The following is a 72,089-nucleotide window of genomic DNA, read 5'->3' as shown; positions in this document are numbered from 1 at the left end:
ATTATTCACACTCCCATGATTCTACTCTACCATTATTCACTCCCATTATTCACACTCGCTTTATACAGACTCCAATTTACCTGCACTCCCATTATTCACACTCCCATTATTCACACTCCCATTATCCTGCACTCACATTATTCACACTCCCATTATTCACACTCCCATTATTCACACTCCCATTATTCTGCACTCCCATAATTCACAGTTCCGTTATTCACAATCCCATTATTCACATTCCCATTATTTACACTCCCATTATTCACACTCACATTATTCACACTCCCATTATTCATACTCCCATTATTCACACTCCCATTATCCTGCACTCCCATTGTTCACAATCACATTATCCTGCGATCCCATTATTCACTCTCCCATTATCCTGCACTCTCATTATTCACACTCCCATTATCCTGCACTGCCATAATTCACATTCCCATTATTCACAATCCCATTATTCACACTTCCATTATCCCGCGCTTCCATTATTCACACTTCCATTATCCTGCACTCCCAATATTCAAACTATCATTATTCACACTCCCATTATTCACACTCCCATTATCCTGCACTCCCAAAATTCAAACTCCCATTATTCACACTCCCATTATTCACACTCCCATTATCCTGCGCTCCCATTATTCACACTCCTATTATCCTGCACTCCCATTATTCACCTTCCCGTTATTCACAATGCCATTATTCACACTCCCATTATCCTGCGCTCCCATTATTCTTACTCCCATTATTCTGCACTCCCATTATTCACACTCCCATTATTCTACACTCCCATTATCCTGCACTCCCATTATTCACACTCATATTATTCACCTTCCATTATTCACACTCCCATTATTCTACACTCCCATTATCCTGCACTCCTATTATTCACACTCATATTATTCACCTTCCATTATTTACACTCCCATTTTTCACACTCGCATTATTCACACTCCCATTATTTACCCTCCAATTATTCACACTTCCAATATCCTGCACTCCCATTATTCACACTCCCATTATTCACACTCGCATTATTCCCACTCCCATTATCCTGCACTCCCATCATTCACACTCCCATTGTTCATACTCCCATTATCCTGCGCTCCCATTATTCGCACTCCCGTTATTCTACACTCCCATTATCCTGCACTCCCATTATTCACACTCCCATTATTCTGCACTCCCATTGTACTCCCATTATTCTGCACTCCCATTATTCACACTCCCATTATTCTGCACTCCCATTATTCACACTCCCATTATTCTACACTCCCATTATCCTGCACTCCCATTATTCACACTCCCCTTTTCCGCTCTCCCATTATTCACACTCCCATTATTCACACTCCCATTATTCTACACTCCCATTATTCACACTCACATTATTCACCTTCCATTATTCACACTCCCATTATCCTGCACTCCCATTATTCACACTATCATTATTCACAATCCCATTATTCACACTCCAATGATTCACACTCCCTTTATCGTGCACTCCCATTAATCACACTCCCATTATTCTACACTCCCAGTATCCTGCACTCCCATTATCCTGCACTCCCATTATACACACTCACATTATTCACACTCCCATTATTCACACTCCCATTATCCTGCACTCACATTATTCACACTCCCATTATTCTACTCTCCCATTATTCACACTCCCATTATTCACCCACCCATTATCCTGCACTCCCATTATTCACAATCCCATTATTCACATTCCCATTATTCACACTCCCATTATTCACACTCCCATCATCCTGCACTCCCATTATTCACACTCCCATTATTCACACTCCCATTATTCTACACTCCAATTTTCCTGCACTCCCATTATTCACACTCCCATTATTCACACTCCCATTATCCTGCACTCCCATTATTCACACTCCCATTATTCACACACCCATTATCCTGCACTCCCATTATTCACACTCCCATTATTCACACTCCCATTATTCACACTCCCATTATTCATACTCATATTATCCTGCTCTCCCATTATTCACACTCCCATTATCCTGCACAACCATTATTCACACTCCCATAATTCACACTCCCATTATCCTGAACTCCCATTCTTCACACTCCCTTTATACAGACTCCAATTTTCCTGCACTCCCATTATTCACACTCCCATTATTCACACTTCCATTATCCTGCACTCCCATTATTCACATTCCCATTATTCACACTCCCATTATCCTGCGCGCCCATTATTCACACTCCCATTATACGCACTCCCTTCATTCACACTCCCATTATCCGAAGTCCCATTATTCACACTCCCATTATTCACACTCCCATTATTCACAATCCCATTATTCACACTCCCATTATCCTGCACTCCCATTATTGACACTCCCATTATTCACACTCCCATTATTGAAACTCCCATTAATCACACTCCCATTATTCACACTCCCATTATTCACACTCCCATTATCCTGAACTCCCATTATTCACACTCCCATTATTCACACTCCCATTATTCACAATCCCATTATCCTGCACTCCTATTATTCATGCTCCCATTATTCACACTCCCATTATTCCAATTCCCATTATACACACTGCCATTATTCACACTCCCATTGTGCACACTCCCATTATCCTGCACTCCCATTATTCACACTCGCATTATTCACACTCCCATTATCCTGCACTGTCACGATCTACACGCCCATTCTCCTGTGCTACCACGATCCCGCACTCCCATTGTTCACACTCACCTCACCTATAGGAAAAGAGAGTAAAAAGTAGGACCAATAACTCTCGTAGTAAAGGCTGAGGAGCGAACTGCCTTTAAAATTATGAAGGGATTTGATAGGGTAGCTGTAGAGACCATGTTTCCACTTGCTGGGGAGACCAGATCTAGGGCCCATAAATGTAAGATAGTCACTAATAAAGCCAATAGGGTCTTCAGGTTAACCTTCTTTACCCAGAGAGTGTTGAGAATGTGGATCTCGCTGCTACAGGGAGTGGTTGAGGCGTATAGCACTGGTGCATTCAAAGGGATGCTGGATAAGTACATGGAGGAGAAAGGAATAGAAGGATATGGTGATGGGATGAGATGAGGTAGGATGTGGAACATAAACACCAGAATGGATCAGTTGGGCCGAATGGCCTGTTTCTGTTCTGCAAAGTCTATGTAACTCTATGTAATGCATTCTTCCATCGTCTGCATGCATTCTTTCTTGTTGACATACAGTTCCAAAGGCAACAGTCGCTGTCCATGAGCTCATCCTGGGGACCATGCTTCACCTGTCAGCCTATGCAGTGAGTGTTAGCAGGCCAATCGGACGTGGGTTTATGATCCTGTGCACACGCATGCACTTGCCAGTGGGGATCACATGATAGCGATCAGGATCAGGAACCCTGGCTGACTATTCTCCTCTATACCGAGGGAAACTGCGGCCAAATATAACACCTCTATTGCCACCATGCCTTAGATAAGCGAACAGACAGCTGGCTAATATTTCCACTTTATCTCTCACCTACCTCTTCATTTCTTTATTGTCTTCTTTCAATTTTTCATTCATTCTCAGGATGTAGGCGTCGCTGACAAGGCCAGCATTTATTGACCCATTCTTAGTTGCTCCGAGAAGGTGGAGAAGGCCTTCTTCATTATGACTGATAGCGATTTGATACAACTGAGTGGCCTCCTGGGCCAGAGTGCAGGAAAGAGTCAACCACGTTGGTGCGAGACTGGAGTCACGTATAAGAAAGACTTTAATTTCGATTGCACCTTTCATGGCCTCAGGACATCCCAAAACGTTTTACAGGTGAACTTTTGGAGTGTAGTCACTGTTGTAATGTGGGAAACAAGGCAGCAACTTTGCACACAGCAAACTTCCACAAACAGCAATGTGATAAATGACCAGAGAATCTGCTTTACTGATGATGCCTCGAAGGATAACTGAAGGCCAGGACAGTGGGGAGAATTCCCCTGATCTTCTTTGAAATAGTGCCAAGGAATCTTTTACGTCCGCCTGAGTGGGCAGATGGGGCCTCGGTTTAACGTCTCATTTGAAAGTCGCCAGTTCCGACAGTGTGTCGCTACCTCAGCATTGCACTGAGAGTGTCCGCCTGGATTATGTGCTCAGGTCCCTGGAGTGGGACTTGAACCTGCAAACTTCTGACTCAGAAGCGAGGGTGCTGCCCACTGAGACATGGCTGACACCACCATTTAGGCCAGACCGGCTAAGGACATGGGTGATTCAGTTGCGTTTTGTTTACGACAATCCGACAGCTTCAGAGTCACTTTTACTGATACCGACTTTTTAGTTCCAGATTTAAAAAATAAACTGCATTCTAATTCTCAAACTGCCACGGTGGGAAATTGAACTCGCGGAGAGCGAGAGGGCGCAGCACCCAATGCCAGCTCAGCCAGCACCCATCACTGGTGCAGGCTGGGAGTGGACACCCCGAGGCCCACGGAGCAGCAGGTCTGCCGAGGCACTATGGGTGAACGGGAGGTGGGCTGCGAAAGGGCCTCTCCCCACCTCCCCCCCATACCCACTGGACAAGGTCAGTGCCTGAGGCTCCCTGTCAGGTATCAGCGCCTTGAACAACCGGAGAAGAAGCAGCTGCCTGGCTCCTAATTTAGACGAATGTGCACTCAAAGGCCGGTTGACAATAGGCCTCACTGTTCGGCGAGGTGAGAAAGCCCATGAGCAGAAAATGGCTTTATGTCTCCACCGCGCTTTGTAGCAAAGGAACGAAAATGCAAGTCGGCCTGTTGCCCGCTTCACGTTTCACGCTCATCGACCGGATTCGCTCAGCACTGTCTGCTTAATGTCCACTCCGATGCAGAATGTCCCCAGGAGGCTCCGCAGAGTAAGGTGAGTCATGCATAGAAAGCATAGAAAATAGGTGCAGGAGTAGGCCATTCGGCCCTTCGAGCCTGCACCACCAGTCAATATGATCATGGCTGATCATGCAACTTCAGTACCCCATTCCTGCTTTCTCTCCATACCCCTTGATCCCTTTAGCCGTAAGGGCCACATCTAACTCCCTTTTGAATATATCTAACGAACTGGCCTCAACAATTTTCTGTGGTAGAGAATTCCACAGGTTCACAACTCTCTGAGTGAAGAAATTTCTCCTCATCTCGGTCCTAAATGGCTTACCCCTTATCCTTAGACTGTGACCCCTGGTTCTGGACTTCCCCAACATCGGGAACATTCTTCCTGCATCTAACCTGTCCAATCCCGTCATAATTTTATATGTTTCTATGAGATCCCCTCTCATCCTTCAAAACTCCAGTGAGCATAAGCCAAGCCGATCCAGTCTTTCTTCATATGTCAGTCCTGCCATCCTAGGAATTAGTTCGGTGAACCTTCGTAGCACTCGCTCAATAGCAAGTACATCCTTCCTTAATCTCATAACACTCCTGTGAAGCACCTTGGGACGTTTCATGACATTAAAGGCGCTATATAAATACAAGTTGTTGTTGTTCATGTCGATGGGAGCAGAAATTTTGGGTGGGATAAAGTATAAAAGCAGAGAAATCCTGCTTTAACTGTTCAATTGGTGAGGCCACACCTGGAGTACTGTGTACAGTTTTGGTCTCCGTATTTAAGGAAGGATATACTTGCATTGGAGGCTGTTCAGAGAAGGTTCACTAGGTTGATTCCGGAGATGAGGAGGTTGACTTATGAAGTTAGGGTGAGTAGTTTGGGCCTATACACATTGGAGTTCAGAAGAATGAGAGGTGATCTTATCAAAACATATAAGATAATGAGGGAGCTCAACAAGGTGGATGCGGAGAGGATATTTACACTTATAGGGGAAACTAAAACTAGGGAACTATGGGCCAGATTTTACACTTTTGTGCATATTGCCCAAAAATGGGTGTTATTTCCGGCTTGGACGGTAAAAATGGGTTTTTCAGATCGCCGGCTTCTCGCCCATTCTCAAATTACCTCGTCTCCATTTTTGAAATTGGGCGTTACCGCGAGCGATATGAAATGGGCGGTAGCGTTAAATCGCTCTGACCTTCAGCCGTAAAGTGTCACCGTCCCTAGCAATGGCATGGCAACGCTCGATTCCCGTGATTCAGTAGGTCAAGGGTCATCATGTCATGCGCAGAAGAGGACACAGAGAGAGAGGGAGCTGAGAGGGACTGAAAGCGTGTGTGGCTGTGGTGTGTGCTTGTTTGGCTGTTGTGGGAGGCACGAGGGAGATTCATCAACAGCAAAAAGCCCACTAAGCACCAAGAACATAGTTGGCACTGAGTTTTTGTCCAACAAATAAGATATAACATGGAAGGGATGGTGGAGGCCCTGGAACTGGTAGCCAGGAACACTGGTGGCAGAGGGCTCCCAGTGGTCCCGGAGCGCGGCACTGCACCCTAAGGTGCTGCACCCCTATTGCCAATGACACATGAGAGCCAGGAGCAACATGTTGCTTCTGGCTCAGAGCACATTCCCACCTCGGGACCATCGTCCCCTGTATCCATCCAAGCAGCGGTTCGGCCGTCATCCCCTTGCACCCCACCCCCCGCCAATGAAGCATCGCCTGAGGGGCTCTTCGGCCAGGCAGCTTGGAGTCAGGAGGGGAAGGGGTAGAGGTGGGGAGGAGAAGTGTTGGGGGGAAGGTTTGGTTTTTGCAGAAATACTGATGATTTCAGACAACTGTTCGTTTTAAATGTTTTTTATTTAACAAGATCTTTTTGCGCATTGGCTCAGATAGCTGCACTGTTACACGCTGGTGATTCCTTAACATCAAAGTGTATAATTACACATAACTTCAATCAACTTAAACTTTGACTGTCACTAAGGTAATGACCACCATTGATGTATGCCCTGCACACCCAGCAGTGTTGCAGCCTTGTAAATAACACCAATGTTCTTTCAGGCAAAGCGATCATTGATGAGCTCCTGACATAAGGCTCTTGCAGATATCATGCCACAACAGGCCCTTTCATGTGGTCTACATGGGAAGTGGGGGCATGGCTTCAACGTCAACCTGATTGTCTGGGCCGATGTCAGCATCTGCCTCCTCGTCCTCCTCTTCCTCTTTCTGGTGAGGTGGACTGTCAGACTCATCAGACAATTCTTGTCCCCTCCTGATAGCCAAGTTGTGCAGCATGGAGCACACCATCACAAATTCAGCTACCTGCTCAGGGTAGTTTTGGAGCTTGCCTCCTGAGTGGTCCAGGCATCTAAAGCGCTGCTTAAGCATTCCAATGGTTTTCTCCACAATATTGCCAGTGGCTCTGATTGTATCACCTCTTGGCTTCGGTGTGGGTGTCACACAGCGGGGTCATCAGCCAGTTGGCGAGGCCATATCCTTTGTCACCAAGCATTCAGCATTGACCTTGTGGGTGATTGTTAAACAAGTCAGATACAGTGCTCTCACGCAGGATATATGCATCATGGATGCTGCCCAGAAATTGAGCATTCACTGCCATTATAATTTGCTGGTGGTCGACAACAAGTTGGACATTCAAGGAGTGGAATCCCTTACGGTTCCTGAAAACCTTTGCATCCTGAAAAGGTGCCCGCATCGCGATGTGCATACAGTCTATTGCTCCCTGCACCTTGGGGAAGTTTGCAATTCTGGAGAATCCTAGAGCCCTCTCAGTCTGTGCCTCCCTGGTCATAGGGAAGCTGATCAAGTCCCTCCTACGTGTGTACAGGGCTTCAGTGACCTGTCTAATGCAGCAACGTGTGGCATGCTGAGATATACCGCAAATGTCGCCAGCTGAGGCCTGAAAAGAACCCGATGCATAGAACGACAGTGCCGCGGTGACATTGACCTCAACGGATAGTACAATACTGATGGTGCTGGCAGGCTGCAGATCTCCCCTTATGAGCTGGCATACCTCAGTGATAATCTCTTTGTGGAAGCGCAGTCTCCAAAGGCAGGTGGTGTCGGGCAAGTCGAGGTAAGTCCGCTTGTCCCTGTACTTGCGGGGGGTGTAACGTCTGGTCCTCCTCATCAGTCTGGCATGTCTTACATTGGGCACATAATGCTGTGGAACGTACCTTCAACCATCTCGAGTCTGCAGCATGTAATTGGTCATTAAGAGCGGGTGAGAAAGGACAGGCCCCATTGCAATTGCTCTGTTTTCCACCGATTGGTCACAAAGAATGAATGTCCCGAAGAAGACACATATTAAATTCCAATCGGCCACAGTATGGTCAAGATGTTCTCCCTAAATTGGCCTGGGTTTTTATCTGGTTTTTGCCTCTCCCAGTAGATAGAAACATAGAATCATAGAAAATAGGTGCAGGAGTAGACCAGTTGGCCCTTCGAGCCTGCACCGCCATTCAATATGATCATGGCTGATCATGCAACTTTAGTAACCTATTCCTACTTTCTCTCCATACCACTTGATATCTTTAGCCGTAAGGGTCACATCGAACTCCCTTTTGAATATATCTAACAAGTCAACAACTTTCTGTGGTAGAGAATTTCACAGGTTCACAATTCTCTGAGTGAAGAAGTTTCTCTTTATCTCGGTCCTAAATGGCCTACCCCTTATCCTTAGACTGTGTCCCCTGGTTCTGGACTTCCCCAACATCGGGAACATTCTTCCTGCAGCTAACATGTCCAGTCCCGTCAGAAATTTATATGTTTCTATGAGATCCCCTCTCATTCTTTTAAATTCCAGGAATATAAGCCCAGTCGATCCAATCTTTCTTCACATGTAAGTCCTGTCATCCCGGGAATCAGTCTGGTGAACGTTCGCTGCACTCACTCAATAGCAAGACTGTCCTTCCTCAGATTAGGAGACCAAAACTTGACACAATATTCAAGGTGTGGCCTCACCAAGGCCCTGTACAACTGCAGCAAGACCTCCCTGCCATTATACTCAAATCCTCTAGCTATGAAGGCCAACATGCCATTTGCCTTCTTCACCTCCTGCTGTACCTGCATGCCAACTTTCAATGACTGATGTACCATGACACCAAGGTCTCGTTGCACCTCCCCTTTTACTAATCTGTCACCATTCAGATAATATTCTGCCTTCCTGTTTTTGCCACCAAAGTGGATAACCTCATATTTACCTACATTATACTGCATCTTCCATGTATTTGCCCACTCACCTAACCTGTCCAACTCACCCTGCAGCCTCTTAGCTTCCTCCTCACAGCTCACACCACCACCTAGCTTAGTGTCATCTGCAAACTTGGAGATATTACAGTCAATTCCTTTGTCTAAATCATTAATATATATTGTAAATAGCTGGGGTTCCAGCATTGAACCTTGCAGTACCCCGCTAGTCACTGCCTGGCATTCTGAAAAGGACCCATTTATTTCTACTCTTTGCTTCCTGTCTGCAAACAAGTTCTCTATCCACGTCAGTACATTACCCCCAATACCATGTGCTTTAATTTTGTGCATCAACCTCTTGTGTGGGACCTCATCAAAAACCTTTTGAAAGTTCAAATACACCACATCCACTGTCCTTTGTCAACTCTAGTAGTTACATCCTCAAAAAATTCTGAAGATTTGTCAAGCATGATTTCCCTTTCATAAATCCATGCTGACTTGGATCGATCCTGTCACTGCTTTCGAAATGCGCTGCTATTACATAGAAACATAGAAACATAGAAAATAGGTGCAGGAGTAGGCCATTCAGCCCTTCGAGTCTGCACCACCATTCGATAAGATCATGGCTGATCATTCCCTCAGTACCCCTTTCCTGCTTTCTCTCCATACCACTTGATCCCCTTAGCCATAAGGGCCATATCTAACTCCCTCTTGAATATATCCAATGAACTGGCATCAACAACTCTCTGCGGCAGGGAATTCCACAGGTTAACAACTCTCTGAGTGAAGAAGTTTCTCCTCATCTCAGTCCTAAATTGCCTACCTCTTATCCTAAGACTATGTCTCCTGGTTCTGGACTTCCCGAACATCGGGAACAAGCTATCCGCATATAACCTGTCCCGTCCCGTCAGAATCTTGTATGTTTCTATGATGTCCCCTCTCATCCTTCTAAACTCCAATATATAAAGGCCCAGTTGATCCAATCTCTCCTCATATGTCAGTCCAACCATCCCGGGAATCAGTCTGGTGAACCTTCGCTGCACTCCCTCAATAGCAAGAACGTCCTTCCTCAGATTAGGAGACCAAAACTGAACACAATATTCCAGGTGGTGCCTCACCAAGGTCCTGTGCAACTGCAGTAAGACCTCCCTGCTCCTATACTCAAATCCTCTAGCTTTGAAGGCCAACATACCATTTGCCTTCTTCACCGCCTGCTGCACCTGTATGCCAACTTTCAATGACTGATGAACCATGACACCCTGGTCTCGTTGCACCTTCCCTTTTCCTAATCTGCCACCATTCAGATAATATTCTGTCTTCGTGTTTTTGCCCCCAAAGTGGATAACCCCACATTTATCCACATTGTACTGCATCTGCCATGCATTTGCCCACTCACCTAACCTGTCTAAGTCACCCTGCAGCCTCTTAGCATTCCCCTCACAGCTCACACCGCCAACCAGTTTATTGTCATCTGCAAACTTGGAGATATTACACTCAATTCCTTCATCTAAATCATTGAGGATTATTGTAAAGAGCTGGGGTCCCAGCACTGAGCCCTGCGGCACTCCACTAGTCACTGCCTGCCATTCCGAAAAGGACCCGCTTATCCCGACTCTCTGCTTCCTGTCTGCCAACCAGTTCTCTATCCACGTCAGTATATTACCCCCAATACCATGTGCTTTGATTTTGCACACCAATCTCTTGTGTGGGACCTTGTCAAAAGCCTTTTGAAAGTCCAAATACACCACATCCACTGGTTCTCCCTAGTCTACTCTGCTAGTTACATCCTCAAAAAATTCCAGAAGATTTGTCAAGCATGATTTCCCCTTCATAAATCCATGCTGATTTGGATCGATCCTGTCACTGCTTTCCAAATGCGCAGCTATTTCATCCTTAATAATTGATTCCAACATTTTCCCCACCACTGATGTCAGGCCAACCGGTCTATAATTACCCGCTTTCTCTCTCCCTCCCTTATTAAAAAGTGGTGTTACATTAGCTACCTTCCATTCCATAGGAACTGATCCCGAATCGATAGACTGTTGGAAAATGATCACTAATGCATCCACTATTTCTAGGGCCACTTCCTTAAGTACTCTGGGATGCAGACTATCAGGCCTTGGGGATTTATCGGCCTTCAATCCCATCAATTTCCCTAACACAATTTCCTGACTAATAAGGATTTCCTTCAGTTCCTCCTTCTCGCTAGACTCTCGGTCCCCTAGTATTTCTGGAAGGTTATTTGTATCTTCCTTAGTGAAGACAGAACCAAAGTATTTGAGACAGAAACAAAGATCACATGGCTCCGGTAGATGTTTTTCAGTATAAGGGGTGTTGCAGTTGTGTGAGGTGGACTGGTTGGGCTGGGTGCTCTTTGCCTTTCCCTCATTGTTCATAGGTTTATATGTAACCTTTAGGGCTGCTGACCAAGCGTCGTGCGGCTCTTTGTCGGCCAGTGCGGGCATGATGGGCCGAAATGGCCTCCTTCTGCGCTGCAATGTCTATGTTTCTATGTTTCTAGATTTTCACATCACCTCCAAAGACCTCCAATATTTATCCGAACTCCCCCGAGGTTGAAGCAGAGCAGCCTTTTAAAGGATGCGGCATGTGATGTAGAACACGGCGTCCATAACACTGTGATTCGTTCCGGTTAATTCCACTTTTTCTGGGCCTTTTTTTTGGGCGAGCGATATTGTGGCCGATATGTGTGCGAGGTGATGATAGTGACAAAAAAAAGTGGGCTGGGCGGTATTATTGAATCTCGGCGTTAATTCCGTGCTGGCCGATATTATGGCCGTTGATTTTGCCCATTCTGATGATTCCGCCCCAAAAATGTGGGGGGGGCGATATTATATTTTCCCGGCGTTACGCACATGGGGAAACTAACGCTTGGCGATAAGTTCCCGAAAAATACTGGTCAGTTTCATTTTGTGGCTAAATGGCCGATATATGGGCATCATACATTTCAGTGGTAAAATGGACGTTAAGTGAGCATTAAGCATGCAAAAAAAGTGTAAAATCTAGCCCCTGGAGTGGTGTGTACAGTTCTAGGCACCGCAACTTAGGATGGATACATTGGCTTTGGAAGGACAACAGCGCAGAATCACCACAATGTTACCAGGGCTCAAAGAGGAGCAACTACATAAACTAGGCTTGTATCCCTGAAAAATAGAAGTTTTACGGGGTGATTTGATTGAGAAGAGGGATGGGGAGAAATTACAACATGCTGAGGTACAGAGGGACCTGGGGGTCCTTGTGCATGAATCCCAAAAAGTTAGTTTGCAGGTGCAGCAAGTAATCAGGAAGGCGAATGAAATATTGGCCTTCATTGTGAGAGGGATGGAGTACAAAAGCAGGGAGGTCCTGCTGCAACTGTATAGGGTATTGGTGAGGCCGCACCTGGAGTACTGTGTGCAGTTTTGGTCTCCATATTTAAGGAGAGATATATTTGCATTGGAGGTAGTTCAGAGAAGGTTCACTAGGTTGCTTCCTGAGATGAAGGTGTTATCTTATGAGGAAAGGTTGAGCAGGTTGGGCCTATACTCATTGGAGTTTAGAAGAATGAGAGGTGATCTTACAAAAGCAAAATACTGCAGATGCTGGAATCTGGAATAAAGTAGAAAATGTTGGAAATCTCAGCAGGTCAGGCAGTATCTGTGGAGAGGAAACAGAGTTAACGTTTTGGGTCGATGAGCCTTCATCAGAGAGGTGATCTTATTCAAACGTATAAGATTCTGAGAGGGGCCTGACAGGGTAGATGCAGAGAGGATGTTTCCCTTTGTGGGGGAATCTAGAACTAGGGGGCATAGTTTCAGAATAAGGGGTCGCCCATTTAAAACGGAGATGAGGAGGGATTTTTTCTCTCAGAGGGTCGTGAATCTTTGGAATTCTCTGCCCCAGAGAGCTGTGGAGGCTGGGTCAGTGAATATATTTAAGGTGGAGATAGTCAGATTTTTGAATGATAAGGGAGTAAAGGTTTATGGGAAGCGCACAGGGCAGTGGAGCTTAGGCCTTGATCAGATCAGCCATGATCTTATTGAATTCAGGAGGCAGGCTCAAGAGGCCAAATGGCCTACTCCTGCTCCTATTTCTTATGTTCTTATGTTTTTATGAGCATGCCCAGATCATTCCCTAGCTGGCTTTAGCCATTTTATGTGGCTCTCTGGGGACATCTCATCCTAGGAGTGAAGTTCCATCTGGGATCTACCCAGATGCCTCCGAACTGAAAAATTTCTACGAAAGTACCAGATGGTCCCGGAGGAGCGTGGTATTCCGGTGGGGAAGCCTTCTCTTCCCGTGCTGCGGAACGCGCTCCCGTCTTCCAGGTTCCCACTCAGAAGGTGCAGTCACGTGTGACTGCTCAATCGATCAGGTACCGTATTCCAAGCTTTCTCATTAATAGCAATGAGAATCCGAATCTACAAGTTCTCATTGCTATTAATGAGGGAAAAAAAAGGAAACACGCTTAGCACATATAATTAAAAAATAAAAAATCACACCTCACATAATTAAAATTAATTGAAGTTAAAGTTAATAAATGCCTTAGGAAAAAAAATATTTTTCTGATTTTTAAAAAAAAGTTTTGTAATTAGGATTAAAAATAAACTTACCTTAGTGGGCAGGGTTTTTAACAATAAAATGTGTTTTTTAAATTTAATTTAATTATATTTGTGTTTGTTTGTAAACTCTTACACCTGTAAAAGTCGGCTATGCACCTGCTTTTATCAGGCGCAAGAGTTTTGAGGACAGTTACTGGGCAAGATATGGGTAAATCCCGCAATCCTGCCCTTGCAAATGCCCTCGCTCCCGAGATGCGTGCGATCTGTTAAGCTCCAGCTCGACAGATCGGCAAAGCCGGTTTTCAACACATGCTCATTGTGCGCTGAAAACCGGCTTTTGTGATGCATCCCCGGGTCCGTGCACAGTCCGTATGGACCCGGGGAGGCTGGGATTTTCAGGCCAATGTGTTTATGTGGTGGGAACGTGTTGATTTTACAGCTACTTCTGTTACTATTCTCTCTGACCTTCATTGTCAGCTCTGCCTGTGTTTGGACTCTCTATCATGCTCCTGAAGAAAACTTTGAAGAAACTAAATTGAATGACGTAAATTGGACAGCACAGAAAGATTGGGCCCAACCGGTCTGTGCTGGCATTTATGCTCCATCCTCCCAGCCCTCTCCATCTCACTCAGTCAGTGTAGCTTCCATTCCTTTCTCCCTCATGTGCAAATCTAGCTTCCTTTTAAATGTATCGATGCTATTCGCATCAACTGCTTTGTGCGGTAGCGAGTTCCACATTCCAACCACTCTTTGGGTTAAGAAGTTACTCCTGAATTCTCTATGACTATCTTTTGTTTATGATCCCTACCCTTGGTCTCCCCCACAAGGGAAAACACCTTCTCTATGCCTACCCTTAATTGAGATGTCCTGAGATCGCAAAAACCGCTATAGAATGCCAGGCTTTATTATTAATACAAGGTTGGAGTAGACCAATGAGCTCCAATGCAGCGTGCTCTAACTAATTTAGCAATTAAAGAAAAATCTCAAAATGGACAGTATGGTGACAGGTAATTTGCTTTCATTAAAAAGTGTTGCCGAGGACAACCGTCCTTTCCTTTCTGTGACCAATGACAAAAGTTTTTCCAACGCATAAAGTGATGACGTAGATGACATAGAAACATAGAAACATAGAAAATAGGTGCAGGAGTAGGCCATTCGGCCCTTCGAGCCTGCACCACCATTCAATAAGATCATGGCTGATCATTCACCTCAGTACCCCTTTCCTGCTTTCTCTCCATACCCCTTGATCCCTTTAGCCGTAAGGGCCACATCTAACTCCCTTTTGAAAATATCTAACGAACTGGCCTCAACAACTCTCTGTGGTAGAGAATTCCACAGGTTCACAATTCTCTGAGTGAAGAAGTTTCTCCTCATCTCGGTCCTAAATGGCTTACCCTTTATCCTTAGACTGTGACCCCTGGCTCTGGACTTCCCCAACATCGGGAACATTCTTCCTGCATCTAACCTGTCCAGTCCCGTCAGAATTTTATATGTTTCATCATGTTTTATATGACATCACGTTACATTGTGATAAAAATGACATCCATAGCTTTGTCTTCTTGGGACACGAAGAAGAAAATAATATTGCGAAACATTTTTTCACAGAAACAACGCCCCTTTAAAAAGCCCTTCCCTGCCTCCCCCCCACCCCCACCCCTACTCCCCATTGCTCCCCCACCAGACATTTTCTCCGGAATTTCCTATTGGACTTATTGGTGACTATCTTATATTTATGACCCCTAGTTTTGGTCTCCTGCACAAATGGAAACATCTTCTCTATGCCTACCCTCTAGAGCCCCTTCATAGTTATAAAGACCTCTGTTGGGTCACCTCTCCACCATCTCCCAAACCTCCTCCCAACCCTTGCTGTACCTGCTTCGAAACTCACACCATTTCATGCTGCTCCTCTGGGCTGTTCCTTTCCTCTCCGCCCCAACCTGTGGGAAATAGCCGTTCCTGACTTGTGACCACAACAACCACAAATACAGCACCTTTGGCATAGTAAAACGTCCCAAGGCGCTTCACAGGAGTGTTATCAGGCAAAGATTTGACACCAGGAAATTAAGACAGGTAAACAAAAGCTTGGTCAAAGAGGCAAGTTTTAAGGAGCATCTTAAAGAAGGAAAGAGAGGTAGGAAGGTGGAGCGGTTTAGGCAGGGAGTCCCAGAGTTTAGGGCCGAGGCAACAGAAGGCACGGCCACCAATGGTTGAGCGATTATAATCAGGGATGCTCAAGAGGACAGAATTTGAGGAGCGCAGACATCTCGGGGTAGTGTGAGGCTGAAGGAGATTACAGCGATCGGGAGGCGCGAGGCCATGGGTGGATTTGAAAGCAAGGATGAGAATTTTGAAATCGGAATATTGCTTAACCGGAAGCCAATGTAGGTCAGCGAGCACAGGGGTGATGGGTGAGCGGGACTTGATGCGAGTGAGGACATGGGGCAGCTGAGTTTTGGATGACCTAAAGTTTACGGAGGGTAGAATGTGGGAGGCCAGCCAGGAGTGCGTTGGAATAGTCAAGTCGCGAGGTAAAGGCAGGGATGAGAGTTTCAGCAGCAGATGAGTTGAGGAAAGGTTGGAGACGGGCAATGTTACGAGGGTGGAAATAGAGTCTTAGTTATGCTGCGGATATGTGGTCAAAAGCTAATTTCAGGGTCAAATATGACACCAAGGTTACAAACAGTCTGGTTCAGCATCAGACAGATGCTAAGCAGAGGGATGGAATCGTGGCCAGGGAGCGGAGTTTGTGGTGGGGACCAAAGATGGATTTTCTGGTCTTTTGAGCTCTGTTTTTCACCCCGGAGTGGCGGCAATGGCAGCGGTGAAGCTTCTGGGTGGGCGGTCAGCCTCCAGCGCCCCGCGAGGGTTTCCAGCGGCAGATTTGCAGTGGCGCGGAGCAGCCCCATGTGGAAGAACTGCGCCGGTGTGCAACGCCCCTGTTCGCGACACCGGCGCATTTTTTGACTCCCGCCCGACCCGTACTTGTGAACCTGTGGAATTCTCTACCACAGAAAGTTGTTGATGCCGGTTCGTTGGATATATTCAAAAAGGAGTTAGATATGGCCCTTACAGCTAAAGGGATCAAGTGGTATGGAGAGAAAGCAGGAATGGGATACTGAGGTGGATGATCAGTCATGATCTTATTAAATGGCGGTGCAGGCTCGAAGGGCCGAATGGCCTACTCCTGCACCTATTTTCTATGTGTCTGTGTTTCTATGTATGCCCCGCAGCGCGCCCTGCAGTGACCGCCTGGGAAATCGGGCGGTCCGACCTATACTGACTGCAGACGGGTAAGCACTGCAGTCCTGAAGTAGGTGTGAGTGTTTTATCTTTTCATTGTTTTTGTGATTTATGTTGTGGTGGTGTGGGCTGTGTTTTTGTGGGGGGGGGGGTGGTGTTTCAGGTTTTTTCCGCCCCCAGGTGTCTCTCGGAGCGCTCCAGCCCAGCTCTTTAGCTCAGGATTTTCCCATGCTAACGCCCTGAGAGAGGTGTACAACGTCTCCCTTAGCACTGCGCCCCAGACTCAGGGCCCAGCTGACCAATTTTGCTGACTGAGGCACAAACTGTTGCCGGGCGCAAACTTTCCCGCCCGGCCACCATTACGACCCCGAAATCATCAAAGCTGAAAGTCCAGCCCATTTAATGGCTTCAGTCTTCCCCATGTTTAATTATAGAACTTTTCTGCTCATCCAGTACTGGATGTCGGACAAGCAGGGTGGCAATTTAGCCACCACGTCACATCAGTGCTCAGGGTCCATGTGTCACCCATCTTGAAGGAAACAAATAATGTGGAACTATTTTATGGTTTCCCTCCTTCCCCACTCCCCGCAAACCCCCCCCCCCCCACCCCCCTCCCTCTCTAATATGCGAGGTGGAACATTTAGTTTGCATCAGCAAATGAGGGAGAAGGGAGGATATGGCGGTGGGTGGTGAGGGTGAGGGTGCGGGCAGAGGGCAGAGACCTGTTACATCGGATTCCTTGACTCTCCCGCCAGGCTCTGGGTATCTAGAAATATAGAAACATAGAAACATAAAAAATAGGTGCAGGAGTAGGCCATTCGGCCCTTCGAGCCTGCACCACCATTCAGTGTGATCACAGCTGATCATGCAACTTTAGTACCCCATTCCTGCTTTCTCTCCATACCCCTTGATGCCTTTAGCCGTAAGGGCCACATCTAACTCCCTTTTGAATATATCCAACGAACTGGCCTCAACAACTTTCTGTGGCAGAGAATTCCACAGGTTCACAATTCTCTGAGTGAAGAAGTTTCTCCTCATCTCGGTCCTAAATGGTTTACTCCTTATCCTTAGACTGTGGCCCCTGGTTCTGGACTTCCCCAACATCGGGAACATTCTTCCTGCATTTAACCTGTCCAGTCCCGTCAGAGTTTTATATGTTTCTATGAGATCCCCTCTCATTCTTCTAAATTCCAGTGAATATAAGCCTAGTCGATCCAGTCTTTCTTCATATGTCAGTCCTGCCATCCTGGGAATCAGTCTGGTGAACCTTTGCTGCACTCCCTCAATAGCAAGAATGCACTTCCTCAGATTAGGAGACCAAAACTGTACACCATATTCAAGGTGTGGCCTCACCAAGGCCCTGTACAACTGCAATAAGACCTCCCTGCTCCTATACTCAAATCCTCTCGCTATGAAGGCCAACATACCATTTGCCTTCTTCACCGCCTGCTGTACCTGCATGCCAACTTTCAATGACTGATGTACCATGACACCCAGGTCTCGTTGCACCTCCCCTTTTCCTAATCTGTCACCATTCAGATAATAGTCTGTCTCTCTGTTTTTGCCACCAAAGTGGATAACCTCACATTTATCCACATTATATTGCATCTGCCATGCATTTGCCCACTCACCTTACCTGTCCAAATCTAGACGCAGGGGTCCCTGAAGCAGTGGCTGTAAGCCTCTTGCACCAGATAGGAGGGCCTAAGGAGAGCAAACAGCAGAAGAAAGAAAATCCAGAAAGATCCCTGGTCTATCATTTGGGCACCAACCCATTCAGATCTCGGGGATGGAGACTTCGCTGCTCGGTATTGATAAAAGACGTAGTTTTAACTATTTAATCTCTCACAGTTCCCTCGCACCCTCAAGGGGCCTCAAGCCTTGGGTATTGTTGGTTTGTGACTGAGCTCTCTCAACTCAGGTAAGGAGGGGTGTGTCATTATGGGGAGAGAGTGTGCACTGATTATTGGAAATGCTACTCATTTGGACATTGCAATAGTTTGGGCGGAAATGCAGTTGGACAAAGAAAAATAAAAGATGGTGGTACAATTACCTAACAGGAATTACTGACAGAAGACTCCCAAAACAAGCGCTCTACTCGGAACTCTTAGTGAGTCCCAGGTGGGCAGAGGAAACGTTTCAAGGCCACCCTCAAAGCCTCCCTGATAAAGTGCAACATCCCCACTGACATCTGGGAGTCCCTGGCCAGAAACCGCCCTAAGTGGAAGGAAGAGCATCCGGGAGGGCGCTGAGCACCTCGAGTCTCGTCGCCGAGAGCATGCAGAAATCAAGCGCAGGCAGCGGAAGGATCGTGCGGCAAACCAGACTCCCCACCCACCCTTTCCTCCAACCACTGTCTGTCCCACCTGTGACAGAGACTGTAATTCCCGTATTGGACTGTTCAGTCACCTAAGAACTCACTTTTAGGGTGGAAGCAAGTCTTCCTCGATTTCGAGGGGTTGCCTATGATGATGATCTAACAGGAGTGAACATAGGCCCTTTAGTTCTTCGAGTCCGTTCCGCCATTCAATGGCTGATCTGTAGTTCAACTCCATTTACGCACCATTGATACTCTTAGCCAACAAAAATCTGTCAATCTCAGTCTTGCACATCAGCCACCACACGGGCTTGACAGAGCTCAGCCTTTATCCAGTGGCAAGGGTTAACTAAGACGACTGGAGACCAGCTCTGCTGCACGGAGCTAGTGCACCCACGTATCATACTGTGGGCTAGTCCGTGCTGCCCCTGGGCCCTCACCTCTTTTGGGCCTTGATTTGCCTTGTTGATGACAGCTTCACGTAACCTCCTGTGCACACAAAATGACCATGCACACATACACACAGACATCGATAAATCAGTACAATAGAGCTCTCTGCCCGAAAACAGCACAGAGACCACGTCGGACCTGGTCTGACCCAAGACACAACTGATCGGGGTCAGCTTGGGAGCCTCTTCCAATAGGGAGAACACCAGAAACCAACTCATCCTTTCTATTCAGACTCGCAGCCCTGCTTCTGGGTAAGCTTCTTAGCATCTCTCATCCCCTTCCTTCAGCTGATCAAAGCTCTCTGTTTTACCTTCTGATCGCAGCAGGCAATTAGACAGATTAGTATCAAACCGGGGCTTTGATGTGCATCTGGGCGACACAATGAAAGCGGAGTCCAGTGCGAGAATGGGCCTTGAGAGTAAAGGTGTCCTCTCCAAAGCTGTGAACCATTGTGTGTACCTTTTGTAGCGCAGTCAGATGCAGGCATTGACTGATAGAACTGAGCGGTGTTGCGCACAGGAATGCTTGCGCTGTACTATGTGGAGTCTTGTTTCACAACTGGTGAACTTCCCCCCCCCCCCTTTCAAAGACTGAACAAGCCATGTAAGGGCAGAGTCTTGAAGGCAGAGCCTGGCTTATCACCTGAAGGTACAATTTTAAAGTGGGTGAAGCAACAGAGAAAAGAAAGACTGTGTTTTTCGAAAGCTCCTTTCACGACCTCAGAGCGTCCCAAACTATTTTGCAACCAATGAAGCACCTTTTGGAGTGCGGTCACGGTTGTAATGTGGGAAATGCAGCAGTCAACTTGTGCACAGCAAGCTCCCACAAACAGCAATGAGACAATGGCCCGATCATTTGCTTTGGTGATGTTGTTTGAGGGTTTGAATATTGATCAGGCCTCGAGGAGAACTCCCCTGTTCTTCTTTGATATCGGGGCAGAATTTCCGATGACCCGGGCCCGTACGACGTTTCTACGGACCCGGGAAGGCATCGGAAAAGCTGGTTTTCAGCGCTGCTCCCTGGAGTAGTACGCCTCCAGGCTGCACCTGGGCTGCTCACCTCCGCTCCTTTTATGGCCCCGACCTGCCGTTGGTGTTCTCGCGCAGGTCGGGGGCCTCCACAGTGCAAGGGAAATTTGAAAACCGGCTTTTCCGATCTGTCAAGCTGGAGCTTGACGGATGATCCGCAGAGCGAGAGCGAGAACATTTGTACCTGGAAGTTTGGGCTATTTACGCATATCTTGCGCAGCAAATGTCCTCAAATGTCCTCTTGTGGCCGCAGGAAGCAAGCGCATAGCCCACTTTTATAGGCGTCAGAGTTTAAAAACATAGAAAAAACATGATTAAAATAAAAATTTTAAAAACACATTTATGTTAAAACCCTGCCCACTCAGATTTTAAACCCGAACCCTAACTTTTTTTTTTAAATCGGGAAATTTTTCTTTCTTTAAAAAACATGTGCAAAATTTTTAATTTCTGTTAGTTTATTTGAGGTGTTTTTTAAATGTTTTATAGTGTTTGTGTGTTTTGGAGTTTTTCTCATTCATAGTATTCGGAGTTTCGGATTTACGAAACTCCTATTACAATGAATGAGAAAATACTTACCTGTGATTGGGTGTCCAGGCACACGTGACTCCTGTGGACATCCCGACGTACACGTGCTGCGCGGCGCAGGGAGAGGAGGCCTGTGGATCGGGAGTTCCAGCGAGTGCAGCAGCTTCAGGTAAGTGCGCATTTTATTTCTATTTTTTATTGATTTGCCCGTGGGAAGCCCTCCTCGGAATTTCTGCCCCATAATGTCATGGGATCTTGTACCAGAGTCTTGAGCACATAAGCAAGGCTGACACTCCAGGGCAGTACTGAGGGAGTGCTGCACTGTCGGAGGTGCCGTCTTTCGGATGAGATGTTAAAACCGAGGCCCCGTCTGCCCTCTCAGGTGGATGTATAAAATTCAATGGCACTATTTAAAGAAGAGCAGGGTAGTTCTCCCCAGTGTCCTGGCCAATATTTATCCCTCAACCAACATCGCGAAAACAGATGATCTGGTCATTATCACATTGCTGTTTGTGGGAGCTTGCTGAGTGCTAATTAGCTGCCGCGTTTCCTACATTACAACAGTGACGGCACTATAAAAGTACTTTATTGGCTGTAAAGCGCTTTGGGAGGTCCTGATGTTGTGAAAGGCACTATAGAAAGTTATTTAATTATTTTGTACATACTTTAATATTGTACCAATCGGCACATTTCACCACTCCCCTCTCAAAACGACCACCTTCGCATCTCCGAGCCAGACGTGGTCACCCCGTTGAAATAACGCATAAACAGAGAGAAAAATACTACACCTGCCAATTTTTTCTACTCTGCAGTAAATCCCAAACCCATCTCCCGCGTAACGCCCAGGAAAGTTGTCCCAAATAAGAGTCCTTTAACAAAGAGGTTTGCAAATCTTCAATCGCACATCTCCGGTCGGCTGCACACGGACTGCCAATCACCTGACTGTGATTGCAAGTTCATCATCTGTTCCACACGGTGGCAGGGGATTGGCAAATGGGCTACGGCTTCACCAGGAGGCCAGCTCTGGTTGGACATAGTCCTGGAAGTGTTGTCACATGACCTACCATTGGTCGCTCGACATTTCCATCCTCGTGCTGCACTGCCTTCCTAAGCCAATCAAAAAGTGAATGGACTCTTCATTACCCCGATTGGATGACCCTTGGCTGTCAATCAAAGAGCCTTATTTCAAATGTCCAATTTTTATAACTAGTTACATAGAATTACATAGGATTTACAGCACAGAAACAGGCCATTCGGCCCAACTGCTCCATACCGGCGTTGATACCCCACACAAGCCTCCTCCCACCCCTCTTCATCGAACCCTATCAACCCCTTCTCCCGCATCTGTTTATCTCGCTTCTCCTTAAAGGCATCCATACTATTCATCTCAACCACTCCCTGCGGTAGCGAGTTCCACATTCTCACCACTCTCTGGGTAAAGAAGTTTAAAATCTTGGCTGATCCGATCATGGACTCAGCTCCATTTCCTCGCCCGCTCCCCATAATCCCTTATCGTTTAAGAAACTGTCTATTTCTGTCTTAAATTTCTTCAATGTCTCAGCTTCCACAGCTCTCTGAGGCAGCGAATTCCACAGATTTACAACCCTCTGAGAGAAGAAATTCCTCCTCATCTCTGTTTTAAATGGGCGGCCCCTTGCCCTCTAGTTCTAATCTTCCCCATCAGTGGAAACATCCTCTCTGCATCCACCTTGTCAAGCCCCCTCACAATCTTAAACGTTTCGATAATATCATCTCTTCTCTACATCTTCTCTACATCTACCCTATCAAACCTTCTCATAATCTTAAAGACCTCTATCAGTTCATCCCTCAGTCTGTTCTTTCCCAGGGAAAAGAGCCCCGGCCCGTTCAGCCTTTCCTGATTAATGAACAAAAATTCTCAAAAAAAATGTTTCAAAATCACATTTCCATTCTGGCCACTATGATTCTTCTCTTCAGTTGTCTGCAGCAGTGCACTGGAGATTATTCTGTCATTCCTGGAGAGTCCAGGGCTACCATGGAGGGTCAGGAGCCTGAGGGCCAATGGAGTATTCCCTCTAACTAAACTCCCCCTCCTTCACCCCCCCCGCCCCCCTCCTTCCCCCACTCACTCGTTACCTTCGACCCCTGCTGAAATCACCCTTGAACTCAGAGTCTGACCTTCCAGGAAGATGAAAGTTTAGAAGCCGTGTTTTGATCTCCATTCCCAAGCAGCTTAGCTGTCACATTGAATGAGGTTCGAACGTGTTCAGTTATGTTGCAATTGAGTGGGGAATAAAGGATAAAAGAGATTGAGCCGGCCAGGGAATTACAACGTAGGCTCATCACTGAATGGCAGTCAAGCTATTTAATGCACCATAAAGCACTGCATTGCTAATCATTTTTTAAAAAATGTTTGTCTTATTAATTTCTGGCCACGAGCCCAGAAGCTTCATAGTGAAAACATAAAATTGGAGGCAAAGGACGAGTCAGTCACAGTAAACCCTCCCCAACGCCCCCGCCACCACTGAAAGCATCCCGTATCGGATCAGCTGGCTAAGGCTGTGAATAGCTGAACCATGCAGCCCAGGACAATCCCAGGTTACATGCAATTTGTCTGGATACGAGGCCCCAAACTCTGGAACTCCCTCCCTAAACTTCTGCGCCTCTCTACCTCTCTGTCCTCCTTAAAAGCATTTGGTCACCTGTTCTAATGTCACCTTCTTTGGCACGTTGTCAAATTTTGTCTGATAATGCTCTTGTGCAAAGCCTTGGGACGTTTTACTACGTTAAAGGTATTATGTAATTGCAAATTGCTGTTGCTGTTGAATAATGGGGCAGAAATTTACAAGACTTATTGGCCCAGAAATCCCGGTCGGCTGCTTCCCGCGGGCGATTGGGTAAAAAACGTTTAAAAATGCGCTCTTATCTTATCCTTCGGCGACCACGCGAGTTCCCAGTACTGAAGCCTCCATTGACTGCGCATCAGGACGTGCGCAGAGCTGGAGCTGCAGTCACATGGCTCTGGGCAGCCAATCCAGGTACAGTATGTTCTCATTCATAATAATGGGAACTCCGTAAGTTGGACTTCCCATTATTATGATTGAGAAACAGTCCCCAAAACACACAAAACCAATAATAAAAAATGTAAATTAAAGTTATTTATTTATTAAAAAACATACATTTTTCTGATTTTTAAAAAAGTTTTTTTAATTATGCTTTAAAATAAACTTACTGTAGTGGGGAGGGTTTTTAACAATAAAATGTGTTTTTATAATTTTATTTGAAAATATTTTTGTGCATTTTAAAACTTACACCTGTAAAACTAGGCTATGCGCCTACTTTTATGAGGCACAAGAGTTTTGAGGACATTTGCTGGGCAAGATATGGGTAAATCCCGCAATCTTGCCCGTGCAAATGCCCTCGCTCCCGAGGTGCGTGCGATCTATCTCGTGCACCGTAGCAAGTGCGTTAGCTTGGATCGGTCAGTAGCAATCTTACCTCCGATAACAGCAGGTTCATTGGTTCTAGGCCCAGCCCAGGACCTGAGAACGTAATCCAGGGTGACGTACTGCTGCAGTACTGAGGGGATGCTACACTGTTACGGATGCTGGGGACGAAATTCAGCTTCCCATAAGGGCCTCTTCCCACCAGAAAGTGGCGGCCAAACGGCGGAGTCCAGTGGCCGCCAATTTGCGGTCGAATGGCCGGCGCTAGCGAAATTCGCCGTGGTGGATTTTCCAGCAGTTCCCGCTTCCGCCCCGCTGCTGCCAGCCGGCCCTAAGTGCATCATCAAAGCGCGCACCGCCGATTCCCCGCACCTCCATCTAAATTCAGCTTGAAAAACCTTTGATCCGCCGCGCGCTGCCCCCGACAGCTTTTTATGTTGGTGCGCCTTGTTGTCTGTGTGTGGGACTTGGCTGTGCAGCGGCCGTTAAAGGCGAAGGCCCACTGCCGCGGCCGCCATTTTATTTCCTTCTTCCAGATCGTCCGGACAAATATGCCCCCGGGTTCGGCCGGGCCGCCAACAGGCCTCCTGGCAGCCCCTCTTAGGTGCCAGGCCACTGGCCCGGCCGAAACCTTCGCTGCTGGCCCGGCGGACCTAACTAAAATCTTCGCAGAGCTCGCAGCGGCTCTCTCCTTTAAGTGAAGGGGAGCGCCGTGATGACGCACACGCGTCATGACATCATCACCGCTCTGCTGAAGATTGACAGCGACAGTGACTCCGCCCCACCTGCACTTCCGCCCCCATTATGACTGACTTCCGGCCCGCTTCAAAAAAAAAAAGCGACGAAGAGCTGAATTTCGTGAAAAAGGCCACCTCATCCGACGCGGCGGAAAAAACACTTCAAAGTCGGTAGGTGCGTCAGGTTTCCGGCTGGCCTGAATTTCTACCCCGCTGTGTTTTTGGATGAAATGCTAAGCTGAGGCCCGGCCTCTTGGTTCAGATGGAAATAAAAGATCCAACGATGCTATTCAAAGAGAAGAAAGGGAGGTTGGAGATGGGGCGGTAGTTTGCAAGGACAGAGGGGTCAAGGTTGCTTTGAGGAGAGGGATGATGACGGCAGATTTCAAAGAGAGGGGGACAGTACCTGAGGAGAGAGAACTGTTAACAGTTATCAGCTAACATGGAGGCTGCTACCAAGCTCATGGTCTACAGGGCAGTAGTAATACCCGCCCTCCTGTATGGCTCAGAAACATGGACCATGTACAGTAGACACCTCAAGTCGCTGGAGAAATACCACCAGCGATGTCTCCGCAAGATCCTGCAAATGCCCTGGGAGGACAGAAGCACCGACATTAATGTCCACGACCAGGCCAACATCCCAGCATCGAAGCACTGGCCACACTTGATCAGCTCCGCTGGGCGGGCCACATTGTTCGCATGCCAGACACGAGGCTCCAAAAGCAAGCGCTCTACTCGGAACTCCTTCACGGCAAACGAGCCAAAGGTGGACAGAGGAAACGTTACAAGGACACCCTCAAAGCCTCGCTGATAAAAGTGCAACATCTCCACTGACACCTGGGAGTTCCTGGCCAACGACCGTCCTAAGTGGAGGAAGTGCATCCGGCAAGGCGCTGAGCACCGAGAGCATGCAGAAACCAAGCGCAGGCAGCGGAATGAGCGTGCGGCAAACCAGTCCCACCCACCCTTTCCCACATCAACTATCTGTCCCACCTGAGACAGGGACTGTGGCTCTCCTATTGGACTGTTCAGCCACCTAAGGACTCATTTTTAGAGTGGAAGCAAGTCTTCCTCGATTTCGAGGGACTGCCTGCCTAAACATGGAGGCTCACAAGAGATGTTGGGTGGTCAGCAGTTTAGTGGGAATAGGTCCGAGGGAGCAGGAGGTGGGTCTCATGGACAGGATGAGCTTGGAGAGGGCACGAAGGGAGTTAGGAGAGAAACTAGAGAAAGATGTGAGTTCTCTAGGGCAGGGGGGGACCTTTGCGGAAGTTTGGCCGATGGGCTAGAAGAAGGGAGGGGAGTGGAAGAGGCAGCTGATTGAATGGTCTCAATCTTAGTGCCAAAGAAGTCCATGTGCTCCTCATACTTGTTGTTGGAGATGAGGGTGGAGGAGGCAGGGGAGAGGGGTTTAAGAAGACGATTTGCAGTAAAGAATGGTTCCTAGAGTGGTTCCAAGGATGAGGGATTCCAGTTCGGTGAATAGACTGGAGAACCGGGTTTATGCTCCTTAGAGCAGAGAAGGCTGAGGAGATTTGATAGAAAACAAAAGCAAAATACGCAGATGCTGGAATCTGATATAAAAACAAAAAATGCAGGAAATCTCAGCAGGTCAGGCCGTATCTGTGGAGAGAGAAACAGAGTTAACGTTTCAAGTTTGTGAACCTTCGGCAGAACTGCTTGATAGAGATTTGATAAAGGTGTTTCAAATTATGAAGGATTTAGATAAGAGTAAATAAAGAGAAATTGTTTCCAATGGCTGAAGGGTCGATAAGCAGAGGGAACAGACTTAAGGCAAAACGCGATGGGCAAAATAGTCTGCTTCTGTGCTGCACTTTTCCCTGATTCTCTGATGGTACTGCTATATCGACAACAATCTCTGCCATGCACGCAGAATAACACCTCAGAGTGTCTTACGGAGACGGGTTGGGTGATGGTGGGGAATGTGGAGAAAAGGATGAGGAGGTGCTGAAAGCCCAGTCAAAGGATAGGATTTTGAAGAGGTTTTGGACAAGACGGAGGGGGAAGGCTTAGGCAGAAGGACATAGAGAGAGAGTGTCAGAAATCAGGGGTGCAGTGACTGGAAGAGAAGCTTCTGATGGGAGAACAGAGCGAGTGAGGGAGAACAACAGTAACAACCTGCATTTATATAATGCCTTTAAAATACAGTGCGTGTCTTGAAGGTCAAGAGAGAGGCGGAGAGGCTTAGGGAGGAATCCCAGAGTTTAGGGCCCAGGCAGCTGAAAACTCAACCGCCAATGGTGGAGCAAGAAAGACAGACTTGCATTTATATAGCGCTTTTCCCAACCACCGGACGTCTCAAAGCATTTACAGCCGATGAAGAACTTTTGGAGTGTAGGCACTGTTGTAATGTAGGAAATGGGCAGTCTATTTGCACACAGTAAGCTCCCATAAACAGCAATGTGATAATGACCTGATAATCTGTTTTTGTTATGTTGATTGAGGGATAAGTATTGGCCAGGACACCGGGGATAACTCCACTGCTCTTCTTTGAAATAGTGCCATGGCATCTTTTATATCTACCTGAGAGGGTAGGCAGGGCCTTGGTTTTAACGTCTTATTTGAAAGATGGCACCTCCGACAGTGCAGCACTCCCTCAGCTCTGCACAGGAGTGTCAATTTAGATTTTCTTGTGCTCAAGTCCCTGGAGTGGGACTTGAACCCACAACCTGCTGACTCAGAGGCAAGAGTGCTACCCACTGAGCCACAGCTGATACAAGAGGCCAGAAATGGAGGACACATGACGACAGGAGAGGAGATGGGAAGACTGAATGGAGGGGAAATCCTTTACACGCGACGGGAAAAGGAAGGCCGACTTTTCCGAGTTTGCGGGTTGAGCAGGGAGCCCCGCCCACCAGCCGTGCCTATGGGGAATCTCCCAGTCGTGCTGCCCTCCGCTCTCCATCCCTTCATGCTATTGGGCTGCGGCCTGCAATTTCCTGCCAAAGCGCACCGACATGGGCCCAACAGTTCTCGCCGAAGCCGAGGTGAAAAATCAGCCCTCAGGTGCGGGCAGTGCTCAGCGGCGCTGGCAATCGCAGGGTGGGGTTCCCACCACCTTCTCAAGACAGTATCCGGGGCTGGCCGCACACAAAGAAAACACGCACAAGTCAGTCAGTGATCTTCCTGACAGATTAAATGAGTTACACTACAACAAGAGGAATGCTGCACATTGGGCCAAGCCAGTTGAGAGAGGCAGTTTAAAAGCTGTGCTTCGGACGTGTCTCAAGGCATCCATACCAAGCATTGCTCATCCAAAAACAATACTGCAAAGTCACAGAATTAACTGGGGTGAGTGAAGATGTAGAGATAATCAAATATTAAACAAGACACTGTGACATCAGCCTTGTTGACAGCCTGGAAATGTCATCTGTGCAACTGGTCAAGGTCACGTAACGTAGGACAGAGATTAACTTGTCTTTTTTACAGGGCCTTTCATGTCCTCAGCATATCCCAGAGTGTTTATTTATTCACGGGATGAGAGCATCACTGGCAAGGCCAGCATCTATTGCCTATCCCTCATTTTTCCCTGAGAAGGTGATGGTTTTCTTCAGATATGGGACTAGGACAGGAAACGTAGAAACATAGAAAGTAGGTGCAAGAGAAGAATTGAGGTCGAAGATCAGCCAATGATCTTATTGAATGGCGGAGCAAGCTCAAGGGACACTATGGCCTACTCCTGCTCCTATTTCTTGTGTTCTTATCTTCAGAGGGCAGTTGAGAGTCAATCACGTTGGTGTGGGGACTGGAGTCACGTATTGGCCAGGCTGGGTAAGGACAGAAGCTTTCCTTCCCTCAAGGACATTAGTGAAGCCACTGTATTTTTAAGACGTAAGAACATAAGAATTAGGAGCAGGAGTTTGGCCCCTCAAGCCTGCTCCGCCATTCATCATCATCATAGGCAGTCCCTCGGAATCGAGGAAGACTTGCTTCCATTCCTGAAGTGAGTTCTTTGGTGGCTGAACAGTCCAATACGAGAGCCACAGACTCCGTCACAGGTGGGACAGATAGTCGTTGAGGGAAGGGGTGGGTTGGGCAGATTTGCCGCACCCTCTTTCCGCTGCCTGTGCTTGATTTCTGCATGCTCTCGGCGTTGAGACTCGAGGTGCTCAGCGTCCTCCCGGATGCACTTCCTCCACTTAGGGCGGTCTTGGGCCAGGGACTCCCAGGTGTCAGTGGGGATGTTGCACTTTGTCAAGGAGGCTTTGAGGGTGTCCTTGTAGCGTTTCCGCTGCCCACCTTTGGCTCGTTTGCCATGAAGGAGTTCCGAGTAGAGCACTTGCTTTGGGAGTCTTGTGTCTGGCACACGGACTATGTGGCCTGCCCAGCGGAGCTGATCGAGTGTGGTCAGTGCTTCAATGCTAGGGATGTTAGCCTGAATGACGACGCTGATGTTGGTGTGCCTGTCCTCCCAGATGATTTGTAGGATCTTACGGAGACATCGCTGGTGATATTTCTCCAGCAACTTGAGGTGTCTACTGTACATGGTCCGTGTCTCTGAGCCATACAAGAGGGCAGGTATTACTACAGCCCTGTAGACCATGAGCTTGGTGGCAATTTTGAGGGCCTGGTCTTCAATTGGCTGATCTACCTCAACTCCACTTTCCTGCACATCTCCATATACCTTGATTCCCTTAATATATATCAATCTCTGTCTTGAATATATTCAAAAACTGAGCCTCCTTGGCCCTCTGGGGTAGAGAATTCCAAAGATTCACCACCCTCTGAGTGAAGAAGTTTCTCCTCGTCTCAGTCCTAAATGGCCGACCCCTTATTCTGAGACTGTGACCCCTGGTTCTAGACTCCCCAGCCAGAGGAAACATCCTTCCTGCATCTACCCTGTCAAGTCCTGTAAGAATTTTATATGTTTCAATGAGATCACCTCTCATTCTTCTAAACTCCAGAGAATATAGGTCTAATCTACTCAATCTCTGATCATAGGACAATCCCCCCATCCCTGGAATCAGTCTGGTGAACCTTCGTTGCACTCCCTCTATGGCAAGTATATCCTTCATTAAGTAAGGAGACCAAAATTGTACACAATGCTCCAGGTGCGGTCTCACCAGGGCCCTATATAATTGCAGTAAGATGTCTTTACTCTTATATTCAATTCCTCATGTAATAAAGGCCAACATATCATTTACTTTCTTAATTGCTTGCTGTACCTGCATTTTAACTTTCAGTGATTTGAACACCCAGGTCCCTCTGAACACCAACATTTCACCACTGACATTCACACCACAAGACAATTGGATAGTTTCACTTTTGATCACTTTTACTGACACGAGCTATTTAATTTCAGGTTAAAAAAAAATAAAGTAATTTCAAATTTGGTTCTCTAGATTATTAATCCATGCCTTTAAATTTACTGGTTCAGTAACATAACCACTATTGGACCCACATTCCCATTGCAGCCAATGAATTTCTTTATGATGTCTGGTCCTGAATATCTGCAACGGTTCCACCCGAGAGTCTCCCATGGTAACTCCAGCAGCAGACCGAGGGAACCTTCCGGAAAATGGCAGGGTTCTGCTTGCTCCAGGTCTCTGTCCTTTCTGGGGTGTTCTGGCCTGTCTTGTGAGGGGATGTGGGACAGGGGCTGCCTAAGCTGGGTGTTCCTGCTTCCCAGACTCCTTCGAACAGTGATGTGGGATCGACTTAAGCTATGCTAATTAACTGACCCGGTGGTTGGGCTGTCAATCAACCAGCTGGGGGCGTGCCTGCAAATTCCGAGACCGTGTTGGCAAAACCAAATCTATTCTATACTTCGGGTAAGTGTCACACTTCCTACAACACTTTCCTCTTCAAACTGTATTGATACGACTAGGCTTATATTCACTGGAATTTAGAAGAATGAGAGGGGATCTCATAGAAACATATAAAATTCTGATGGGATTGGACAGGTTAGATGCAGGAAGAATGTTCCCAATGTTGGGGAAGTCCAGAACCAGGGCTCACATTCTAAGGATAAGGGATAAGCCATTTAGGACCGAGATGAGGAGAAACTTCTTCACTCAGAGAGTTGTGAGCATGTGAAATTCTCTACCGCAGAGAGTTATTGAGGCCAGTTCGTTAGATGTATTCAAAGGGGAGTTAGATGTGGCCCTTATGGCTAAAGGGATAAAGGTGTATGGAGAGAAAGCAGGAATGGGGTACTGAAGTTGCATGATCAGCCATGATCATATTGAATGGTGGTGCAGGCTCGAAGGGCCGAATGGCCTACTCCTGCACCTATTTTCTATGTTTCTATGTTTCTATGTAACCAGAGGACATATATTTAAAGGGATTGGCTAAAGACCCAGAGGGGAGATGAGGAGAATTTTATTACACAGCGTGTTGTTGTGACCTGGAATGCGCTGCCTGAAAGGGCGGTGGGAGCAGATTCAATAGTAACTTTCAAAAGGGAAGTGGATACGTACTTGAAGGGAATTTTTGTTTCAGGGCTGTGGGGAAAGAGAAAGGGGGAGTGGGACTAATGGGATCGCTCTTCTAAAGAGCCGGCACAGGCACGATGGGCCGAATGGCCTCCTCTGTGGTGTAAGATTCTAAAACAACCCTACATCACCCTTCCTCACCGCCCTCCCGCATTGGTATAAAATCGTGCATTCTCCAGCTAACTGTGAAAGATTTGCTCATATATTGTCAGCTTTTAATGAAAAGAAAATAGTCAGCGCCAGGGGATTAGATGGGGGGAGGGCGGGGGAGGATCCTGGTGGCCGGCCGAGACCTCTGGTCCCTTTCAGTGTTAGACAGAGAGAGTATGACGTCCAAACCATCCACAAAATCAAAACATCTTGTCCTTTTTGTTGCTATTAATCCTAAACTGAAGCCGGGCCAGATGGCTAACGCAAGCTTGCCTTGTTGTCTGTCCCTCGGGTGCGGAGGAAAAGGTTCCCGTGATACAATGGAAGGAGCTGCAACGCTGTGAGAGCTGAGAAGACGCTTCAAAGGCCACTTAGCATTTCCTATTACTGGCATTGACTTCAAATGAACAGAGGCCACTGCTTGTAAATAAGGTTGTTGGGCCCACTCTGATTACCAGCTGGGCCGATAAGTTCCTTCAAATCTGTTCAAGAGGGCCGTAAGCCCCCTTAATCTCCCTTTGTGCAGAAGAACTCTCTTTGAATGGCAGGTTTACTGTGGCTCTGGCAAGATAGGGGCAGTTCCTGTCGAGAGACCTTGGACGAATGGCGAAGGCCCATAGTGCAAGGTGGAAAGGGAGTGGGGGAGAAAGGAAATAAATGAAGATGATTCACTGACACCAAGTCCCTAGAGAACATAGAAACATAAAAACATAGAAAATAGGTGCAGGAGTAGGCCATTCGGCCCTTTGAGCCTGCACCACCATTCAATGAGTTCATGGCTGAACATACAACCTCAGTACTCCATTCCTGCTTTCTCGCCAAATCCCTTGATCCCCCTAGTAGTAAGGACTACATCTAACTTTAGAGAACATAGGAACCAGAGTAAGCCATTCATTCTCCGAGCCTATTCAATTAGATCGTAGCAGATCTGTATCTTAACTCCATCTACCCGTTTTGGTTCTGTAACCCTGAATACCCTTCCACAGGAACAGAGAAGCAGGAGCAGGCCATTCAACCCCACGAGCCTGTTCCGCATTCAATGAGATCATGAACTATCCATATCCTAATTCCATCCACCTGCCTTGATTCGATATCCTTTCTCTGGCAAAAATCTATTGATCTCAAATTTAATTGAGCCAGCATCTATTGCTTTTTATGGAAGAGGGTTCCACACATCTACCATTCTTTGCGTGAAGAAGTGTTTCTTAACATCGCTCCTGAATGGCCGGCTCTGATTTTAAGGTGGCCCTTGACTCCTCTCACTAGCGGAAAATGTATTTCTCTATCTACCTTGTCAATTCCTTCAAAATCCTACAAACCTCAATCAAATCACCCTTTAACTTTCTATCTGCCAGGGAATAAAAGCCTAGTTTGTGTAATCTCTCTTCCTTAGAGCCCTTGTCTAACAAAATTCCACCAGAAGACTGAGGAAGCAAAGCCAATTTAAGCCTGGACAAGATTGAGGTAGAGTGGGAGATGCCACAATGATTCTTCAGTTCCACAGGGCAGGGAAGAGGAGGAACAGAGTGCAGCTGACTATCTGGAGCACAGCGGGAGCAACAGTGGAATTGAGTTAGAGTGAGGGCCTTGAGGGATGTTCACAGGAACATTCATTATAACAACAACTTGTAAATATAATTCCAAGGCGCTTCACAGGATCTTTATCAAACAAATTTGACACCGAGCCACATAAGGAAATATTAGGTTAAATGAATAAAAGCTTGGTCAGAGAGGAGGTTGTAAGTAGTGTTTTAAAGAAGGGGAGAGAGGTGGAGAGGCGGAGAAGTTTCAGGAGGGAATTCCAGAGCTCGGGGCCTTGGCAGTTGAAGGCACGTCCGCCAATGGGAGAGCGATTGAAATTGGGGGTGTGCAAGAGGGCAGAATTGGAGGGACACCAGAGATCTCGGGGGGCTGTAGGCCTGGAGGAGGTTCATTATCATCATAGGCAGTACCTCGAATCGAGGATGACTTGCTTCCACGTCAAAATGTTCACAGGTGTTTCAATGATGAACCTAAAATTCCAGGTCCAAACTAAATTTTGAAGGGTGGAAGCTGTCTGTGCGTGGATCTTTTTAACGTGTGGTGACCGTTGTACACCAGCCACCATACGGGCTTGACAGAGCTAGGTCTTGGTCCAGTAGCAAGGATTAACCAAGACGACTGGAGACCAGCTCTGCTGCACAGACCGAGCGCGCACACATGTCACAGTGTGGGCTGGCCTGCGCTGCCCCTGGGCCCTCGCCTCTTCTGGGCCCCAAACTCACGCCTCTCCTGGGCTCCGATCACATCCCTCTACAATCTCTCGCCGTTCCTTCGCCCGACCTCGCCTCTCCTGCTGTATCTGCCCACGCTCCAATCACCGACCTGGATCTTGGTGACGTCACTCTTCACTGCCGTTGTTCTCCTGCTCCAGCGCATGCTGCTCCCTGGAGTGGTACGGTGCCACGCTACTCCTTCCGCTCCCCGGCCTGCTCCAATGGTGCTCGGCCCCCGGCCTGGAGGAGGCTCCAGAGTAAGGGAGGGGCGAGGCTGTGGAAGGCTTAGAGCACACAGATGAAAATTTTAAAATCGAGGCGTTCCCGGAACAGAAACCACTGTAGATCAGCGAGCACATGGGTGATGAATGAATGGACTTTAATGCGAGTCAGAATACGGCATCAGAGTTTTGGATGAGCTCAAGTTTTTGGAGGGTGGAAGATGGGAGGCCGGCCATGAGTGTGTTTGAATAGTCAATTCTAGAGTTAACAAAGGCATGGGTGCGGGTTTCAGCAGCTATGAGCTGAGGTGGGCGGAGTCGACAACGTTACTGGGGTGGAAGTAAGTGGTCCTGGTGATCCTGGTGGATGCAGAGAGCATATTTCCACTCACAGGAGAAACTAAAACTAGGGGACATAGTCTCAGAATAAGGGGCCGCCCATTTGTAACTGAGATGAGGAGAAATTTCTTCTCTCAGGGGGTTGTAAATCTGTGGAATTCTCTGCCCCAGAGAGCTGTGGAGGCTGGGTCATTGAATATATTTAAAGCGGTGATAGACAGACTTTTGACGATAAGGGGATAAGGGGTTATGGGGAGCGGGCAGGGAAGTGGAGCTGAGTCCATGATCAGATCAGCCATGATCGTATTGAATGGCGGAGCAGGCTTGAGGGGCCAGGTGGCCTACTCCTGCTCCTATTTCTTATGTCCTTATCATAGTGGCATCTGTAAGGACGGTAACAAAGTGAGAATTCAGACATTGGAAGTGAGAGAAGAGTTAACAATTATTTTACATCTGTGTCCCCGGTTACTAACCCTCCGATCAATGGAAATAATTTCTCCTTATTTACTCTATCAAAACTCTTTATAATCTACTACTGTGTGTGCGGAGGGGGTGGGGTGGAATGCTTCTAATCTCTAGTCGTCCTTGAAGCTGCCAGTTTTTTTTCTCTCATGTTCTCTAGTCCTCAAATCCCATTTGCACAAATGGTGCCAGTAGTAATTTCACTTCCTTGAATCCATCTCCAACTTCTAATCTCTTTCAGCGTTGGAAGAAAGAAAGAAGAAAGACTTGGATTTATATAGCGCCTTTCATTACCACTGGACGTCTCAAAACGCTTTACAGCCAATGAAGTACTTTTGGAGTGTAGTCACTGTTGTAAGGTCAGAATCATGTGTCCTATTAGTCTGGAAGTGAGTCATCATCATCATCATACGCAGTCCCTCGAAATTGAGGAAGACTTGCTTCCAGTCTAAAAGTGAGTTCTCAGGTGAACAGTTCAATATGGGAATTACAGTCTCTGTCACAAGTGGGACAGACAGTCGTTGAAGGAAAGGGTGGGTGGGGAGTCTGGTTTGCCGCACGCTCCTTCCGCTGCCTGCGCTTGTTTTCTGCATGCTCTCGGCGACAAGACTCGAGGTGCTCAGCGCCCTCCCGGATGCTCTTCCTCCATTTAGGGCGGTCTTTGGCCAGGGACTCCCAGGTGTCAGTGGGGATGTTGCACTTTATCAAGGAGGCTTTGAGGGTGTCCTTGAAATGTTTCCTCTGTCCACCTGGGGTTCGCTTGCCATGTAAGAGTTCCGAGTAGAGTGCTTGCTGTGGGAGTCTTGTGTCGTGCATGCAAACAATGTGGCCTGCCCAATGGAGCTGGTCGAGAGTGGTCAGTGCTTCGATGCTGGGGATGTTGGCCTGATCGAGAACACTAACGTTGGTGCGTCTGTCCTCCCAGGGGATTTGCAGGATCTTGCGGTGACATCTCCAGGGATTTGAGGTGCCTACTGTATATAGAAACATAGAAACATAGAAAATAGCTGCAGGAGCAGGTCATTTGGCCCTTTGAGCCTGCACCACCATTCAATAAGATCATGGCTGATCATTCAACCTCAGTACCCCTTTCCTGCTTTCTCTCCACACCCCTATATGGTCCATGTCTCTGAGCCATACAGGAGGGCGGGTATCACTACAGCCCTGTAGACAATGAGCTTGATAGCAGATTTGAGGGCCTGATCTTCGAACACTCTCTTCCTCAGGCAGCCGAAGGCTGCACTGGGGCACTCGAGGCGGTGTTGAACTTCGTTGTCGATGTCTGCCCTTACTGATAATAAAGTGAGTACAATTATTTGGGCCTATTGGAGTTTCAGACTACACAATTGTCCACTTTGTTCCCTCCTAATCCCTCTGCAGTGGACGATGTTCTCCACAAGATACGTTTCCCAAAACGGCACACAATCTTCCAAACAGTGAACTTAACAATCACTGTCATTCTCAGGATATGGGTGACACTAGCAAAGGCCTCATGTGTTGGCCATCTTTAGGTGTCAGGCACTGCTGCTCGGAATTATTCGTACACCAGAGTGGGTAGTAAGTGTCAGCTATGGGGGGGTGGGTTTAACCCCATTCTCTCAACAGAAACCTGGCGGGTGGGCAGTTAAAATCGCCCTGGCTCTTACCTGTCCGAAAGCCGCCATGATCGCAACATCTGAAATTGTAATCTGATCTCCTGAGCAGGCAACAGGGCACACAGCCGGAGCTAATGGGGTCCTTCCTTACAGATGCACGTAGTGGCCCGATGACATCATTAAGGCCTGACTCTAATTTTAATTCAGGCCTGAGCGGGGAATCCACCTGGCGTTAAAATCGGGGCTGTACTGCAGCCACATATCGACCCAGACCCAATAGGAATGGTAGGTTCTCTTCTACTGAAGGGCACGGCTGGTCCAGTTGGGTTTATGCAGCTTTCATGGTCAATTTTCTGGTGCCAGACCATAAATTACAATTATTGCCTAAAGTGGGATTTAAACTCATTTATCTGTGGTGAAATGCCTTATTCAGCTACTTGTCCAGGAGTGCAAGAGAAATGTTGGAGAGAGTTTAAGTCAGAATAAATTTGGCTAAAAGTTTTTTTGTTGCTATCTCATTATTATGTTTTGAAATTTGCTTTTAGTTAACAGACAACATTGAGCAAGGTCATCAAAGCCATTCTTGAAGAAAGAACTTGCATCATTCATGACCTCAGGATATCCCAAGGTCCTTCACAGCCATTGAAGTACTTTTGAAGTGTTGTCGTTGTTGTAATGTAGGAAATGCAGCAGTCAATTTGCACACAGCAAGCTCCCACAGACAGCAGAGATAAATGGCCAGATCATGTTCGTTGAGAGATAAATATTGGCCAGTATGTAATAAGCCCAACAAGGGAGGGGGTGGTACTGGACTTAGTTCTGGGGAATGAAGCTGGGCAGGTAGAAGGGGTATCAGTGGGAGAGCATTTTGGTGCTAGTGATCATAATTCATTTAGATTTAAGGTAATTATGGAAAAGGACAAAGATAGACCAGGAATGAAAGTTCTCAATTGGGGAAAAGCCAACTTTGCTAAGCTGAGATGGAATTTAGCCAAAGTGAACTGGAAACAGCTACTTGAAGATAAATCAGTGTCAGAGCAGTGGGAGACATTCAAGGAAGAGATCCTGAGAGTTCATAACAAGTATGTTCCCTTAAAGAAAAAGGGTGGGACTAGTAAATCTAGAGACCCCTGGATATCTAGGGACATATATGGGTAGGATTAAAAAATAGGAAGGCTTATGACAGATACCGAGAGCTCAATACTACAGAAATTCGAGAGGAGTATAGAAAGTGCAGGGATGCAATTAAGAAGGAAATTAGGAAAGCAAAGAGAGAGCATGGAAAAATTCTGGCAAGTAAAATTAAGGAAAACCCAAAGATGTTTTCTAAATACATTAAGAGCTAAAGGATAACTGAAGAAAGAGTAGGGCCTTTTCGGGACCATAAAGGTAATCTGTGTGTGGAGGCGGAAGATTTGGGTATGGTTCTTCATGAATACTTTGCATCTGTTTTCACAAAAGAGAGGGGCGATGCATACATTGCAATTAGGGAGGAAGTGTGTGAAATATTAGATGAAATAAACATAGTGAGAGAAAGCATTAAGGGGCTTAGCAGCTTTGAAAGTGGATAAATCCCCAGGCCCGGATGAAATGTATCCCAAGCTGTTAAGAGAAGCAACAGATGAAATAGCAGAGGCTTTGACCATCATTTTCCAATCCTCTCTGACTAATGTTGTACTATTGTTTAAAAATGGAGAAAGGGATAGACTGAGTAAATACAGGTCAGTCAGCCTAACCTCAGTGGTGGGGAAAATTATTGGAAAAAGCCCTGGAGGACAGGATAAATCTTAATTTCGAAAGACATGGATTAATCAGGGACAGATAGCACGGATTTGTTCATGGAAGGTCGTGTCTGATTAACTTGATTGAATTTTTTGAGGAGGTAACCAGGAGAGTCGATGAGGGCAGTGCGTTTGATGTAGTGTATATGGATTTTAGCAAGGCTTTTGAAATGGTCCCACATGGTAGATTGGTCACAAAAGTAAAAGCCCATGGGATCCAGGGTAAAGTGGCAAGTTGATCCAAAATTGGCTCAGAGGCAGGGAGCAAAGGGTAACAGTTGATGGGTGGTTTTGTGACTGGAAGGATGTTTCCAGTGGGGTTCTGCAGGGCTCAGTACTAGGCCCCTTGCTTTTTGTGGTATGTAACAGTGATTTAGGGACCGATATTGATGGCCTTACCGCCCACTGCCACCAAAATTCCTCCTCGAGTTGCGCCCAGTGCCAGTTTCGATTTGGTCTGGAGCGGACAGGAGGAGAGATCCGCTGGGAACCGCCCGCTGACGATGGCACAACTGACATCCCGCCCGCCGAGCTCCCATATTCCTGCGGCAGGACTCGGCGGGAGTTAGTCAACAATTTTTTTTTTTTAATTCTTTACAGCGACTTATCTCGATGGGGTCCCCTGAAGGTTTTTCAATGTTTTTTTTTATGCTTTTTGTTTGCAGCTGTTCAACCCTCCGTAGGCCCAACTCCATCCTGGGTGGCACTTGGGTGGCAAGTGCCTTTGCCCCTGAGAATGAGAGCTCCCGCCCGCTGCCACCCAGATTGATGGCGTAAGTCCCTCTTTTGCCGCCAGCCGCCCTTTCAAGGACATTTTTGCCGAAAACCCCGCCCAGAGTACCGGCAGATATCTCGGTGGCCATTGGCAGTCCTTTGAGCGGCCCTTGCCCTTCACCAATTTCGGCCCCTAAGACTTGAATATAGGAGGCACGATTAAGAAGTTTGCAGATGATACCAAAATAGGCTGTGTGGTTGATAATGAAGAAGAAAGCTGCGGACTGCAGGAAGATATCAATCAACTGATCAGGTGGTCAGAACAGTGGCAAATGGAATTTAATCCAGAGAAGTTTGAGGTAATGCATTTGGGGAGGTCTAACAAGGCAAGGGAATATACATTAAATGGTAGGGCACTGAGAAGTGTAGAGGAATGGAGGGACCTTGGAGTGCATGTCCACAGATCCCTGAAGGTAGCAGGCCAGGTAGATAAGGTGGTTCAGAAGGTATATGGAATTCTTGCCTTTATTAGCTGAGGCATAGAATACCAGGAGGTTATGCTTGAATTGTATAAAACTCTAGTTAGACCACAGCTAGAGTACTGCGTGCAGTTCTGGTCACTACATTACAGGAAAGATGTGATTGCACTGGAGAGGGTACAGAGGAGGTTTACGAGGTTGTTGCCGGGAGTGGAGAATCTTAGCTATGAGGAAAGATTGAATAGGCTGGATTTGTTTTCCTTGGAACATAGGAGGCTGAGGGGAGACCTCATTGAGGTATATAAATTTATGAGGGGCCTAGATAGAATGGATAGGAAGGACCTGTTTCCCTTAGCAGTGGGGTCAACAACCAGGGGGCATAGATTTAAAGTCATTGGTAGGAGGTTTAGAGGGGATTTGAGGGGAAATTTCTTCGCGCAGAGGGTTGTGGGGGTCTGGAACTCGCTGCCTGAAAGGGTGATAGAGGCAGAAACCTTCACCACATTTAAAAAGTACTTGGATATGCACTTGAAGTGCTGTAACCCGCAGGGTTAGCTCTTGGTCGGCTGGCTCGGACACGATGGGCCCAAATGGCCTCATTCCATGCTGTAAATTTCTGTGATTCCATGAAAACACTGGGGGGAACGACCCGGGGCCGAAACTGCCTCTTTCCTTAAGGCCTCTTAGCATCGGAAATCGACGGCCATGCTGTGGAATTGAGTGGCCGCCTACTTTTTCTTGGAATGGCGCCGATAGCCTAATTGCCCTGCGGTGACGCTTCCCCCCCCCATTTCCGCGCCGGTGATGGCCAGCACTCCTAAGTGCGTCATCACCGCGCACACCGCCGAGGTCCCGGGCCGGAAACCACATCCCGCTATAGAAATCTTCCGGCCACTCGGCGGTGCCAGGAGTTGTTTTGGTTGGGTGGTGCATAGTTCCTGATGCACAACACTGCAGTGCCTCAAAGGTGTGTTGATTTGTGTTGATTTTGTGTCGGTGACTTTTTCCCATTGTTTCACCAGCACTGCAAGGATACAGTGCGCTCTGCTTTGCGAGTGCTGGAGGCACCTTCCACCTGCAGGACAGGGAGGCCACTTCGAGGAGGGTCTTGAGATGGGGGCAGTGCTGGCAGGCCAACGCCTCCTGCGCATCGTGCGTGCCGCCGAGGCAGGGAGGGGGAGGCGGCACCGGGGGCAACGGCTGCAGGGGCAGCGGGCAAGGGACGCAGGCATCACTGCGGCCTAGCGTGGAGAGGGCCAGGGAGATGGCCACAGAGGGCAAGCAAGAGAGCTGGTGCACGAAGGCCCACAGCAAGGGCCTCCCCCGAGGAGGAGAGTCAGGTACGCCGACCCTCACACCAGATACTGGGCCAGCAGCCCAGGAGGCAGCCTGCAGAGGAGCCAGATGCTGGGCAGCAGCGGCCGGCGGAGGTGGAGGAGGCAGCAGAGCAGCAGGGACAAATCAATGAGGCGCAGCAGAGAGCAAGGCGGCAGTACAGACGTGGGGGCGAGAGGGCCTAACGACACAGGGTTTCCGCCACCAATTCTCACACAGGGATCTGAATGTCGATCAGTGCCTGCACAGACTGAGATTCCTGAAGGACGTAGTGGTGTGAGCTCTGCAATCTCCTGCAGGCAGAATTGGAGCCGCAAACACAGGTGACCATCACCCTGAACTTTAATGTGACTGGGTCCTTCCAAGCCGCCATGTGCAACATCTCGCAGTTTGCAGCCCGCACAGCGATTCGGGAGGTCGCAGATGCTCTGTATAGGAGGAGGGCCGACCACATCTCCTTCTCCACGACCCAGGGAGAAGCAATTGGAGCACCAGAGTGCATTCACCCGCGTTGCGGGTTTCCCTGGGTCCAGGGGGTGACTGACTGCACCCATGTCGGCCTCAGGGCACCCCACCAGGCTGCTGGGTAATTCAGAAACCGCAAGGGCTTCCTCGCCCTCAATGTCCAACTCATTTGCGAACCACAACCGCACGATTCTGCAAGTGGATGCCCGGTACCCTGGCAAGACCCACGGCTCTTTCATACTGCGTCAGAGCGGTGTGCCACGCGTCTTCACTGGTCCCAGAGAAGATTGCGGCTGGCTCCTGGGTGACAAGGGCTACAAGCTGAGCACTTGGCTCATGACTCCTCTGTGCAACCCTCGAAGTGATGGGCAGGTCGCGTACAATGAGAGTCTGACGGCCACCAGGATCATCATAGAACATACTATTGGTATTCTCAAACAGAGATTCCATTGCCTGGACCGCTCAGGATGTCATGTATTCAACCAGCATTGTAACCCATGTTATAATCTGACCTAAGTTGTCCACTGTGAGAACACTGACCACTAGGTGGTGAACTTGTGGGAGACACTCCTAACCTAGACCTTCCATTATAAAAGGGGAAGCTCCACCCATTTCCTGCACTTGAGAGCTACCATCCTCGTCGCCATTAATACGTCCTTACTACACAGTATAAATGCACACGAGGCCCATGCTTGAGAGAAGGTCAGTCTGTGACCTGTCCTTTATTCCATAGCACTCAAGTGCAGGAAGTGGGTGGAGCTTCCCCTTTTATATCTGAAGGTCCAGGTTAGGAGTGTCTCCCACCTAGTGGTCATTGTTCTCACAGTGTACAACTTAGGTCAGATTATACATGGGTTACAATGCTGGTTGAATATATGACACAGGGGGTGTGCTGCAATACTCGCCTGAGCGTGTCTCTATATTCGTGGTGGTGTACTGCACGCTCTACAACCTCACCATCATAAGGGCACTGCCATTGGAGGATGGCACAGCTGTGGCACCTGCGCAGGAGGAGGAGGAAGAGGAGCAGGATGCGGGTGGGCACCAATGCAGGAGGCGGCGTCACCATCGTGACCCTACAAGGAAAGCACAAAGTCGTCTGATAGCTGCACGGTTCACATATCTCAATGCCCAGTTGAGCCTGCGTCTGGCTTTGTCCATGGGCTAATCTGTGAGCTGTCTCACACATCATTCCCACACAGTAAAATGAGGGACCTCATCACAAATTCCAAAGATAAAATAAAAATTTATTACAACCCAAACAATGGGTCTCAAAAACACTGACATAATCCATTATCACCCTTGTCCAACTCCTTATCACCCCTCTTACGCAGACCTATCCTTACAGTAGGCCGCAGTGTCTCCCCTGAGGCTGCCTCGTGGCTTTGGGAAGGCTGCTGTTTGTGTGTAGCGGAAGCTGAAGATGTCCTTCTCGGATAGCCTCGATCAGCTCTGCAGACCGGCTGCAGACTAGGCCCCACCCTCCTGTGCTCCTTCAGTCAGAAGTGGCTGGGGCGAAGCCATGGGTTGGCAGCAATTGCGGAGCGGCAGGTCTCAGCTCAGGGCTGGTGTGAACCAGAGAGGCAACATCAATATCCTGGTCCGAGGAGCCAGCGCCACTCCCCGGCCCCCCCCCCCCGGGGCAACACCTCACCTTCCCCACCAAGCTGCATCATTAGGCCCCCGGTGGACCGTGATGGACCCAGCCGCAATGGCAGCAGTCAGATCTCACGTCGCCTCCAGCTGAGACTGCATGAGAGCAGCCACACTCTGGAAGCCATCAGAGACGACAACAGCCAGTCGCTCCAGGGCCTGTTGCCCAGAGTGCACGAGAGCATTCTGAGCTTCCAGGTCAGTGGCCATCCTGTGCAAAGAAGCACAGCCACGCTCGCTCCCTCGCGCCTGTGCTGCAATGGCAACTGTGACCTCGGCCAAGAGACGCATCATCGCAGCTGGATCCGCACGGTCACTCTGGGAGTCCACCATCGTCTGCACACGGTGTGTGCAGAGCTGTCCACAATGCAGGAGCCGGGCTCCTCCACGCTCCTCACCACTTGTGACAGCCTCTTAGGCACCCCTTGCATTGCCGCCAAGAGCTCGGATTACATGGCCTCCACCTTTTGTTCATAAGCCCCAACATCGATGGGCTTGTCTGTGTCCTCCTCAGCAGGACCCGGCTGCGCATCCGAGTTTTCCTTGACCCTACACCATGCTGCAGCCCAAAAGGCCCCGGTACTTCACCCGGTGCAGACCCTTCTCCTAAATCCATGTTACCCGACTGCGGATTCCCAGTACCTGAGCTGGTGCGTGGGACTATATGAAGCAGTGATGCACTGTTGCAGGTAGAGCTCTCTTCCTCTCTGTCTCCCTCCTCCGAGATGCCGCCAAGATCATCGAGGGTGTCAAGTGCCTCTTTCTGACTGTGGCTGCCAGTCACGTCAAGGGTGTCTGTGTCGCTCATGATGACACTGGGGGTATCATCTGGAATCATAAATGGGAGAACGGGTGCCATAAGGGTGAGGTGCTGCATTGCACCATGCAGCAAGCAGCTTGTACACAAGCATAAGCAAGAGCCAGGTGGCCCATTGCACTGTGAGGGAGAGAAGGCATTGCACAAAGGCCTGCACTTACCCATGCTGCCCCCAGCACCATCGGAGCGGCCAGCAGCCACAGAGAGACCGTGCATGCCCACTAGCCGCTGCACCCTCTCCTCCAAATCATGAGCTGGACATTTTGCGAGTCGGCCCCACCAGTGGCTTGTTGGTCGGCACGGTTTTGCGACACCTTAGCCTGCAATGCAACAAGGGGTTGGTAAGTGGCAGTTTCCAGAGGCTTCGGCAATGAGTGCAAGCCTGGGTCCATTAAATGCAGCTGTCAATCTCCATTGCGGGTGTGCATACATGCAGGCCAAGCAATCAACAGGCACTTCAGCTACTAAGTAGAGTTGGTGAGAAAGAAGTTAAGGTGAAGGACAGTGTGGCAGATGTAATGTGAGGAGTTAGGGGAACATGTGCTCACTTTCATCAGTCGAATAAGGTCGGTGAGCCTTTTCCTGCATTGGGTGAGGGAGCGCTGGTGAGTGGAGGTGCCCGAAACCTTCTCCGCAATCTCCCTCCAGACATCTGTGAAGACGCTCCTACTTGGTCTACCCCCCACTTTCAGGGGAGCGTAGGCGCCTTCTTCCCCCGGACAGCTTCTATCAGAGTTTCCAGCTCATGGTCGCTGAAGCGGCTGGCCCTCCTCAAACATCCTCTTTCAGCCATCTCCTGTCAAGCAAGTCATACTGAAGTCAAGACACAGCTACATAACCTGCCCTTTAAGAAGGCCAGGGAGCACCTGCATGGTTAGGAGCGGAATTGTGCAGGTCCGAACGCCACCCCACTGCCACACCGCTGAAAGCAGCCCATTACTCCGGACATTACCACTCCGCTCCATTTTGGGCCCGAAAAAGCAGAATTTCCCTCTGAACACCACCCCACCCATCTCAACGGCAAGGGACGCTAAAATGCTATGCGTGCATCCCGTTTTGGGCGGAGGGCAATTATGGCCACCCCCCCATCTCTTCTTTGAAGAATGCTATGGGCACTTTGCATTCGCTTGAGAGAGCGACAGGGCTAGGTTTAAAGTCTCATCCAATTGACGGCACCTCCGACAGTGCAGCACTCCCACAGAGTGTCAGCCTGGACTATGTGCTCAAGTCTGTGGAGTGGAGCTTGAACCCACAGTCGTCTACCTCAGAGGTGGGAGTGCTGCCCACTGAGCCATGACTAACAACTTGGCTTGGGAAAACTTGAAAGAACGCTAAGATCCAAAATGAAAACAATTTTAGGCTTGTTTTAAAAGCTCCAATCAATGATTCCAGTGTTGTGTGTGCAATAAAGGTTCAAACTGAGTACTGTTTAACTAAGCAAGCTACAACCTTGCTTCTGCTTTATTTTGGCCCAAAGTGCCTGACTCACAAAATGGCTGGCCTTTTATACCAGAGCAGCACCATGTGCGTGCTGCTCAGTGGCCTCCAACAATGACACCATCTGGTGGCTACAAACAGCATGTACATACACGGCATCCAGCCTCCTCACTGCCTGAAGGAGCTACCAAGTGTAAGCACAGCTCATTCTGGAGAACAATAAGCAAGAATTTTCTGAAAGGGAGGGTCTCTGGGTTAGAGGATATGCAATGTTGAAAGCATTTGGCTTCAGATCGAATTAAAGACACAGGCAACTCCGGGATAGCAGCAACAACTCTGCTTCCAAATGTTCAAAACATCCCAGAGGGAACGATCATGTAAAGTCTACCAAGTGCAACTTGTCAAATCAATGCTTGCTAACTGCGCCAGTACTGTGACACTATGATCTACTTTAACATGATTAAACAATGATTAAGGAAGACAAGGTCAGACTCAAGTGTGCCAGCTGAACGTAGGAGAAAATAAAACGCCCTTGCTTCCTAAAATCTGCTGCTTGTTAAGCCATGACTGCGAGTGATGTGTCCTGGAGGCCACGAGGTTTGACTGTGGGAGGAAAGGACAACCAGTTGGCCAAAACAACTCAAGTTATTGATTAGTGTTGCGGGAAAGCAATTCTTGTTTACACAAATAAGCCCTTGTAAAATAAGCAGCTCGTTGGCATTTAAAGGAGGGTTATACACCCGTTCCCGCCCGTCTTCTTCAAGATGTTGCACAGAAAGTTTTACACAGTGTAACGAATATTTTTTTGTTCCACTGGTACAGGCTTTCCCATGTCCCCTTGATGACACCTAGCTCTACCTCACTGCCCACTCCATTGGCCCAAATGCTCTTGCCACACATCGCATGTTGCCAGACTGATGCCTGGATGAGCCCAAACACCCTCCCGATGAATGCTGACAAGATTTGGACCCACGCTCGCCAGCTCCCATCAGCATCTTCTCGCCTCCAGCCTTGATCCCATCAACCTCACTGGTGGCCAGGTTGAGTCAGCACTCGTGGAATCCAGTTGATCCTGTTCCACCTCCTCTAACAGTCGACTTATCAGCATGAGCATAGCTCCAACAATACTCAAGAAACTCAACACCATCCACGACAAAGCAGTCCACTTGTTTGGCACCGCATCCATCACCTTAATCATGCACTCCCTCCACTGTGGCTGCAGTGTGTATTATTTATCATCATCATAGGCAGTCCCTCGAAATCGAGGAAGTCTGTACAGTCCAATACAGGAATTACAGTCCCTGTCACAGGTGGGACAGACAGTGGTTGAAGGAAAGGGTGGGTGGGACTGGTTTGCCACACGCTCCTTCAGCTGTCTGTGCTTGTTTTCTGCATGCTCTCGGTGACGAGACTCGAAGAGCTCAGCGCCCTCCTGGATGCACTTCCTCCACAAAGGGTGGTCTTGGGCCAGGGACTCCCAGGTGCCAGTGGGTTTGTTGCACTTTATCAAGGAGGCTTTGAGGGTGTCCTTGTAACGTTTCCTCTGCCAACATAGGGCTCGCTTGCTGTGTAGGAGTTCCGAATAGAGCGCTCGCTTCGGGAGTCTCGTGTCGGGCATGCGGATGATGTGGCCCGTCCAACAGAGCTGATCCAAGTGTGGTCAGTGGGGATGTTGGCCTGATCGAGAACACTGACGTCGGTGCGTCTATCCTCCCAGTAGATTTGCACGATCTTGCGGAGGCAGCGCTGGTGGTACTTCTCCAGCGCTTTGAGGTGTCGACTGTATATAGTCCATGTCTCTGAGCCATACAGGAGGGCGGGTATCACTACAGCCTTGTAGACCATAAACTAGGTGCCAGATTTGAGGTCCTGGTCTTCGAACACTCTCTTCCTCAGGCGGCCGAAGGCTGCGCTGGCGTACTGGAGGCGGTGTTGGACCTCGTTGTCGATGTCTTTCTTTGCTGATAGTAGGCTTCCGAGGTATGGAAAATGGTCCATGTTGTCCAAGACCGCACCGTGGATTTTGATGACCGGGGCCAGTGCTGTGTGGCGGGGTCAGGTTGATGGAGGTCTTTTGTCTTACGGATATTTAGTGTAAGGCCCATGCTTTTGTGCGCCTCGATGAAGATGTTGACGATGGCTTGGAGTTTGGCCTCCGAGTGTGCGCAGACGCGAGCATCGTCCACGTACTGTAGTTCGATGACAGAGGATGGGACGACCTTGGATCTAGCCTGGAGGCGACGAAGGTTGAACAGCTTCCCACTGGTTCTGTAGTTTAGTTCCACTCCAACAAATTGATAGTAAGATGGAGTATTGCAGCAAGGAAGATCGAGAAGAGCATACGTACAATGACGCAGCCCTGCTTGACCCCGGTCCGGACGTGGATTGGGTCTGTGGTGGATCCGTTGGTCAGGATCACGGCTTGCCATGTCGTTGCGGAGCAGCGGAGGATGGTGACAAACGTTTGGGGGCAGCCGAAATGGAGGAGGACGCTCCATAGACCCTCATGGTTGACAGTGTCAAAGGCCTTTGTGAGATCAAAGAAGGCCATGTACAAGGGTTGGTGCTGTTCCCTGCAGTTTTCTTGTAGTTATCGCACGGTGAAGATCATGTCCGTTGTGCCCCTTAGTGGACGGAATCCGCATTGTGACTCTGGGAAGAACTGTTCAGTCACAGGGAGAATACGGTTGAGGAGGATTCTTGCAATGACTTTCCCAGTGGCTGACAGCAGGGAGATTCCTCTGTAGTTGCCGCAGTCGGACTTGTCCCCTTTTTTTAAAGATGGTCACGATTAAGGCATCTCTGAGATGTCGTAGCATGCTCTCTTCCTTCCAGATGAGAGAGATGAGGTCATGCATTCATGCCAATAGTGCTTCTCCACTCTACTATAGTGCCCCAGCGGGGATTCCATCCGCTCCCGATGCCTTGTTGTTCTTGAGCTGATGGATGGCCTTTTCTACTTCGTGCAGGGCTGGGACTGTGCTGAGATGGTGGCGGGTAGCATGCTGCTGTTTAAGGAATTAATTCACAAGATGGCGGATGGGATGGCAGCTCCTTAGGGAGCTCTCCCCAAACAAGCTTCCCCCTGGCCATCTGCTACCATCCTTCACCCTTTTCGCCCTCAATCTCCACCTCCCCCCACCCCCACACTGCTTAAGCCTCCCCTGGCCTTAATAGTGGGTGCATTTCCCACCCCTAAAGTATATCCCTTACCCCTAAAACCCGTGCTGCAAGGGCAGCTACCTGGGCCCACTGCCCGTCCCCCAGTCAAGGCTTACCTTCCAGTTTGACCTCCCTGCTGCCAAGACTTTCCATCTGGACCTTCACTTTTTGCTCCACACTGGATGTGGCCGACTCCCGATCGCCGACGGCGGGGAGCCTCCGACCAGCTCCGACCACAGGTTGGCGCCCTACCATCACTCTTCACCCTCACGTTCGGGCCTCCATCCCCCCAGCGAAGTTCAGGGCCTCCATCCCCCCAGCAACGTTCAGGGCCTCCATCTCCCCGGCGACATTCGGGCCTCATTTCCCCCGGCGACATTTGGGCCTACATCCCCTCGGCAACATTCGGGCCTTCCTCCCCCCAGCGACGTTCAGACCTCGTTTTCCCCGGCGACATTCGGGCCTTCCTCCCCCCCAGCGGCGTTCGGGTCTCCATCGCTCTGGCAACGTTCCGGCTTCGTTCCCCCCGGCTACTTTCCGGCCTCCATCGCGCCAGCGACATTCCGGCCTCGTACCCCCGGCAACGTTCGGGCCTCCATCTCTCTGGCGACATTCTGAACTTCCTCCCCCCGGCGATATTCCAGCCTCCATCCCCCCAGCGATGTTCGGGCCTTCCTCCCCCCGGCGATATTACAGCCTCCATCCCCCCAGCGATGTTCGGGCCTTCCTCCCCCCGGCGATATTACAGCCTCCATCCCCCCAGCGATGTTCGGGCCTTCCTCTCTCCGGCGATATTACAGCCTCCATCCCCCCAGCGATGTTCGGGCCTTCCTCCCCCCGGCGATATTACAGCCTCCATCCCCCCAGCGATGTTCGGGCCTTCCTCCCCCCGGCGATATTACAGCCTCCATCCCCCCAGCGATGTTCGGGCCTTCCTCTCTCCGGCGATATTACAGCCTCCATCCCCCCAGCGATGTTCGGGCCTTCCTCCCCCCGGCGATATTACAGCCTCCATCCCCCCAGCGATGTTCGGGCCTTCCTCCCCCCGGCGATATTACAGCCTCCATCCCCCCAGCGATGTTCGGGCCTTCCTCCCCCCGGCGATATTACAGCCTCCATCCCCCCAGCGATGTTCGGGCCTTCCTCTCTCCGGCGATATTCCAGCCTCCATCCCCCCAGCGATGTTCGGGCCTTCCTCCCCCCGGCGATATTACAGCCTCCATCCCCCCAGCGATGTTCGGGCCTTCCTCTCTCCGGCGATATTACAGCCTCCATCCCCCCAGCGATGTTCGGGCCTTCCTCTCTCCGGCGACGTTCGGGCCTCCACCCGGCCGCTGGCCCCACTCAACTGCGGAGCCTCTGTCGAGCACGTGGTGTGCACAATGGCTGTGGCCACTCTGATTATTTACATAGAAACATAGAAAATAGGTGCAGGAGTAGGCCGTTCGGCCCTTCGAGCCTGCACCGCCATTCAATAAGATCATGGCTGATCATGCACTTCAGTACCCCATTCCTGCTTTCTCTCCATACCCCTTGATCCCTTTAGCTGTAAGGGCCACATCTAACTCCCTCTTGAATATATCTAAGATGCACTGCAGCAACTTGCCACAGCTTCTTCGACAGCATCTCCCAAACACCCGACCTCTACCACCTAGAAGGACAAGGGCAGCAGGCACATGTGAACACCATCCCCTCAACATTCCCCTCCAAGTCACACATCATCCTGACTTCATCATCGCTGGGTCACAATCCTGGAACTCCCTCCCGAACAGCACTGTGGGAGTACCTTCACCACACGGACTGCAGCGGTTCAAGAAGGCGGCTCACCACCACAGTCTCAAGGGCAGTTAGGGATGGGTAATAAATGCCCAGATGAATGCGTGAATGTTGTGTATGCAATAACTCAATAGACTGAATACTGTAAACTTAGAACAAGTACAAACCTGGCTCTACTTTATTAGGGCCCAAAATGATTACATTACAAGATGGCTGGCCTTTTATACCTGGCCCGCACACACGTGTGCACAGCCCAATGACCGCCGACAGTGGGGCCAACTGGTGACTAGTAAACCCAAGCATACATACATGACAGTGAATTAATACATTTCTTAAAAATTAAAAGCTTATGTCATTGAATTTTTTTGGCCTCAGTAATGTTAGAGGTACCACCACTTACTCATTGTTGCACCTATTGTCAGTATCTAGCACTGCCAGATCAACTTTGGTAAGGTTTGGGTGCTGAGTAAAACTCCCTCTACACTGCTTCAGCCCCCTGCTGTAGCCGTATGATGTTTCCATTGCCCACACCAGCCGTGTTTATGGTCACTTTGTGGATATCCATTTATTGCCAATTAATGCAAAGTTATAGGGCTGGATTTTCGGGCTATTGCCGTCTCTGTTTTCGCCCAGGAGGGGCGGTAATGGCGGAGGAGAGCATTACCGGATGGGCGGTCAGATTTCAGCGCCCCGCCGGGACATTCGGTGCGGGGTTTTGCGGGGGCGCGGAGCAGTACCGCCCGGAAGAGGTGAGCCGGTGTGCAACGCCCCTGGTCGAGGCACCAGCTCGAAATTTGAAACTCGCTCGATCTGTAGCGCCCCCTAGTGGGACGGCCTGTGAAAGCTGGCGCTTCCAGCTCTAGCGGCCGCAGTTAGGGAAGGAATATAAGTGTGATTGGTTTTTCTTTTTTTCTTTTTGCGATTCATGTGGATGTGGCGTCAGGAAAGTATCGGGGATGTTTTTGGTGGGTTTTTTTCAGATTTTTTTTTCACGCAAGGCGCTCGGAGGCCGACTGTTTACTTCGGGATTTTCACTTGTTCAGCCGGCCTAGCGCCCTAAAACAGGAGGAACTTTCATCTTACAGACTTTTGACACTGTCTAAAATAGGGTTAATGAAGCAGTAATATATCAATCCAGGCTTGCGTATCTGAGCTGAGAAGGTATTCCATTCCTCAGCGCTAACATCCTTCACCTTGATGAGTACAAATTTTTTAAAAACACTTTATTCCCAAGGCTTTCTGTACCTGTCTCAGGATTCAATAAATGAACGTGATAAGTCTGGATGCAAAGTTTGTTTGTGGTATGAGTGCATGGATAGATAGTAAGGGAAGAGAAACAACCTCTCTCTCTCTCTCTCTGACATAAGCATTTTGTCTCTCTCTACTGTACCTATATGCCAGGTACAACATGAAGTGAAGAAAGAGATGTCCATTTATACAGTGCTATATTATCTCACGTTAAAACAGAATGGGGGTGAAGTCAATGCAACATAGGAACAGGAGGAGGCCATTTAGCCCCTCGAGCTTGTTCCGCCATTCAATGAGATCATGGCTTTGGCCCATATCCCTTAATACCTTTGGTTAACAAAAGGCTACCAATCTCAGATTTAAAATTAACAATTGATCTAGCATCAATCTCCATTTGCGGAAGAGAATTTCAAACTTCTACCACCCTTTGTGTGTAGAAGTGTTTCCTATTTCAATTCTGAAAAGTCTGGCTCTAATTTTGAGATTGTGCCCCCTACTCCTAGACTCCGCAACCAGTGAAATAGTTTCTCTCTAGCTACCCTAACTGTTCCCCTTAATATCTTGAAAACTTTAATCAAATCACTCCATAAGCTTCTAAATTCTAGGGAGTACAACCCTAGTTTGTGTGGTCTCCTCGTAGCTTAACCCCTGAAGTCCGGGTATCATTCTGGTAAACCTGCGCTGCACTCCCTCCAAGGCTAATATATCCTTGCTGAGCTGTGGTGCCCAGAACTGTTCACAATACTTCATGTGTGGTCTAACCAGGGCTTTGTATAGCTGAAGCATAACCTCTACCCCCTTGTATTCTAGACCTCTAGATATAAAGGCCAGCATTCCATTAGCCCTTTTGATTATTTTCTGTGCTTGTTCAGGACATTTAATGATCTATGTACCTGGATCCCCAAGTCTCTTTGGATCTCCGCTGTTTTCAGCTTTTCACCATTTAGAAAGTACCCTCCTCTATTCTTTTAAGGTCCAAAGTGGATGTCCTCACATTTGCTTACGTTGAAATCCATTTGCCACAGTTTTGCCCATTCACTTAATCTGTCGCTATCCCTTTGTAATTTTATGCTTTCATCCACACTGTCTACAATGCCTAACCCTGTTTTTGTGTCATTGGTAAATTTGGATATGTGCATCCTATCCCATCATCTAAGTCGTTATTAAATACGGTGAACAGTTGAGACCACAACACAGATCCTTGTGGGACACCACTAGTCACATCCTGCCAATTTGAGCACCCGCCCAATATCCCTACTCTCTGTCTCCTGCCGCTCAGCCAATTTCCTAACCAGGTCAATAATTTGGTTCAGTTCCATGGGCTTCTATCTTAGTTAACAGTCTCTTATGAGGGGCTTTATCAGATGCCTTCTTGAAGTTCATATAAATAACATCCATAGGCATTCCCCTGTCCACTACTTTAGTCACCTCCTCAAAAGATTCAATCAGGTTTGTCAGGTATGACCTGCCTTTCACAAATCCATGCTGGCTCTCTCTGATCAACTGAAAATGTTCACCGTGTTCAGTCACCCTGCCATTAATTATAGACTCTAGCAATTTCCCGACAACAGATGGTAGGCTAACTAGTCTACAATTGCCTGGTTTCCCTCTCTCAACAATCTTAAATAGAGCAGTGACATGCGCAATTTTCCAAGCTAAAGGAACGGTTCCTGAATCAAGAGAATTTTTGAAGATTATAGTTAGAGCATCTGCAATGTGCTCACCCTTTTCCTGGGCTGGAAACCACCTGGCCCTGGCGATGTGTCACTCGTTAGTGCCATTATTTTCTTCATTACTGTTATTTTACTTACATTAATTTTATTGAGTCCCTGATTCAATATTAGTTTCCTTGGGATTTCCAGCATCCTATCCTCTTCCTTAAGTGTAAATACTGACGCAAAGTAATCATTGAATATATCCGCCATTTCCTTATCATTGGCAATATCACTAATGTCAGTTTTTAAGGGGCCAACATTGCTCCTGCCTAGTCTTTTTCCTAATATAATTGTAAAAATTCTATGTGTTGATTTTGATATCCCTTACAAGTTTACTTTCATACTCCTTTTTGTAGCCCCTCCTTTGGTGACTTTTCAGTTCTTTGTACCTTTCCCATTTGCCAGGGTCTGTGCTATTTTTTGTGTTTTTGTATGCTTTTTCTTTTAGTTTTATGCTGTCCCTTACCTCTTTAGTCGTCCATGGCTGTTTTTCGGCAAGCAGTGCTCTTGCCCCTCAGGGGTATATACAGGTTGAATCTCCCTCACCCAGAACCACCCCTCGTCCAGAACTATTCCCGGCCACCGGGTGGCGCATGCGCAGAACTCCGACATGAACAAATTGAAGTCCTTCCTCGCTGCTGACTCCCGCAATCGCTGGCCTGCCCCCCGCGATCCACTGCCCGCCCACCATGATCCCTGCCACACTCCCAGGCCCGATATCGCCTTGCTCAGTACCTGTACCATCCAATTTAATGTGACCACCCCTCGTCCAGAAAAATCTCTTATCCATAACAGGCCAGGTCCCACGGGTTCCGGATAAGGGAGGGTCAACCTGTAGTGGTTTTGTATCACCTTGAATTCTTTTTGGAACATCTCCCACTGATCGTCTGTCGTTTTACCCATTAACAGGTTTGCCCAGTTTGCCATGGACAGTCTCTGTCTAATCCTGTTGGACTGGTCCTTACCTAGGCTGTCTGGCCTGCTGAGTGTTTCCAGCATTATCTGTTTTTGTTTCGGATTCCAGCATCCAGCAGTATTTTGTTATTATTCTAGAATCTTAGCAGCTGTTTTGTGTTTCTCCCTTTCAAATACTGCTTTGATCTCAATCAAGTTATGATCGCTATTGGATAAATGTTCACGCACAGTTAGGCTGTTAAATAAATCTGGCTCATTACTCATTACTAAATCTAATATGGCATGCCCCCTTATTGCCTCTGGGACATATTGTTGCAGAAAACTATCCCGGGCACACTCAAGAAATTCACTTTTCCGACAACCGTTAATCTGCGTAACCGTAATCTGTATGAAAATTAAAATCCCCCATTAAAACCACTCTGCCTTTACTACACACTTGTCTAATCTCTGCATTTATACAATCTAGCACTTCACAGCTGCTACCAATGGGAAAGATAATTGGGCAGGGTGTCAGACTGCAGCCGATTCGCTAACGCACGTTTTCGTGCTGCCGGCACAGTTCAACCCCCAGTGACTGCAGAGGAACACAATAGCCATGTTACACACAGCAATAACAGCCAATCGGCTTTTTGGTGGTCTTGGTAGAGGGTGGAATGTTGAGCGGGACACTTTCCTGTTCTTCATCAGATGGTGCCGTGGTACCTTGAACATCCAACTTGAACTACTGCAACAGGCAGACAACGTCTTAACTTCACAAAATATTACATTGTTTAAAGTATTTCCAGCACAGAAACGAGTTCTAGTCTCCCCCGCAAGTGGAAATAGCTTCTCTACGTATACCCTATCAAACCCTTCCGTAATCTTAAAGGCCTCTATCAGTTCACATTGATGACACCCATACACCAAAGATCTGATGCCCCAGTTTATTCACTCGAGGGCAAATTAATTGGGGAGGACAGATCATACACAGGGCTATAAATTATGAAAGCACGATTCTTCATCACTCTTCGAGCATGGCTTTCCCGTTGGGAGTGTGAGATCGGTAAAGTTTATCCTGAGCTGTACATGCCTGTTCACGATGTCATCTCCTCCTCTACCACTGGGGAGACCAAACAAAGTTTGGGTGATCAGTTTGCTGAACACCTTCATTCCGTCCGCAAACGTGACTCCCAGCAGCTTCTGCTCGCCTGTCACTTTAATTCCCCACTCCGCTCCCACTCTGACCTCTCTGTCCTCGGCTACTTGCACTGTTCCAACGAAGCTCGACACAAGCTCGAGGAACAGGAACTCATCTTTCGACGATGCACTATATGGCCTTCTGGACTCTACATCCAACAACTTTAGATCATAACTACTGCCCCCATTTTCACAGACAGCAGGTAATGATTCTGCTGTTGCCGTTTACACCTTGTCGAGACTATCTTTTGGTTCTTTACTAGTTCCACTACCAACCCTGTTTTGCCTTGGACCCTCAACTCTCTTGTTATTTAATCTCTACTGCACTCCAATCTATCACAGACCTTTCTCTTTGTTTTTTCATGCCCTCCACTGCCCCCCTCAACCACCTTTTCCCTGGCTCTCTACTTGCTTATAAACTGTTTAATTTCTAACTTCTTCCAGTTATGATGAAAGGTTATCGACCTGAAACATTAACTCTGTTTCTCGCACCACAGATGCAGCCTGACCTGCTGCGTATTTCCAGCATTTGCTGTTTCTAGTTCAGATTTCCAGCATTCACAGTGTTTTGCTTTGGTTCTCGATAATTCATATGCTTTGTAAAGGGCTTTGAGGCATCTAAACTTCGTTGACAATCAGATGGTGCAACTTTTTGGACAAGCCCTTTCCAGATTTAGTGCACGTTTGCTTTTCTTTCTTGACAGGGCAGTGTTTGTACAAGCGAATTTTTAAAAAAACTTCAAAGCGATTCTCTGTGCAGTTCAGCCAGAAGACAGTCTCTCATAAAGTGGCAGTTTATTATACTGGACTCTTGCGGCTAAAAGTTGGAATGTAAGTGTTATGTCTGTCATCATCATAGGCAGGTCCCTCGGAATGGAGGAAGACTTGCCTCCACTCCCAAAGTGAGTGCTTTGTTGGCTGAACAGTGCGATACGAGAGCCACAGACCCTGTTACAGGTGGGACAGACATTCGTCGAGGGATGGAATGGGTGGGGCTGGTTTGCCGCGCGCTCCTTCCGCTGTCTGCGCCTGGCCTCTTCACGCTCTTTGCGTTGAGACTTGAAGAGCTCAACGCCCTCCCGGATGCACTTTCTCCACCTTGGGCAGTCTGCGGCCAGGGACTCCCAGGTGTCAGTGGTGATGTCGCACTTTACCAGGGAGGCTTTGTAACGTTTCCGCTGTCCTCCTTTGGCTCATTTACGATGAAGGAGCTCCGCATAAAGCATTTGCTTCGGGAGTCTCGTATCTGGCATGCGTACTATGTGGTCTGCCTCCAAAAGTGTGTCGGAGAGGCGCTGTAGGCAAGAATACATGACCCCATATCTCTGGAGGGAGGAGAGCATGCCGGGAGATCTCAGAGATGCAGTGATAGTGACCATTTTTTAAAAAGGGGACAAGACTGCGGCAACTACAGGGGAATCTCCCTGCTGTCAGCCACTGAGAAAGTTGTCGCTAGAGTTCTCCTCAACTGTCTTCTCCCTGTGGCCGAGGAGCTCCTCCCGGAATCACAGTGTGGATTTCGTCCCCACCGGGGCACAATGGACATGATCTTTGCAGCGCGACAGCTGCAGGAAAAATGCAGGGAGCAGTGCCAGCCCTTATACATGACCTTTTTCGATGTTACAAAGGACTTTGACACTGTCAACCGCGAGGGTCTATGGAGCGTCCTACTCCGTTTCGGATGCCCCCAAAAGTTTGTCAACATCCTTCGCCTGCTTCACGACGACATGCAGTCCGTGATTCCTACCAACGGATCCATTACAGACCCAATTCACGTCCAGACTGGGGTCAAACAGGGCTGCGTCATCACTCCAATCCTCTTCTCAATCTTCCTCGCCGCCATGCTCCACCTCACAATCAACAAGCTCCCCGCTGGAGTGGAACTAAACTACAGAACCATTGGGAAGATGTTTAACCTACGCCGCCCCCAGGCCAGGTCCAAGATCACCCCAACCTCTGTCATTGAGCTGCAGTATGCGGACGACTCTTACGTCTGCGCACATTCTGAGGCTGAACTCCAGGATATAGTCAATGTATTCACCGAGGCATATGAAAGCATGGGCCTTACGCTTAATATCCATAAGACAAAAGTCCTCCACCAGCCTGTCCCCGCCGCACAGCACTGCCCTCCAATCATCAAGATCCACGGCATGGCCCTCGACAACGTGGACCATTTCCCATATCTTGGGAGCCTCTTATCAATAAAGGCAGACATTGATGCGGAGATTCAACATCACCTTCAGTGCGCCAGTGCAGCCTTCAGCCACCTGAGGAAAAGAGTGTTCGAATACCAGGCCTTTAAATCTACCACCAAACTCATGGTCTACAGGGCTGTAGTAATACCCGCCCTCCTGTATGGATCTGAGGATTGGACGATGTATAAAAGGCACCTCACGTCACTGGAGATATATCACCAACGATGTCTCTGCAAGATCCTGCAAATCCCCTGGGAGGACAGGCGCACCAACATTAGTGTCCTCGACCAGGTTAACATCCCCAGTATTGAAGCACTGACCACACTTGATCAGCTTCGCTGAGGTCTGTAATGTACTTATGAATGCCTCCACGAGGCAATGTGTTGTACTCAAACTGTAGTGACCTTGGTCCTTTATTCGTAACTCCAGAGTGAGGCACAAGCATGATGGGCAGCCTTTTATACTGGGCGCTGCACACCTATGTAGGTGAGTCTCAGGTCTCCCACAGCAGTGCTATCTGGTGGATAGCCTCTGCCACAGGGGCAGGAAACTCCTGTCTCCACCAGTTGCACCCTCTAGTGGTGCCAGCATAGTGTATACACAGTGTAAACCTTATTGATAGTAGATCAGGTAACAAGTCTCCATCTTATGCAACTATACAATGACTACACAGAGAGTATATCTATAGTCTGCACATATAATAGTAAGCCACATAATATCATCAGGTTTAAAATAGTTAAAGAAAAGGACAAGGTACAATCAAACGTGAAAATACTTAACTGGAGGAGGGCTAACTTCAATGAGTTGAAAAGGGGTCTGGCCCAGATAGATTGGAATCAAAAACTGATAGGCAAATCAGTAATTGAATAATGGGAGGCCTTCAAAGAGGAGCTGGTTGAGGTACAGAGTAGACACATTCCCACGAGGGGGAAAGGAAGGACTTCCAAAGCTAGAGCTCCCTGGATGACTAAAGATGCAGAGGTTAAAATGAGACAGAAAAGGGAAGCTTTTGATAAATGTAAGGTTCATAATAGAGTGGAGAACCAAGCAGAATAAAGACAGTACAGAGGGGATCTTAAAAAAGGGAATAAGAGGGGCAAATAGAGTGTGTGAATATAGATTAGTGGCTAACATAAAAGGGAACTCAAAAGTTTTTGAGAAACACAGAGGGGTGAAATTGTCCCTTTCTATCAGGCCTCTGAGCGCCTGAACGCGGCGGCCATGGGTGGGTGTGGATTGGCCACCGAGTCGCGGTGCACTGCCCGACATTCGCGGCATTGCCCTGATGGTTTTTTTCAGCTGTGCGGATATCCGTCCCACTCCCCCCCACCTCTGTCCCCTCTTCCCCCTCCATCGTCCGCCCCTCTCCCCCCCACCTCCGCCAAGCTCCCCCCCACCTCTGTCCCCTCTTCCCCCCCATCCTCCGCCCCTCTTCCCCCCCCCCAACTCCGCCCCTCTCCCCCCCCACCTCCGCCCAGCTCCACCCCCCCCATCCTCCGCCCCTCTCCCCCCTCCCACCTCCGTCCCGCTCTCCCCACCTCCGTCCCGCTCCCTCCCACCTCCGTCCCGCTCTCCCCACCTCCGTCCCGCTCCCTCCCACCTCCGTCCCGCTCTCCCCACCTCCGTCCCGCTCCCTCCCACCTCCGTCCCGCTCTCCCCCTTGCTCAAGACTGCCAGCAGCCTTTAAAGGCGTGTCGCGTCGAGCAGCATTTTCGTCGCCGAGATCTTTTCGGACTTTTTAAACCATTGCGAGTAGCATTGTTGACAGCTGGGTTGAGTTATAGTGGCCCAGACTCTTCATACTGTACAACAGAGAGCCATGATTGATGAGGCTGTGCTTGCAGAAGATAACTAAATGGGGTCAGTTCTGGCAGTGGAACATCTCCTGCATGCAGGAGAAGCCGGCTCCAATGGCTGAGGACCGTGCAGGAGACCATGGAGATGGTGACAGCTGGACCCAGAGAGGTGGCCCAGGAAGGACCTCAGGAAGGGCCTGCCATCAGGAGGAGGGTCAACTGCACCATCGTCCTCAATTTCTAAGCGACTGGATCTTTTCAAGCTGCTACGGCAGACATCTCGAACATCTCCCAGCTCGCCGCGCATAGCTCCATCCGTCAGGTGGCAGATGCTCTGTATAAGAGGCAGAGGGACTAGATAATCCTTCTCTATGAGCAGGGAGACACAGTTGGAGCGGCAGACCGGATTCGTGAGGATTGCGGGCTTCCCCAGGGTTCAGAGCGCCACAGATCAATCCCGAGATCCGCAAGGATTCCACTCCCTCAATGTCCAGCTGGTGAGCGACCACCACATAAAATCATGGCAGTTGATGCCCGGTACCCTGGCAGCCGTCACAGTGCCTTCATCCTGTGGCAGACCGGTGAGCCTGGTGGGTTTACTGGCCCAAAGCAATATTGCGGCTGGCTCCTTGGAAACAAGGGCTACCCACTGCGCACTTGGCTGCTGGCTCCCCTTCACCACCCCAGGACTGCTGCACAGAAAGCCTACAACTCTTTTGGGGGAACAAAATAAACATGAGATCAAGTGTCCCCCGCCCCGATCCGCGGGACACTCCAGACACTTTTAACTGCCCTCTTTTTTTTAAATATTTTTTTTTGGATTTTTTTGTGGGGTTTTTTTGTGATTTTTTTTGGGGGGGGACATTAAAATTATATATTTTACAAGTGCCCCCTATAAAAGGGGGAGGGGGACACTAAAACCCGGCAATTAAAACAAATTAAACTTTAAAACATGTCAAATCAAATTAAAATTTGGTTGCCGGGGGTGATAATGCACTCCAGTCCCTCCGGCGCCCACCTCTCGCGGAAGGCCGCGAGCGTACCGGTGGACACCGCGTGCTCCATCTCCAGGGATACCCTGGACCGGATGTAAGCACGGAAGAGAGGCAGGCAGTCAGGCTGAACAACCCCCTCGTTCAGCCCGCTGCCTGGACCGGCTGATCAGAAAGCCTACAGCAACTCACATTCAGCCATCAGGTGCATTATTGATCAGACCAACGGAATCCTTAAACAGACGTTCCATTATCTGGATCGCTCAGGAGAAGTGCTGCAGTACTCGCCTGAGTGTATCTTCCTATTCGTGGTCGTCTGCTGCATGTTTCACAACTTGGCAATAGAAACATAGAAAACATAGAAACATAGAAAATAGCAGGAGTAGGCCATTCGACCCTTCGAGCCTGCACCGCCATTCAATGAGTTCACGACTGAACATGCAACTTCAGTACCCTATTCCTGCTTTCTCGCCATACCCCTTAATCCCCCTAGTAGTAAGGACTACATCTAACTCCTTTTTGAATATATTCAAGTGAATTGGCCTCAACAACTTTCAGTGGTAGAGAATTCCACAGGTTCACCACTCTCTGGGTGAAGAAGTTTTTCCTCATCTCAGTCCTAAATGGCTTACCACTTACCCTTAGACTGTGACCCCTGGTTCTGGACTTCCCAACATTGGGAACATTCTTCCTGCATCTAACCTGTCTAAACCTGTCAGAATTTTATTCTTTTCTATGAGATCCCCACTCATTCTTCTGAACTCCAGTGAATACAAGCCCAGTTGATCCAATCTTTCTTGATATGTCAATCCCGCCATCCTGGGAATCAGTCTGGTGAACCTTCGCTGCACTCCCTCAATAGCAAGAATGTCCTTCCTCAAGTTAGGAGATCAAAACTGCACACAATACTCCAGATGTGGCCTCACCAAGGCCCTGTACTCAAATCATGAGGGTACAACCATTGGAGGATGAGCCAATAGTACCACCCGACGAGGAGGACCAGGAGGAGGAGGTGCAGGAGCGTGACATGCAAGAGGAGGAGGAGGAGGAGGAGGAGGAAGAGGGGGTGCAGGAGGAGGACCAGGAGGTGGTGCCGCCATCCAGACCCTGCAAGGGAAGTCCTAAACCGTCACATTGTTGCTCGTTTTCGCTGAGTTCATGCGCACTTTAGTCTTCATCTGTACATCTCCATGACTAAAGCCCTTTCACACAGCATCCCCTACAGTGAAATGAGAGACAGATATTCAAACCCAAAATAAAGATGTATTAGACAAGAAATAATGGATTCGCAAAACATACACATTATCATTTCTCATCCTTGTGCATTTCCTTACAATCCCTCTTACGCAAATCTATTCTCGAACGACACCGCAGTGTCTCTCCTGGGGCTGCACCATGGGCCTGGGAAGACTGCTGTGTTTCCTGTATAGAAGCTACAGATGTCCTTCTCGGACGCCCCCGACCAGCTCTGGCCCTGGAAGGGCCGGCTGCAGGCTGGGCCGTATCTCCCTCGGCGTCTTCAGTCGGAAGTGGCTGGGGCGATGCCATGGTTGGCAGCAATGGCGGAGTGGCAGGTCTCGGCTCAGGACTGCTGTGATCCACATCAGGATCCTGGTCCGAGGAGTCTGCGCCACTCCCCCGGGGCAGCACCGAACCATCACCACCAATCTTCTGGAGCACAGGTCGGTGGCGCGACACCGGCAGGTCACCCGTGGACCGTGGTGGACCCAGCCGTGATGGTAGCAGTCAGATCTCGCATGGCATCCAGCTAAGACTGCATGAGAGCAGACACAGTCTCGATGCCACCAGAGACGACAGTAGGCAGACGCTCCATGGCCTGTTGCCCAGAGTGCATGAGACAACATAAGAACATAAGAAATAGGAGCAGGAGTAGGCCATTTGGCCCCTCGAGCCTGCTCTGCCATTCAATAAAGTCATGGCTTATCTGATCATGGACTCAGCTCCACTTACCCGCCCGCTCCCCATAACCCTTAATTCCCTTATTGGTTAAAAATTTATCTATCTGTGCTTTGAATATATTCAATGAGCTAGCCTCAACTGCTTCCTTGGGCAGAGAATTCCACAGATTCACAACCCTCTGGGAGAAGAAATTCCTTCTCAACTCAGTTTTAAATTGGCTCTCCTGTATTTTGAGGCTGTGCCCCCTTGTTCTAGCCTCCCCTACCAGTGGAAACAACCTCTCTGCCTCTATCTTGTCTATCCCTTTCATTATTTTAAATGTTTCTAAAAGATCAGCCCTCATCCTTCTGAACTCCAACGAGTAAAGACCCAGTCTACTCAACCTATCATCATAAGGTAATCCCCTCATCTCCAGAATCAGCCTAGTGAATCGTCTCTGTACCCCCCCCCAAAGCTAGTATATCCTTCCTTAAGTAAGGTGACCAAAACTGCACGCAGTACTCCAGGTGCGGCCTCACCAATACCCTATACAGTTGCAGAAGGACCTCCCTGCTTTTGTACTCCATCCCTCTCGCAATGAAGGCCAACATTCCATTCGTCTTCCTGATTACCTGCTGCACCTGCAAACTAACTTTTTGGGATTCATGCACAAGGAGGTGTCCTTGGAGATGGAGCACGCGGTGTCCACCGGTACGCTCGCGGCCTTCCGCGAGAGGTGGGCACCGGAGGGACCGGAGTGCATCATCACGCCCGGCAACCAAATTTTAATTTGATTTTACGTTTTAAAGTTTAATTTGTTTTAATTGCCGGTGCTTTTAGTGTCCCCCTCCCTTTTTATAGGGGGCACTGGAAAAATTTTATTTTAGCGCCTCAAAAAAAACCAAAAAAAAGAAAAGAAAAAAAAAGGGGCCTTGTAAATGTCTGCTGTGTCATCCAGGGCGGGTGGCACGGTTTAATGTCTTTTTATGTTCACAGATAAACTCAAAAAGAGTTTCATGCACAAGGAGGTGTCCTTGGAGATGGAGCACGCGGTGTCCACCGGTACGCTCGCGGCCTTCCGCGAGAGGTGGGCACCGGAGGGACTGGAGTGCATCATCACGCCCGGCAACCAAATTTTAATTTGATTTTATGTTTTAAAGTTTAATTTGTTTTAATTGCCGGTGCTTTTAGTGTCCCCCTCCCCTTTTAAAGGGAGCACTGGAGGAAAAAATGTGAATTTAGTGCCCAAAAAAACAAACAAAAAAAAAAAGAAAAACACAAAAAGAACACAAAAAAGAAAAAAAAAAAGGGGCCTTGTAAATGTCTGGTGTGTCATCCAGGTCGGGTGGCACCGATTAATGTTTATGTTTTACAGGTAAACTCCAAAAGAGTTTCATGCACAAGGACCCCCAGGTCCCTCTGCACCGCAGCATGTTGTAATTTCTCCCCATTCAAATAATATTCCCTTTTCCTGTTTTTTTTTTTCCAAGGTGGATGACCTCACATTTTCCGACATTGTATTCCATCTGCCAAACCTTTGCCCATTCGCTTAACCTATCTAAAACTCTCTGCAGCCTCTCTGTGTCCTCTACACAACCAGCTTTCCCACTTATGTTCTTATGTTTAATGTCATCTCTCCCTGAAAGTGCCAGTGCCTACCAGTCAATTGCTTATGATTGTGTGCAAGTTTCAGGCTGCATGGTGCAATGCCCTACCCCACCCTGACGGGACCCCTTGTGCCATTTATGATTGCAGATGACACCCCGAGTGGGAGCCAAGGTGAGACTGAGACCCTTGATGTGAATGCAGATACTGGCGGCATGTCCGATGAGGATGATGAAGAGGGGAACACTGCTGCCAGCACCATGTCACAGCTTCCTACACGCGCACACGCCAGCTCAGATACTGGGTGTACGTGGTCGGGTCAGTTAGATTTAGGAGAGGGATCTGCACTGGGCAATGCACCGGTGGGCCTAGCGGGCTGTAGCATGGTGACGGGCAAAGGCAACCTCGGGTGCCATCTCTCTGGGGGTCGAGTTCGTTGGCAAGTTCTGCTACAGAGGACTCAGGCGAGCCCATCGATGTTGGGGCTTATGAAAGAAGGGTGGAGGCCATGGATTCCCAGATGTCGGGGGCAGCGGCAAGCGTGCCGGACAGGCTGTCGGAAACGGCCAGGAGCCTGGAGGAGTCCGCCTCCCACATTGTCGACAGCTCTGCGCACACCATGGAGCCCATCAACTGCCAGTGTGCAGGCGATGGTGGACTCCCAGATTGACCATGTGGATCCAGCTGTGATGACGCGTGTCGTGGGTGATGTGGCAGCTGCCATTACAGCACAGGCGCAAGTGAACGAGCGTATCGGTGCTGCTTTGGAGAGGCTGGCCGCGGCCCTGGAAGCTCAGAATGCTCTCATGAAGTGAGGAGAAATTTCTTCTCTCAGAGGGTTATAAATCTGTGGAATTCTCTGCTCCAAAGAGCTGTGGAGGCTGGGTCATTGAATATATTTAAGGCAGAGACAGGCAGATTTTTAAGCAATAAGGGAGTGAAGGGAGAGGGGCTAGATGGCCTACTCCTGTTCCTAATTCTTATGTTCTTATGTTCTTATTATAAGAAATAGGTCACATGGCCCCTAGAGCCTGCTCTGCCATTCAATAAGATCATGGCTGATCTGATCATGGACTCAGCTCCACTTCCCCGCCCGCTCCCCATAACCCCTTATCCCCTTATCATTCAAGAAACTGTCTGTTTCTCTCTTAAATTTATTCAATGACCCAGCTTCCACAGCTCTCTGAGGCAGCGAATTCCACAGATTTACAACCCTCTGAGAGAAGAAATTTCTCCTCATCTTTGTTTTAAATGGGCGGTCCCCTTATTCTAAGATCGTGCCCTCTAGTTCTAGCCTCCCCCATCAGTGGGAACATCCTCTCTGCATCCACTTTGTCAAGCCCCCTCATAATCTTATACGTTTCGATAAGATCACCTCTCATTCTTATAAATTCCAATGAGTAGAGGCCCAACCTACTCAACCTTTCCTCATAAGTCAACCCCCTCATTTCCGTAATCAACCAAGTGAACCTTCTCTGCACTGCCTCCAAAGCAAGAATATCCTTTTGTAAATATGGAAACCAAAACTACACGCAGTATTCCAGGTGTGGCCTCACCAATACCTGTAGCAAGACTTCCCTGCTTTTATACTCCATCCCCTTTGCAATAAAGGCCAAGTTACCATTGGCCTTCCTGATCATTTGCTGTACCTGCATACTATCCTTTTGTGTTTCATGCACAAGTACCCCCAGGTCCCGCTGTACTGCAACACTTTGCAATCTTGCTCCATTTAAATAATAACTTGCTCTTTGATTTTTTTTTCTGCCAAAGTGCATGACCTCACACTTTCCAACATTATAGTCCATCTGCCAAATTTTTGCCCACTCACTTAGTCTCAGGCCTTCACTTGCCGATGCTGCCCACATCGGGATCCACACGACCGGCGGCCACAGGGAAGGCAACATGTGGGCCCACTAGCCGCTGCACCCTCTCTTCTATATCACTCAGCTGCTGGATATCAGCCTCATCCCCACCAGTTCGCTGTTGCTCCAAACGGTTGCACGAGACCTTGGCCTGCAAAGCAAAGAAGGCTTGCTGAGTAGCAGTGACATGTGACCTCAGCAATGAGTGCAAGTATGGGTCCATTACATGTAGGTGTAATTCTGACATGAAAGGGACCCTCCATTGCGAGTATGCACACATAGATATAGATGCCTCAGCAATCAAATGGTGCTATATAGTGAAGGCGGGAAATAAGCATACGTGAAGGAGAGGCTCAGAGATGGAAGGTGTGGATTTGGAGAAACATGTACTCACTTTCATCAGTCGAATTATGTTGTTCAGCCTTTAGCGTTATTGGGTGGCGGTGCGGTCATGAATGGAGGTCCCCCAGACCTCCACAGTGATCTCTCTCCACGCATTAACGATCACAGCGTGAGTCAGTCTGCCTGTGTCTGGATACAGAATGCGTACGTCTCCTTCCCTCCATGGCTTGGACCACAGTCTCAAGTTCAACATCCGAGAAGCAGCTGGCCCTCCTTCAACCTCTGGCATTAGCCATTCCTTCACACGCAGCAGAGACCAACTCAGTGCTCAGGGCCTAGCTGTAAAACCTGCCTTTAGGAAGGCCAGGGAGCAGCTACCTCGTTATCTGTAAATGGGCATCAGCTGAATTTCGCAGCCCAATCAGCCGCTCCGCCCCCACACTGTGAAAACAGCCCATTTCCACCTCCCCCGCCCCATCATCATCATAGGCAATCCCTCAAAATCAAGGAAGACTTGCTTCCACTCTTTAAAAAAAAAGTGAGTTCTCAGGTGACTGTACAGTCCAATACAGGAATTACAGTCTCTGTCATAGGTGGGACAGACAATCGTTGGAGGAAAGGGTGGGTGGGGAGTCTGTTTAGAAACATAGAAATATAGAAAATAGGTGCAGGAGTAGGCCATTCAGCCCTTCCAGCCTGCACCGCCATTCAATGAGTTCATGGCTGAACATGCAACTTCAGTACCCGCTTCCTGCTTTCTCACCATAACCCTTGATCCCCGAGTAGTAAGGACTTCATCTAACTCCCTTTTGAATATATTTAGTGAATTGGCCTCAACTACTTTCTGTGGTAGAGAATTCCACAGGTTCACCACTCTCTGGGTGAAGAAGTTTCTCCTCATCTCGGTCCTAAATAGCTTACCCCTTATCCTTAGACTGTGACCCCTGGTTCTGGACTTCCCCAACATTGGGAACATTCTTCCTGCATCTAACCTGTCTAAACTCGTCAGAATTTTAAACGTTTCTATGAGATCCCCTCTCATTCTTCTGAACTCCAGTGAATACAAGTCCAGTTGATCCAGTCTTTCTTGATAGGTCAGTCCCACCATCCCGGGAATCAGTCTGGTGAATCTTCGCTGCACTCCCTCAATAGCAAGAATGTCCTTCCTCAAGTTAGGAGACCAAAACTGTACACAATACTCCAGGTGTGGCCTCACCAAGGCCCTGTACAACTGTAGTAACACCTCCCTGCCCCTGTACTCAAATCCCCTCGCTATGAAGGCCAACATGCCATTTGCTTTCTTAACCGCCTGCTGTACCTGCATGCCAACCTTCAATGACTGATGTACCATGACACCCAGGTCTCGTTGCACCTCCCCTTTTCCTAATCTGTCACCATTCAGATAATAGTCTGTCTCTCTGTTTTTACCACCAAAATGGATAACCTCACATTTATCCACATTATACTTCATCTGCCATGCATTTGCCCACTCACCTAACATATCCAAGTCACTCTGCAGCCTCATAGCATCCTCCTCGCAGCTCACATTGCCACCCAACTTAGTGTCATCCGCAAATTTGGAGATACTACATTTAATCCCCTCATCTAAAATCATTAATGTACACTGTAAACAGCTGGGGCCCCAGCACAGAACCTTGCGGTACCCCACCAGTCACTGCCTGTCACTGCCGCACACTCCTTCCGCTGCCTGCGCTTGGTTTCTGCATGCTCTCGGCGACAAGACTTGAGGTGCTCAGCGCCCTCCCGGATGCTCTTCCTCTACTTACGGCGGTCTTTAGGAATAAACGGGTCCTTTTCAGAATGGCAGACAGTGACTAGTGGGGTACCACAAGGTTCAGTGCTGGGACCCCAGCTATTTACAATATACATTAATGATTTAGATGAAGGAATTGAATTTAATATGTCCAAGTTTGCAGATGTTACTAGGCTGGATGGCAATGTGAGCTGTGAGGAGGATGCTAAGAGGCTGCAGGGTGACTTGGACAGGTTAGGTGCGTGGGCAAATACATGGCAGATGCGATATAATGTAGATAAATGTGAGGTTATCTACTTTGGTAGTAAAAACAGGAAGGCAGATTATTATCTGAATGGTGAAAAATTAGTAAAAGGGGAGGTGCAACAAGACCTGGGTGTCATGGTACATTAGTCATTGAAAGTTGGCATACAGGTGCAGCAGGCGGTGAAGAAGGCAAATGGTATGTTGGCCTTCATAGCGAGAGGATTTGAGTATAGAGGCAGGGAGGTCTTACTGCAGTTGTACAGGGCCTTGGTGAGGCCACACCTTGAATATTGTGTACAGTTTTGGTCTCCTAATCTGAGGAAGAACATTCTTCATATTGAAGTTTCACCAGACTGATGCCTGGGAAGACAGGACTGACATATAAAGAAAGACTGGATTGACTAGGCTTATATTCACTGGAATTTAGAAGAATGAGAGGGGATCTCATCGAAACATATACATTTCTGATGGGATTGGACAGGTTAGATGCAGGAAGAATGTTCCTGATGTTGGCGAAGTCCAGAACCAGGGGTCACAGTCTAAGGATAAAGGGTAAGCCATTTGGGACCGAGATGTGGAGAAACTTGTTGAGGCTAGTTCGTTAGATATATTTAAAAGGGAGTTAGATGTGGCCCTTACGGCTAAAGGGATCAAGGGGTATGGAGAGAAAGCAGGAAAGGGGTACTGAGGTGAATGATCAGCCATGATCTTATTGCATGGTGGTGCAGGCTCGAAGGGCCGAATGGCCTACTCCTGCACCTATTTTCTATTTTTCTATGTTTCTTTGGCCACTGTAAACCACTGCAAACAGCCCATTCCTGCCAACAAAAATGCTGAATTTCGCTCGACCATTGCAAAAAGCCCGCTCATTAACGCCGCAATGGTTGCAGTAAGGGGTTTTTAGGGAGTGTTGTTGTGCCTTGGGTGTGTCTCTCTGGGCTTCTGTCCTCACAGCTTATGCCTGGCCTGTGAGGTACCCTGAGTACTGCAAGAGCACCCCTGGAGAGACTGTGTCCACAGCTTATGAAGGGGGATTTGTGACTCGTGCGTCCCCACAGCTTATGCCTAGCCTGTGAGGCACCTGTGAGTGTCAAACACTCCTAACCCCTTCTTCCCTAGCCTGTGACACACAGTTGAGCATTTTCGAGGCGCTCCTAGCTTCCCTTACAATGTTCTGACATAAGACTCACGATCAGGAGATGTAATACAATAGAACTGAGACAAGGTGATTCCAAGAGGAACTTAGACTTCTAATTTATTTGACAAGGTATATCTCAACAAACAGCAATACACCAACAAAACAATCCCCCTAAATCCCACTTCCGGCCCTCTTTGTATATGGAGTTGATGCCAGAGGACTGGAGGATTGCAAATGTTATACCCCTGTTTCAAAAAGGATAGAGGGAGCAACCAACAACTACCGGCCAGTCGTGGCGGAGGTGCAGCAAATGCGGGTTCGGGGCCCAGAAGAGGCAAGGGCCCAGGGACAGCACGGCCAGCCCACACTGCGATATGTGTGCGCACTAGGTCCGTGCAGCAGAGCAGGTCTCCAGCCGTCTTGATTAACCCTTGCCACTGGATAAAGGCCTAGCTCTGTCAAGCCCGTGTGGTGGCTGATGTGCAACGGTCACCACACTTTAAAAAAATCCACGCACAGGCATCTTCCACCCCCTCAATTGGAGTTCAGGACTGGAACATCGGGTCCTTCATTGAAACATCTGTGAACTCATGTGGAAGCAAGTCATCCTCATTCCAGGGACCGCCTACGATGATGATGATTTAAAAAGTACTTAGCTCTGCACTTGAAATGCCAGAACCTACAGGGCTACAGACCAAGAACTGGAAAGTATGATTAGGCTGGATAGCTCTTTTTCGGCCGGCACAAACACGTTGGGCCAAAAGGCCTGCTTCTGTGCTGTAAATTTCTATGATTCTATGAAGTGTGAAGTTATTCATTTTCGTATGAAGAATAAGAGAGGGAATATAAACTAAATGGAACAATTTTAAAGGGAGTGCAGGAATAGACTCACCTGGGGTATAAGTACACATGTTTTTGAAGATAACAGGATAAGTTGAGAAGGCTGTAAAAGAAAAGCATATTGGATCCTTGGCTTTATTAATAGAGGAAATGAGTAAAAAAGCAAGAAAGCTGTGCTAAATAAACCTGTATAAAATACTATTTGGCCTCAGCTGGAGCATTGTCTTCAATTCTGGGCATTCAAAATCATAAATAGTGTATATAGAATAAACAAGGAGACATTAGCAGAGGAGTCAGTAACCAGAAGATACAGATTTAAGGTGATTGGTGAATGAACCAGAGGTGGCATTAGGAAACATTTCTTTACGCAGCGATCTGGAACGCACTGCCTGAAAGGGTGGTGGGAGCAGATTCAGTCATAATTTTAAAAGGAAATTGGAAAGGAAAAAATTGCAGAGCTATGGGGAAAGGCAGGGGAGTGGGTCTAATGGGATCGCTCTACCACAGAGCCGGCACAGGCACGATCGGCTGAATGGCCTCCTTCATTGCTGTATCATTCTCTGATTGTATGACTCTAAGAACACACATCGCCCTCTTCTCAAGGACAGCTGGGGATGGACAATAAATGCTGGCCTCTCCAATGGTCCACACCGCAAAGAACGATTTAAAAATAACCACAGCACCACCCAGCTTTTCTATTGTTTATTTTTTAAATTGTTTTCGAGCTTTGCTCCAAACAAAGTCATCCAGTCAGATTTACCCAGTCAGATCAGTTCCTTGCAAAGAAAAAGCCAAACACTACCGATGTTGCAATTAGGATTGTGTCTCCCATTGTCTTTTATTTCTCTCATTTTGCCTCCATTTGTCTCCTGCGAACACCACTTCTGCCATTTCGTAGAATCATAGAATCATAGACATTTACAGCGCGGAAGGAGGCCATTTCGACCCATCGTCTCCGCGCCGGTCAACAGGAGGCTATCCAGCCTAATCCCACTTTCCAGCTCTAGGTCCGTAACCCTGCAGGTTATGGCACTTCAGGTGCACATCCAGGTATCTTTTAAATGTGGTGAGGGTTTCTGCCACTACCACCCTTTCAGGCAGTGAGTTCCACACCTCCACAACCGGCTGTGTGAAGAAATTTCCCCTCAAATCCCCTCTAAACCTTCTACAATTACTTTAAATTTATGACCCCTGGTTGTTGACCCCTCTGCTAAGGGAAATAGGCCCTTTCTATCCGCTATATCTAGGCCCCTCATAATTTTATACACCTCAATGAGGTCTCCCCTCAGCCTCCTCTGTTCCAAGGAAAACAAACCCAGCCAATCCAATCTTTCCTCATAGCTAAGATTCTCCAGTCCTGGCAACATCCTCGTAAATCTCCTCTGTACCCTCTCCAGTGCCATCACGTACTTCCTGTAATGTGGTGACCAGAACTGCACACAGTACTCCAGCTGTCGCCTAATCAGTGATTTAACCGTTCCTTGTTCTGCACTCAAGCATGACAGAGAAACATAGAAACATAGAAAATAAGTGCAGGAGTAGGCCATTTGGCCCTTCGAGGCTGCACTACCATTCAATATGATCCTGGCTGATCATGCACTTCAGTATCCCATTCCTGCTTTCTCTTCATAAACCTTGATCCTTTTAGCCGTAAGGGCCACATCTAACTCCCTTTTGAATATATCTAACGAACTGGCCTCAACAACTTTCTGTGGTAGAGAATTCCACAGGTTCACAATTCTCTGAGTGAAGAAGTTTCTCCTCATTTCGGTCCTAAATAGCCTGGTTCTGGACTTCCCCAACATCGGGAACATTCTTCCCGCATCCACCCTGTCCAATCCCGTCAGAATTTTATATGTTTCTATGAGATCCCCTCTCATTCTTCTAAATTCCATTGAATATAAGCCTAGTCGATCCAAGCTTTCTTCATATGTCAGTCCGGGAATCA

Source organism: Pristiophorus japonicus, chromosome 7, assembly GCF_044704955.1.
Source record: "Pristiophorus japonicus isolate sPriJap1 chromosome 7, sPriJap1.hap1, whole genome shotgun sequence".
NCBI lineage: Eukaryota > Metazoa > Chordata > Chondrichthyes > Pristiophoridae > Pristiophorus > Pristiophorus japonicus.
The sequence above is the reverse complement of the archived record's forward strand: the minus strand, read 5'-3'. Positions refer to the sequence as shown.